The following is a 61,675-nucleotide window of genomic DNA, read 5'->3' as shown; positions in this document are numbered from 1 at the left end:
TGGTTTCAGTTAGAGAGAAAATTAAATCAGTAATGTGTCTAAGCTGAAACCAGAACAGTCTTCCTGTCTTAAAAATGTCTCCAATATTTTTACTGCAGCCCACAGGGAATTTACTGAACAAAAGGAGGAAAACTGTCACTTCCTACTGGTAGTACTTCATGGGTTCACTGTGCTTCTCCACTTAGATGCCGTGTGCCCAGGTAGAGCGTGGTATGAAACCCTTGGAAAGAAAACAGTGACGTGGCTTGTCATTTCCTGCTGATACACAGTGAAATTAATCCTGGAAAAACTTTAAAGGGAGGAAGGGACCTTGCTCAGATGACTAAGGCACAATCCTGTGCTCAACTGGAAAAATCTCAGCAGCAAGCAGCATCCTATCAGCGGAAGGAAGAGAGGCTGAGGAGCTGGACGGAGGGCTGAGGTCACCAGAGCACTGGGAAACTGCAGGAGAGGCCAGCACAGCCCAAGAGCCTGGCTGCAATCCCACTGCTCTCCCCTTCAGCAGGAATTCATCACAGCCTGGGCTGTGCACAATATTGATCATCGGGTTTAGGTCAGGAGAAGCCCATGCCTTGGTATGCCTTGGTCCTGAGGGCGAAGAAGGTAAATTTGCCTTTGGGGAGGGCCCTGGGCCAGATCTGGCTCCTTCCTTCTGACTCATGGGGCAGGTGCCACCCACTGCCAGTCAGATACAGAGGACTGATCTACATCCCAGCAATTCCTCCTGCTGACAAACCATGCTAGTGACAAAAACCTGATCATCTTTTCATGGAGTGGGCTGGGCTGAGGGCAGGGGCTCCCCAAAACTCTATCCTGGTTAAACTCTCTTTTGGAAAGCCTGCGGCCCACAGCCCAGCTGATCTTTTTCGGAAGTTATCTGGCTGGCAGTTAATGTTTATAGTCACTAAAATCTGTGCATTTTCTTCCCTCATTTTTTACTGGGAAGCCTCAGTGGGGTTTCAGCCCATAAGCAGACATCCTAACAAAAGCTGGGAGTTACCTTTCCTTCACTTTACTCAAGACAAGGTAAAGTCAGGATGCCACCTGGAGAACACCTGGTCCAGCCAAAGAGGGGACTCCACAACCTTTCTGGGCAGCCTGTGCCAGTGCTCAGCCACCCACACAGTGACAGAGTGTTCCTGAGGCTCAGAGGGACCCTCCTGTGTTCCAGTTTGTGTCCATTGCTTGGCTCCTGCCACTGGGCACACGGGTGCTTTCCCCACTCTGTTCATCCATTCCTCCATCCATCTGGTACCTCTCGTTGGGATTGCCAGCTCACACCTGGGTCTTCACTCCTGGTAACAAAACTGCAGTGGCAGCACATCAGCAGAAACCTAAGGTTAGTCCCTTCCTTGGGCCAAAACGTTTTGCTTTTCCCAGCTCCCAGTCCTCTCCTTGCTTTTACAACCTTGGAGGAAAGACATTTTACATTGCAATAGTGATTTAACAATGAAACAGTGATTTAACTGATGACCTGATCCCCTCCTGACTTACCTCCTGCCTGCCACCACTCACCAGCAGGCAGACAGACAAATTCCTCCAGGTGCCAGAGAAGCAGCTGCTTCCCAAGGTGGAGCATTTCACAGACACTGGGAATGCGTTTAGAGGGGAAAACAAAGAGCAGTGCTTAATAAGGCATGCCTGTCTAAATGGATCCCCAAACACAGTGACAGACCCTGCCCAAACCCCAGCACCAACTCAGCAGGGCAGGGAAGCAGCTTCTGCTCCAGGCTGGGAGGTCAAGCCTCACTCAGCATCTGTTCCTCTGACTGAACTATTTATAGTTCTGCATTCGAGTTGCTATTTCATTCTTTTTGCATAAACTTTCCAGGCTAATTGTGGAAAGCTGTCCATTAGTGGCTCACCTCATTTCCAAATACTCACTGTTCGCAGCAGTCAGAGTCAGAATGAAGGTAAACATAAAAAAATCTGATAAACAGACATGGAATTATTTGAATCTTTCTGAAACAACACCCAAAATATCCAGCAGACAAAACAGAAAATTAATGAGGTATGCACTTCTGTCCCAAGCCCTAAAAACCAGCAGCTGCAGTGCCACAGCTGGAACCTCTCCAGGCTGAGGGCTGAGGTTTTAGCAATGTTCTGGTGTATGTCTCCTTGGAGAGAGAATGGATTCCCTTCATGGAAGGGCACAGCTACTCTCAAACTCCCAAAAATAAGTGGTTTACAAGAAAGAAACACCACATACAGGTTTGCAACTTTGCAAAATCAAAGTTTTGTCTATCTCATTATCTCCTTGGACAGTTAAATACCCACAGGCTTTCCTCAGTTCCAGTACTCTTCAATCATTTCCCAGTGAGTTCGTTCCATTTCAGCCACAATAAATGAATCCAGCAGAGCCACAAACGCTGTTGTGACAACTCCAAAAAGCATCAATGCTATGGAGAGTTTGCTCAGCTAAAGAAAAAACCAGCACCAATTACATCAGAGAACAGCAGTCAAAGGGGAGCAGAATCTGTGTTAAACGTTTCCTATGCGTGCTTTTCCCTTGCTTACAGGGAGGAAATGAGAATATTATAAGCTCCAGGACATTGATTTTCCTCTTAGGAAGTGGAAGAACAAAGTGTTTTTTCAAGAACCTTTTTTGCCATGTGAAATAATTCCAAGTAAGTTTTAAATTAAAAATATTTGATGTTTTTTAACTAAAAATGCTGATTTTTCCTTTAGTAAAAAGTCATGTTACTGTAAAGTTGAGATTCAAGGAAAACTACCAGACACCAAACTTCCCTGAAAGTAAAAAAATAAGTGATTGCAGTAAAAGCACCACGAATAGTTCACTGAATGGCATTCATTACCTGTTCTGCATCCAGTCTTCAAGCTGCGAGTTCAGCAAACACTTGGCTTTCAACTTGATCGGTGTCTCTTCAACCAAACTCATACAGAAAATTATGATGATTTTTTACTTCCATCCTAAAAGATCTGGTCCTATTAAACTTGGGTTTATCCAGTCTACCTGCAAATGATGCTTGTGTTTGTACACAAATTACTGTCAACCTCTATATACCAGCAAGAAAAACTAAACCCAAAGAATGAAAATGAAGCACGAGGATGTCACTGGTGTTTATATAAAAACATTTCCTTTAAACAATTATTAAGAAGTTAATTCATTTAAAAATTACAGTTTGGAAAGCGCTATGTTGAAATGTGAACAAGCACATAAAAACCCCTTCAATCTCCCTGGATTAGTCAGGGGAAACTGATTTCCTATAAAATAAATTACTTTCTCCAATAGCAATGCAAGAGTGAGAAGAGAGTATAAAGAGCACTCTGAACACCACCAAACACTCCAGTGCATATTTACTACATCTCTTACCTATGAAACAGATTGACACTTGCATATCAAAATTACAAGTTTCAAATAAAATGCCAAACATCAGGAGAATCTGTACAATTCTTTGCAGAGTAAAGTGCTGCTGCAGTCACAGAGAAACAGGAACATTTATTCAACATCTAAGGCCACAGAAGTGACACTTTCAGCTGCTGTCTGAGGAATCTACCACACACAACACAACTCCTTGCTGCAAACAACAGCATCAACCGAGCAGCTTAGGAAGGGGTGTGCAGAGCTTCATCTTGGACCCCACTTGATATCTTTGACACCGTGAAATTGCCTTTTCAGAGCATGGTTGTCTGCCCACTCCGCATTTAGGAACGAGTCGTCATCCTCCTCCTCCAGTTTCTGTGGCAGAGAGGGAGGGAGGCAGTGAGGGCACAGCCTGAGCCTGTCCTGTCACAGCAGCCCAGCACCCCAGGCACACACCCACCTTCAGCTCCTCCTGCTTCCTGTAGTAGTACAGCATCATCTCCTTCTGCTCCTCGTGGCTGAGCACAGGCTCCCGCCCCGGGGCTCCCTGTCCTTTCTGCAAGGGAAATTGAAAATGCTGCTGATGGCTCTGGTGATACAGAGCAGAAGCTGCTACACAGAGACAGCAAAAACCTCTCTTCAGACAGCTGGATTGCTCAAATTTAATAAGGTCCCTCAGGACAGGAAAACAAATGCTGAGAAACTGTGGCTGCATTCATACAATCACAGAATGGTTTGGGTTGGAAGGGACCTTGAAGATCATTTAATTCCATCCCCCTGTTGTGGGCAGGGACACTTCCACTAGCCCAGGGTGCTCCAAGCCCCATCCAGCCTGGCCTGGAACACTTCCATAGATCCAGGGGCAGCCACAGCTTCTCTGGGCACCCTACGTCAGGGCCTCAGCACCCTCACAGGGAAGTGAGGGCTATTTTATTTTTTCATCTCTGTATCTGGATCATGCTGTCAATTCTGTGGACATCAATGGAAGATGCAAACAGGATTAAATCTATTTTACATAAATTTCCACTTTAAAAGATACAATACATCTGTTTCAAGGTCACTCTACATATCTCTTTAGCTCCCCAACTAATACAGACACAGCACGGCATAGGATTCAGTAAAGCTGGGAAGTAAGGGAGCTACACACCACTAGAAATAAAAGGGAATTTCTTATCCAGGCCACTGTGCCCCTGGAAGAAATGAAGGGCAAAGCAGAAAACTCGTGCTGTCAGCAAGTGCAAGTACAGCATCCTGCACAGAGATGGTGGATGCTCTCAAGAACAAACAGGTCTGAGGCAGTTTGTTCTTTGAGCAAGTCCTTCAAGTAATGAAACAGACAGCATTCCTGGGGGGCTACACTGCAGGGGCTATTGAGAGGCCACACCATTTCCCAGTGACCCTGGGAGGAATGGGAAAGCAAATCTGATCTAAATCGATCACCTAAATCACCTAAATCCACCTGCCTTACCTCTCAGGGATGCACTGCAGAACCCACTGCAGGTGGCAAGATTTGCCATAAAACTTCCCAGTTTGTATTCCCTTTATTCTTTAAATACCTCCTTGTTGTACTTCACAAAAACACCATGGAGCAACAAACAGCAACTACAGTATGTAATTGACAGGCTAAAGAGCTACTGAAGAAAAACTCAGAGTATAATCCATTCAAACTTTAAAGCAGATGCACAAGCTGGAACTAATCTAATCCATTTTATACTTCTATGGACAGTTCTCTTCCACAGAGAACAGAGACCCAAGGGTGAGGAACTTGTAGAGCAACCTCCCAGCCATACTCACTTTCTGGATCTTCACAATGATGGTTGTTTTCTCATTTTTGCCCACATAGTCAGAGAGCAACTTTGTTTCTTCTAACTGCTTTCCTGCCCACCACAACTGTGCTTCTGATTCTTTTATAACTTCAGTTCCAGCCTGTGACAAAAGAAACAAGGTGAAGAGTTGGATATTGTTTCTTGTTTGTTTTTTTTTTTTTTTTTTTAACCAGATTTTTTTTCAGGGGAAAAATAAAAATCTTTCTGGAATTCCTAACATGAAGTGTAATTTTACTCCTACATATTTCTCCTCATATTCATCTGTGGCATTTTTATTTATATTCCATTCAATCCTGATCTAATATAAACACTTTGGGACACAAATTCTCCATGTTGGAGGTGAAAACAACTTTCGCTGATGAGATGCAGAACAGCACAGGCCATGTTTAACCCAGGACCACACACAATGGGAATACATTACTGCGTACATGAGTTCCTGACAAGTCTTCTTTATCCTCAAACTCCATCCTGATGGGATCATGGGGAGGCAATCCCATGGGATACACGATCAGGACAGCCCCTCGGAGCTGCTCCAAGGCATCCTTCACCGTTGCCATGTCCACACACACACCGGCCTGAACTTGTTTCTGAAACACACACAGGGATCAGTGGCAAAACAGGCAAACCTGTCTGAAACACAGACAGGGATCAGTGGCAACACAAGCAAACCTGCAGAGAGAGTGGTCAGTTCAAAAGTTAAATGATGGGACATCTGAGCAGAGCCAACAGGCTGCGCAAAAAATTTAGGAGTGCAAATCTCCTCACTGGAATACTGACTTGGGAGTACATCTCTCACCTCTGGCCCCTCCATTTAGCCTGCTCATGTGGGGTGGGGGAGAAAACAAAAAGGGGAGATCTTCACTAAACTGTGAGGAGACAACTGCCCCTGGAACACAGGACTGAAAGCAGGACACGTGTGACCACAATATCAGACAGGGCTGCTGGGGCTCCAGGCACTTGTGACTCATGAACGTGATTCAAGCCAGCAAAATCAAGTCAGGAATGGAGAAGGGGCTTAAAACTTGAGAAAAAAAATAGAGCACATGTGAGCAGAGGTGCAAAGCCTGGCAAACTGCACAGCTCATGCAGAGAACTGTAAGAACAAGTACTTGAGATCATTCCAAGCCCTGCTGCAAGGACAAAGGAGGAACATGACACATCTGGAAGAACAGAAATAAAGGTCTTCCCTGCGGATTTAACAGTTTCTCAAGTACTGAGGTAAGGGAATGTTGCCTCCTTGTGGACGTTCTTGATCTGGCTAACTGGCCAGTACAGCCCCAAATACACAAGCATGTTTGTTCTTTTTTGTCTTTATAAACTGCCAAACCAAACAAACCACTTTCCAAACTATCCTTAACTCCATTCATAAATGTTCCTAAATTTGTGTTTCAAAGCCATACGAAGGCTGAAACACCACAGAGAGCACCTAGAGGTTTGGCACTGTGAATCTGAATGCCTGAGAGCACCGTCCCATCAGGGCAACCCTTGTGCTTGTCTTTGCACACACCCACTCAGCAGGACTGAGCTGAGTGCAAGGGCAAGTTCAACCAAGGCCTAAGCCCTGCCATCCCCGGAATCCCAGGCTGGACTGAGCTCTGAGCACCCTGCTCCAGTGGAAGGCGTCCCTGCCCATGGCACTGGGGTGGCACTGGATGAGCTTTAAGGTCCCTTCCAAACCAAACCATCTGGGATTCTGTGATAACCTAAGAGATTGGAACACATTTTTCAACTAATTACACATAAAAGTCAAATGACTTCATTAACTCCAAGAACAGCACAGCATGCAGTTAATTTCTCACCAGAAAGCACGACAAGCATTCACCCAAAGAACACAACAGTAGCAAATTGCACGGAAAAAACTGAATGTGATTTTATGGTTCCAGATGGGCTGGGCTGCCAGCATTCCCTTGGAGTTTGGATCTGATTCCTTAACCTGTTGAACTACTTGCCAAAAGCCTTAAAGAAAAACATTAACCACAATGTCAGGTTTTATTAGACTGTTCACATCACCTCATGGCATTTCTCAACAACTGTCAGCCCCTGCACAAAAAAAAGTCTGATTTTACTTAAGATGCCCAACTCCACAGCACTTACTAGGAAAGCCCCACACATCACATGAGGAAACTCACCTTAGAGATTAATGCCTTGGCTTCTTCTATTGTCTTCTTTATAACTTGCTGCATTTTTTCATTTGGAGCTAAAAGTAAGAGAGATATATCTCACAGTCTATGCTTACTGTGAAACTAAGAGAAAAGAAACCAAGAGAAAAGAAACCAAGCACACATCCTGTGCAGACTCCACTGTGAGCAGATGAAACAGTATTGTATCATAAAGCAGAGTTACATAGTTCATTCCTGTATTTCCTACTAACTTAAGAAATAAGCAGTATTTTTCATGGGACAAACAAATGGACTTTTCCCAAAGAATGTGACTGGTACTTGCCCCTGGATCCCTGGAAGTGTTCCAGGCCAGGCTGGATGGGGCTTGGAGCAGTGTGGGCAGTGGAAGGTGTCCTTGCCCATGGCAGGGGAGTGCAAGTGAATGAGCTCTAAGGTCCTTTCCAACCTAAACTATCCTGTGATTCCATGGTTCTGTGATCTGGAACTTCACTTGGGACAAAGGTCCTCAGTACAAAGCAACAACCATAATCCCATAATACCCTCCACAACAATCCAAGGCTCCTTCCCTGCTGGACTATTGTGGGCTGTACAGGCAGACATGCTTTAACTGGGCAAAACAGCTTGCAGCTTTCTTTTCTAATTAAAATCTCAATCTAACAAGGAAGACAATTTCACAAATACACTGTACATTTCATATCACAGTTATCTATTTCAATTACTACAAAAAGCCTGTCCTCAAGAACAAAATCCAGCTAAAGCATACTCATGCCCAGCTTATGTCCCACTTGGGTGCATCATCTGATGGCACCTGGTTTGGCTTACATACACACCCTGTTCAATTTTCTAACTTGGTCAATATCACAAGGCTGAACTCCCACTTAGAAAAACATGCTCCGTGAATCTGAGCCCCAGTCAGTGAGAAAAAAAGGAGAAATATTAGAAAAACAACCCGTTAATGTATCTTGGGAGTCCCCGGAGAAACCCAGTTCTCACATTTACAAGTGGGGAGAGTAAGCTGAACTGGAACAGTCAAACTGGCTCCTGGTGATTGTTGATGTGCTGAAGAGAGACACTGCTCTTAAGGCTTGTTAATCAGCATTACCCCAGATTCTGAGCCAAGGCAGAATTCCTACATGTGGAACTTACAGTTCAGCTACCCCACTCCAGAATCAGGGATTTGTTGCTCCCTGTTATATCATGGACTGTCTGTGCCTGAAGGAAAGAAACAAACATTGACATTTAACTTACCAAATCCATTTCTTCGCCCCATTTCATCCTTCCTGAAGACGCTCCCACCACTTGGGACACACTTCTCTGCCCACTCGTCCTTTAACTTCAGCTCTTCAATCTGCTCATCTGTCAGTCCTTGCATGTTGTAAGGTAAGGAAATGCCATGCTCTGCCAGCTCCTCCATCTCTTTAGAGAGTTTAGAGAACAAGATTAAAAGCCTCTGTTACTATAGTTCATTTAAAAAAGCCTTTCACATGATGTACATGCAGGGAAAACTTGCCCCTAGCTTTTAGCTTCCAAACAGGTAGATTCAGGGAATAAAGAATAAGGGATATAAGGACACATATATAGATAGGGATAGTGCAATTATGTTGAAATTTATACATTTTACATAACCATAAAACAATGTAACAAATGACACGTGCAGGGATACAAACCCTCATGGTACTTAGTGGCTATAAACCTTTTCTTTTTGGTATTTCCCTGGTCAGATTTTTTTTAAATTTCAGACTAGCATCAGTTCAGCCTCAGACAGCCCACAAACACCGTGGCTGTTGCACAGCAGCTGTGGGTGGGCTGCAGCCCCAGGTCAGGCTTACCTGACACCAATCTCTGCTCTCACAGCCCCACGGCGGGGTTGGAAATGTTTTTTAAAGCTGCCTCGGAAGCTGCTGGGCAGGAGGGAGCACCTCACAGTGCTCTGAAGGAGGACTCTGGACAAGGGACCGTAACCAGGGGCCTGGCGTGCCAGGACAAGGGGGAACGTGTTCAAAGTGCCACAGGGCAGGGATAGATGGGATACTGAGGAGAAATGCTTCCCCCTGTGAGGGTGGGCAGGCCCTGGCACAGGTGTCCAGAGCAGCTGTGGCTGCTCCCAGAACCCTGGCAGTGCCCAAGGCCAGGCTGGACGGGGCTTGGAGCACCTGGGACAGCGGAAGATGTCCTTGCCATGGCAGGGGTGGGACTGCGAGAGCTTTGAGGTCTAAACCAAACGATTCCGCGATTCCGATTTAAGCAGCCGCTGCCAGCACACGCAGCGGGACAGGTTTCAGCGCTTTGCACGGCCCTCACTGGACACCGAAGGCGGGAATTCGCACCGAGCCCGCCGGGAGCGGAGCCGCTCCCGCCCGCCGCGGCCCCGCGGTACCTGCGCACAGGCGCTGCACCTTCAGCCGCCCGTTGTGGATGCGGGCGACCAGCGGCGCCAGCTCGGCCAGGCGGGCGCTGCCCGGCGCCTCCAGCAGGAACTCGCTCTCGCCGCCGCGCTTGACGTGCAGCCGCACCATGGCCGGCCCGGGCGCCCCCTCAGCAACGGAGCCGAGTCCCTGGATACCAGCGGCAGGGAGGCACCGCGGGCACCGGCCGCGCCCGCCGCTTCGGGGGGCCCTGAGGGCGCGGGGGGCAGCTGCCGCCCCCGCCGGTAGCACCGGGATCCTTCGGGATCCTTCGGGAGGCTCCGGTCCCGCAGCAACGGCGCCTCCGCCGGTGCCGCCGCTGCTTCCCCTTCCGGCCTCCCCGTGAGGGCACGGGAGCGCTTAAAGGGCCCGCGCGCCCTGCCCCGTGTGGAGAACGACCGAATGTCCCGCTAACTGCAGGTAGGGAGTTTAATCACCTCTTAAATTAATTGTTTTGATTAGTCATCAGCTATATTTATATAATTTATAAGTAGCAGCTATATTTATGTAAATTATAAGTAGTGGTACTTCCGACCACTCCGTGAGGGCACGGGAGCCCTTAAAGGGCCCGCGTACACCAGCCCGTGAGGGGAACGGCAGAACGTCTTACTAATTGCAAGTAAGGAGTTTAATTACCTCTTCAATTGATTGTTCTAATTAATCATCAGCTATATTTATATCAATTATAAGCAGAGGACTACTCTTAAATTACGCTCGGGTGGTATTTAGCAAAGTTGTTACAAGCTACTTCTGTGAGGACAGCCTGGGAAAAGGCCTGAAACATTCAGTTTTGATAAACTAACTCTGATATTTCCAATGAACAAAGCCCAGGAGAGAAAGAGGGACTGGGGAGGTTGGACATCTAGAATGCAGAATTTATGGATCACAAGAACACTATGCAGAAAAAAACAGAGAAAAACTCCGTATATGCACTGGAAATTCCCTACTAAAGGGAAAGATACAAAAAGACTAAAAATACGCACTAATTAGCATAAGAAGTGAGAAATAAATTACCAGTAAACGACAAAATACTAATTAATTAAAGATAATGATGTAATTTAGAACCCAAGAACACTAATGTCTTGGTTTACTAAAAATGTTTAAATAAGTGAAAAAGTTTGGTATCAGTGCCCATGTGGAGGCCGGAATTCTGTCAGGCATACAGCCCCCGGCCAAGAATAAAGGAATGCCTAACCTGCTGACACTAAAAACATGGCTGTAGAGGGTTTAATTTATCCTGCTGATTCAGGAGGATTTGGTAGCATGGGGGCACAGAGAGAGAATGACCACCCAGACCATAAGGATGGGAACATTTCAGGCATACCTGGGTGTCCTGGGGGATACAGCCATGGAAACAGAGTCCAGGGACACGTGGGCAGTGGGTCTCACCTCCATGCTCAGTGTTTGCAGAGCGTCTGCTGCTGCTCATTGCTCCCATCAACACAGGCAGGGCCTCGCTGCAGCTCACATGTATAAACATACACACATATATACAGACCCTGAAATTTGGGAGCATTCCCTGTGGCCCCCGCAGTCCTGTGAGGCGCAGAGGAGCCGCACGCCGGGTACAGTTCAGACAGATAGTTTTTAATCACTGCCATTAAATATTCGACAACATATTTTATCACGTGACTCCCACTAGCAAAAGTTCCCCCCTGAATTTGGTTTGCTAACGTAAGGATATACCAAAACATCAACCACACTGCTGGATGTCTGCAGCGACAGCGTGAAACAAGGAACTCACATACCGAAGCACACGTAGTACCACTGCTGTTCCAAGTGTACAACTGGAATGACCTGAACAGAAAAAGCGCAATAGAAACTCACTATCACTCCTCTAGGCGGCTGCAGCTCGTGGCTAGCCAGGGCTGTCCGAAGGAATCGTGGATTATGTCATGGATCATGTTGTGAGAGCGTTTGAGGCTTTCCAAAGCGTGCTGCCCTGGGATATTGCACTACTCTAAATACAATCCAAGTGTGCTGTTCACCCCCTGGCTGGCACACTACACGGCCTGCAACTGGCAAATACTGCTTTGTATCTCAAAAGCCAAAGGGGGTTTTCCAGAGGTTGAGGAAAAGCTTGCTGTATCAGCTGTTTCCAGTTTGTGGAAAAAAAAAAATAGTTTAGTTAAACTAGTAATGAATAAATGGATGATATGAAACAATTATTCTGAATTAGTGCTAGCGAGTGTAGGTCACAATAGGATCTAACAACTGAAATGTACTGACACAGGAGATTAATTGAATATATTAATATGCAAAGTTTTGTTTCTATTTTTAAAGTAAACTATTTTTGTTGTGCCTCAAATTCAAATATAAGCCTTACAAATAGCCGTAGCCTCTGTTATAAATTAAACAGCTTCTAAACAATACTTGTCAACATTCAAATCTCCATAAACTTTGGCAGCTCTTTGGTAAATACTTATAAATATCAACTAACAAAACAGTCAAAAGGGAGGGGGGAGGCTGCCAGCAGGGAGCCTCTTCTTGTGGAATTCCACAGAGGAGAACAGAAATGAAAGAGCTCCCTAAGCAAAATCTGTGTCCAGGATTGACAGGTTTTAGTGAGACAGTAGCTCACCCTTCTTCTCTTTGTCTATTCAAATACTATTACACCGAGATTTCCATAAACTTCTGACCATTTGTTGTGCTCTACCATATATACACATTCAAAGTTTATACACAAGCTGAAGTGGCTGTTTACGAGCAGAGTTAAGTTTCAGTGCATTTAACAATTAATTATTGCACACAGAATAATCGCAAATGCCCAATTATTCTACTGGATAAAACGTAGGAATGAATACAACCTTCTGCATCTCTGGCCACCTATCTGTAAAACCATGAAACAAATGCAACCTTCTGATTCTCTGGCCACCTATCTATCTCTCTGTGAAGCCATGGCTTGGTGACACCCTGGGTGCCAGGGAGGGCTCTGCAGGGCTACTGCTGCTGCCTGCTCTGGATGGCACGGAGGGGGCAGGTGGCTTTCTGGCTGGCAGCGTGCAGAAGCAGTCAGCAGCACTTTGACTCCAGCCCCTGTCCAAGGCAAAGTCCGATCCCAGGAAGGGCTTGTGCTCAGCTCCCAGCAGGGCCAGGCACGTGGCCGGTTTCCCGGGGCCGAGCTGCGTAAAATCCGGGACACTGGTGGATGGCTTCAGCTTGGTGGGGAAGTTGTCGTCCTCGTCAAACGTCACCCAGCCCCTGGGCTGCACGTTCTCCACCTTGAGAGATTTACTGCGCAGGCAAAAGGCGTTTGCAGCTGCACCCACAGGAAACAGAGGCCTGCTTGTGCCACAGCTGGGCGGGGGCAGAACAGGGAATGGGTGGGGAGCAGCAGCTCCTGCCAGTGCCTGTGAGGGCATCCTGGACTCCCGTGTCTCCATCCTAAATGGGTTCCCAGCACTAGGAGTTCTTTCTGTGAATGGATTTGAGCAGTTCAGCCCAGTAATAAATGGGTTTGGAGAGCTGTGCTGATGTTCCTGGGATGAGTGGAAGGTTGGAATAGGAGGCGTTGCTGACATGCAATTTACAGGATTCGAATTCTCCGCATTTCTTTGCCTTGATGAAGGCAACTGTATCAACTCCTTCTGGTTTGAGGTTGGAGCGGGTGATGTTCGGACAGAACTCTGCATCTTGGACACGAGCAGCTGGAATGACAGGTCTTCAAAAGGGTCACTGCTGAGCTGGGGTTCAGGGTTAGTGCCGTGTGTCCCGTTGGGATTCTGCTGCAAAGGAAGCAACACACTCAGGAATCATGCAGCTGGCTCCAGGGTATTCCCACTGCCCCCTTCTCACTCCCCAGCTCCACCTTCAACCCAGTTTTGTTATAACTAGAGCTGTAACAGCAGCCAGAATCCCCTCTGTCTAAAGGAAAGCCTGTAAGGTGTTAAACACCATTCCCCTCTCCTCGGTGGGGAATGCAGCTGGAATCTGCTCCCTGCAGGCCCCAATCCCAGCAACAAACACTAAGGGAACTTGGCATGGGAAAATGTTCAGGAAATGGATGCTAAGCGAGGCACACTGGATTCTAAGCAAGGGAGAGCCCAGCACAGCTATGGACTGAAAAGCTCAGGTTACATTGTTTGGAGTTTACCATACTGATGTTACAAGCAGCATTAAAGCACCACAATGAAAGGCAACATTAGTGTTATTAGTGTGTGCAGTCAGACATTGCTATGGAGGGCAGGCATCCGTAAGCACCTCTTTCTTCTTGGCATGAAAAGGGACAATCGCTAATTAAAACAACAAGTTATCCTTCGAGAAGACAGTTTTCCCCACAGAATTTCTCAGCTTTTAAAACCAAAATATTCCTGGTTTTACACACTGCTTCAAACAACAATGCAAGGTATTTTTTACCTCGTACAAGCTGTCCAAAAAGGTGGAGTATCTACTTTGCTCAGTATGCACACTGACAGAACAGAGTTTGGAGCTTCCCCTTATCAAATGAGTTAAGCTTAAGTAAAAACGGCTTCTAAGAGTTCAAATGTCACAAAAAGATTTTATGACAAATTAGCAGATAAATTTAATGTACCAAAACAACTGAATTGACTGTCTATAGTTGAAGTTTTTAGCAGAATAATATTAAAACAAAGGCACTGAGTAACTCAGGAAAAAATGCGAAAAATTGAACTGTAGAAGGAATAGAAATCTAATGCAGCCTGGCACCAGCTGGTACTGGTTAAGTCCTGTGGCCATTTGAAAGTACAAGATCCCAAAGAAAGCATGAATCCAAATTGCTGCTCATTCTAAGTAAAAACTTGCTTGGAGTAATTCTGGAACCAAGTGTTTTTAAAATGGTAACTGTTTTACTCTGGGTCACAGCAAGGTCTCTGTTCCCTGAGAAATGTGATATATGGGGTTTATTCTGAAATAGCATGTGGCAGTGCAGTAGCATCAGGATTTACGTGCAAAGAGAACATTTATTGCCAACACTGATCTGTTTTTCCCTGAACAGCCTGAGATCAGGAGGCTCAGCAGTGCCTAAGCAACACAGGCAAAGGCCCCATTGTTTGACAAAAAGATGATGACACACAATAGTCTTTCTGGCCTGAATAACAGCAGTGTCATTTTCAATGCACCACGAAAGGAAAAAGCACACTATGGTATGACAGTCACCCATGGATGCAGACAGGTGTGTTTAACGGGATGGGGCTGCAGATGTATGAAACACCATTCATACATCTCTGCTGCTAAATGGATGGAGCCACAACAAGACTGGGAAATAGTCAGATACCTGTTACCCTGACGGTTGCTCCTGCTTGTGAAAGAGAAACACATATCAGAGCAAGGAAATCAGCAAGAAAATCCAAGTAACAAAGCAACCTCGTGTTAAAAATAATACTTTCAGAAGTTTTCACAAAGCCATTTTTTGAGTTTTAAATACAAACCACAAGTGTTTACTACACACTACACTAAATTTTCCATTTCTGTTGTCTTCTACTGTAAGTGCGACCGTTAGGAGTCATAAAAAACCAACTCAAGTCCATTCTAATGATATTTCCATACAGACACCCATTGTGCAGCTGATTGTGCTACTTTTTGGAGACAAATTACAGGAATCTGAGCATGGATGGTCTAATTCTAGTCACCTATTACCATGAAAACCCCACAGCTCTCATTCTGGGAACTGTGTCAGTATCATCCCTGATCTACAGAAACAGTTTTGCAAGCTGATAAAACCCATAATGCCTCTCCTCCTGTGGAAATCCAGAATCTCCCTTCTTTGCAATAAAGATCTATTTCCAGTAACTAATTCTCTTTTTCAGTGTGGAGATTGTATAAACTCCTGAATATTCACACTGTACCAGTCATTATTTTTATAAGAATAGATTTCATTTCTCCAAAATCATAATCAAGATTTGCATAGAAGGATGGCATGGAATTCACTACTTCTCAAAAGATCTTGCACGTCTTTAAAGATGTTTCCTCAGAAACCTGCACGTTTTTGGTCTAAGTTTCCAAAATGAAAGGCAGTTCACAGGCAAAGAAAGAGGTTGAGGAGAAACAAAGGAAAAGCATTTAAAGATTTTTCCAGTTTGAGTTCAAAAATCAGCTCACTGAGCACTGAATTTGGCTGCTTCACTGTGGTACAACATAGGCATTAACTACTGTAGCAAAAAAGGTCTTCACACACAGGCAAAAGAAGAAACCTGAGCAGCACTGAAAATCTGCTTCTGCATTTTTAAGCAGCAATAAGAAACTATGGCTTTTCCTAGAAAAAGTTGGTGTTTTTTATCATAACAGTCTAAATAATCCCAGAGAAAACAGAATGTTAGTGTTACTGTATGAAATTTCCACATTATGTGGTTAAGTATTTTAATTGACACTGAGGAATTGGAAGAATTCTATTTCTCTCAAGTATTTATTAATATATTGATTAGACTTATTTACTTACTTATCAATGTCATCTCCCTTCTATGAGTGATCACCAACATCAAGCACCACACCATGCAGTAACAATTTAAACCTGTGCTGCCTTACCGTGCAGCTTGTCATGCACATAGCATTATCAAATCAGATTGCCTTGATCGAGAGCTTTACCATACAAAGTTGCCAAATGACAACATCATTTTAAGACTGAGCTGCCCATAAACTGTAAGGCTATCACAAGAGATCCGAAATTCAATGTTTAGTATTTAAGATGTTAGTTATTCAAGGACAATACACAAGCCATTATTGCTCTCCTTGAGCCCCGGGACCACTGAATCCGATCTCTGGACCCTTGTTTTTGTTTCTGTGCTCGCTTTGAGGGTTCCTCAGAAGCCTGCAGCACCAGTACGAGCTGTGCTCACTCACACGGTGACAGGAGGTCCCTGCAGGGTTTTACTCACGTGCTGCTGGGAGGGAGCAGGTTCCGAAGGCAAACTGTGAGAGGAGCGGCTGCGCGGCGGCGGCTGCGGGGGCTCCAGGCTCTGCGGGGCTGCCACGGGCACCAGGGGCTCCTGCATCCTCAGCACAGCGGGGCTGGGCTGGGCAGGGCCCGCAGCCTGCGGCTTCAGGGGCTCCGGGAGCAGCGGCGAGCCTGCAAGGACACGGCAGTGACTGTCGCGGCAAGGAACAGTGACCAGGATAGGGATGGCAGGATGGGGAAGCACCAGAGGGAACTGCAGAGAAGGGGCTGTGAGAACAGCAGCTGTTCATGGCAGCGGGACTGGAATCCGTCAGAAACTCAGCACATCTCCAGTAAAAATTGCTACTCAAGGTTAAGTGACAGAGGGCAGGGTTAGATGGGATATCAGGAAGGAATTCCTTCCTGTGAGGGCAGGCAGGCCCTGGCACAGGGTGCCCAGAGCAGCTGTGGCTGCCCCTGGATCCCTGGAATGTCCAAGGCCAGGGCAGACAAAGCTTGGTGGAAGGTGGCCCTGACCATAGGCAGGGGCTTGGAATTCATCTCCAAGGTCCCTTCCAACACAAACCATGCTGTGGTTTTACACAAAACACAAACCATGTCACCCCAAAAGGAGCTTCAGTTATACTGAACAGTATTTTGGAAGTCACTATTATAAAATGTGTATTTTCATACATAAAAAGATAAGGGTTTTTTTTAAACTAAGTTTAGGAAGTTGTTTTGAGAGTCAGACATGAATGCTATTCCACATCTTATGATCACAGAACTAACAATGCATAGAGCATCTGGGGATCAATGGCCAGACTGTGACAGACCAGGGTGCTCAGACCAAACCCTGCAATCTTTGCACAGTTTCTCTGATACCACAGAATCTATGGGTGATCTTGAGATTAGCATCCAAAAATGCAATACTTGTGGGTGCCTAACACAAAGTGCCAAATGCTATTCCATCCAAGAATCTTATTCCTAGTGAAAAGTGGAGGCATGTGTTGAGAACAAAGCATTCAAAGCAGACCGTAGCACTTGGCTGAACGGGACATTTGTATTTAACTCACCCCGTGGGGGTTCCGCTGCCTTGGGCTGCGCCTCCGGTGCCGCTCGTGCCCCCGAGGGCCGGACATGGCTTTGTGGGGCACTGATAACTCCAGCTCGGGGGGGAACAGTCTGACAGCAAAGGGGGCAAAAGAAAGGATTTTAGTGCAGCTTTGGAGCTGCAGTCACCTACTGCTAAATGATTCAGAATAATCCTGATTATTTCACAGGATAACCAGGATTCTGTGAACAACAAATTCTTTTATAACAGCTGCTCAACTGATTTTTTTTATGCACATGCAAGAACAAAGAATATATTTTCAAAACATTATGATGGTTCAATTCAAAGCAAAGGATTTTTACAATGCTTTTCAACTTTATATAAATGCTTAACCTGTGCAACAATGCTAGAAACAGTTATTAGTTTGCTAGTCTTAATAAGATAATTTACCTAAGTCCACGAATTGTAAGCAACAAAACCAACAAGAGCAACTACTTTATTTGGAGGTCTGTTTCTCATCAAACAGTATTAATGAAACACATCCTGTGTCATCTGAAGGCTGACGTCTCCCTGAGGCTGATGGAATAGAAGTTAATGTGCTGGGAAAGTAAATTTCAAAGTTTACATCAGTATTTGAAGACACATAGGAAGCTATTCCAGATTAGAATTATAACAGTAAATTACAAACAACACAGTGAAAGCTGAATAAAAGGCCCTGGGATAAAAATGCCAGAGATCAAGGGAAAAGGACTGAGAGACAAGTTTGTAAGACTTGTTTCCTGTAAAATGTTGTGTACCAGAGGACATGCTAGAAATGGTTTTCAGAGCAAATTTCATTGCACAACTCTACACAAAAATTCATTAGAAACAAGCGAATACTATAAAAAATAGTCTAATTCTTGATCTTAGTTTTTACTAGCTATGACCCTGGCTTTGTATCACGTGATTGCTTATGCTTGGCTGGGTCCATTGACCAACGTCCTGAACTCTTTCAGCCACCTGACCTCAAATTCCTGTCTGAATTCCTGAATCTCCTATCTGATCTGAGATTGCCAAGATGCATTTTGTTATTTCTTTCAATATTCTGATAGTAGGCAGGAGGATGATTGGATTATACACCAAAAAATATTTTTAAAAAATAAAAATATGCCAAAAAGGAACAGAAGAGAAAGTGTAAAGCAGCTCTCAGGATCCCTCAGTGGGAAGCAGCACCCACTGTAGCTACTGTCCCTGGTCCTGAAATCCCTGAGATGAAATCCAACAATCACCTGAGACAAAGGCAACCACACAGTGAAAAACGAATACATTCTTGCCTATATATACCACTTTTTCTTTACCCAAATTGTAGAAGAGGCCATTTTACATTTCCAGAAGAATAAGAAATAAAAAAAAAGAGCCAAGATCATGAACGGCTCACTGTGAGAATCAATCTCTTTGAGAAAAATGAATCTGTACAATTTGCTTCAAGGGAGACTTTCAACAGCAGTTTTCATTAGTTCCAATATTGGAATATGCTGCAAAGTCACAGAATTATCAACAGACAGTCCCATTACTCAGTAACTCTTTAAGAACACCTGTAGCTATTCAAACACTTCCCTCTTCCCTCCCATAAGGCTCCTACTTGCTTCTGTTGAGAATAAACTAGGCAGACAGATTTCATCTCTTGGTTTCCTGTGTGGGGTGAAGCACCTGAATGCCCATAAATCCCTTCCTTCCCTCCTTCAGTTCAGTTCCACAAACAAAGGAATGAAACACAGTACTAATATCTGCTGAAAGAGTTGAAGGTTTCATTTTTACATGAAGACTCTTATGAAAATCAGTCTTTAAAACAAGGTACATCAGAAGATCTCAATTGCACAGTAACCATTAATGGCCTGTCAGTAATTAACTGCTGGCACGATTTGTGTTTCAGTGCAGAAGATAATGCATTTTATCACACCAAATCAGTAAGGACATAGAATAAAAACAGTAACCTTGCAGTTATTTGAAAGGAGATGTCAAATGTGTATTTGGGAGCCTATTGTGTGATCGCAGAGTGCAAAACAATCCAGTCCCATCCAGTCTGAACACACATGGTGGCTTCCCCTCACCCCACAGCATTTTCAGTCAACAGACAAAAATTGTTGAGATCATTAACTCTGTAGATTTCTTACGTGTGCTGTGACTAACAGAAATGTGGATGTAACAAAGAGCAGACACTGAGCAGGACAATGATCTCCAAACATTAAAACCACACCTACCGGTCTGGCTGTACCCGCCGAGGGTGGAGGCTGAGTCCGAGCTGGAACAGAGAGCAGAGATCACTGACTGACCACTCACTGCAAAACCGACGTCTGTCTGTATAATAGTTAGTACAAAGCACGTGTCTATTACCTAAGGTATCTTTTCTTTGTGTTCCAGGGCTTTTTTGTGCTTTGCAGCATGGAAAACAAACAGATTGTCTGTGTTACATAAGTCACAAATGGGTATTAGAGGGCGATGTTACATTACTGCTACTGGGAATAGAAGCAAGGAGATAGCAGTGACTTTTTCAAAATCTCTAACATATCCACCCACTGTCAGTAACACACTCCCATCCCATGGCACACACAACGTCATTTGACCCTTTTTATAACAGATAATTTAAATCACATCCTATTTGTTGCAAGCTAAAGACACCACTTGTACAGGTCCCCAGTGTTCTCAATGGTGTTGGATGGAAGCTGTTGTGTTTGCTGGTATATTCTGTTGATGTTCTACCAGCAGGGGTTAAACCAAAGAGAGCCGATGGACAGTTCCTGACCCCACTCTGTGTATGGGATAAATGTGTCAGAGCCCAGCTTCACCATGGCCACGCTGAGGGCAACCTTCAGATGCAACATGCCAAGTGGGCAGGGCAAGAGATGACAAAAATACCTTTACTTCAGACAATTCCACAATTTCTAACGGGCAGGGAGGTTTGGGACTCTGGCTTGAGTTTCTGCTGCTTATTCCCCAGGAAGGCAAAGTCACCGTGCCAGTGGCAGTCAGTGGAAGGAACTCTGTGGTGCATCACCCAGTTTATCAAATCAGCTTTCAGCTATCAGCCTGCCCTGGAACCAGTCAGAACGGGTTTCTGGGGCTGCTCTCAGGGAAGCAGCTCCCACCCTGAGCAACCTGGTGCCAGTTCACCCTCCTTGGAGCACAAAGCTGGAGTGGATAATCACCGAAGGGGCCTCCCCACCACAAATATTCTACACATAGAGTGGTTTTGCCAATTTAGAAAAATGAACCAGCAATGCAGCCAAAATTAATGGCAGCATCTGGAGGAAACCCTGCCGGTGACTCTATCAGGACTTGCATTGCTATTTGCTGTGAAGGACACGTTCCTGAGAGACAAGGAAGAAACCCCAGCCCATGACTCTGCAGGCACGGCTAAAGCAGGACCCATCCACAATAACCCCATGTACTCCAAGCAGAAAGGTGCAAGAGAAATGCTTCTCAGAACTGTGTTACACACAGCTGGCTATCAGAATCAAAACATCTACACTGTGCTCTTTAAAAAGAGGCAAAACATAAAATTATAGACCAAATTTTTGAAACTGAAGCCTCTCTCCCCAGAACATACAAACACTCATAGCCCTTTATGAAAAGTCAGGCTCCCTGGATTCCTGATTTAGTTACAGGTGCAATGATCACTCTGATGACCAGCAGCTACAGCTTCCTCTGAGGGTCAGCCTTAAAGGCATTCTTGATCAGAGCTCTCTAAGTTTTCACTGAGCTTTTAATAAATGCCTTCTGCAACAATCCCCACCACCACTGAAAAGCAGGAAGCAGCCTGGCTGGGTGAAAGCGATGCTCAATAAAAGAACAAAGATCCTACGCAATAAATGCGTTAATGAAACCACCTTTAGTGTCACAAAAGCAATAATATTATTCAGATGTTAAATCAGAAATCCATTTCTAGAACACAAAAATTGTTGTGTTACCTTCTACTTCTCTCCTAGCTACCCCAGGACTGGGAGGAGCTCCAAGACCTTTTCAGAGAAAGAAGAGAAGCTGTACATAGCATAAGAAAAGCAGTAGATTGAGAAAGAAAAAGCAGAAAGAACACTGCCACAAGTGTTTACACAATTTATCTCTGGTCTGGATAGATTGCAGTCACCTGTAGGAAATAACTCTTTGTAGCAGCATGGGGGACCAGACTGGTGTGAATTACAAACCATCAAGTACAATCATGTTTAGTAATATCTGTTATTTCAATTTTACATTATAGTTGAATTTGATTCCTTCAGAATGTTCACTCTACACAAACCTTTGGCTGTCCCATGTGATCTGCCATGCCAGTCTTGAACAGAGCAGAGCACAGAGCTTAAATGCTGGGGAATAAATGAGCACAGCACTGTCACCCTGCAGAATCAAGCCTGATCCCTGCCACTCAGAACACTGAGCAGTCTGTTTGTGCCGTGGTGCACTGAATAGGAAATGTGATAAAGCAATACCTCCCACCTCACATAACGTAGTGTATCCTGAAGAACTGTATTACTGAGCTGCCTCTACACAGCACTGTGCACTTGGGACAGCTGCACCCATTGGTGTAACAGCTCAGATTGAGAGAACAGGTTTTCAATCATGCATAACCATGCTGAATTACTTTATTTCTGCAGTATCATCAAGCATGCACTGGGTTCCTAAAACTATGGCAAAAACAGGGCAGGACACAGCCATGACGGAAATACTGAAGGCATCTCCTAGCTGTGACACAGCCTCCTGCTAAATCCCTTAGCTGTGACATAGCCTGCTGCTAAATCCCCTCAGCTGTGACACAGCCTGCTGCTCTCTCACCAGTGTGAGATGTGCCCAGGAGCTCCCTGTGATCTGTGAGCTCTGTCAGTCACAGAGTGGGCAGAGTGAAGGCTGCACTTGGGGCTGAAATGGACTGGCTCCAGAGATGCTGGATCTCTGCTTTGGCTGAAGATCTGTTTCAAAGATGCTCAGCCCCAGCATGTGTTATCTGCTCTGGCTGAGAGCCAGGCTCTGCCAATTCTGATCACAATTCTGACCATGAATAACTAACTCTGTGAGAGGAGCAGCAGTGGGGCTGCACAGGAGCAGAGCACTGCCTGACAACACCCCTCTGCTCTTGTTCTGTGCAGGACGAGGACCAAAGGCAGCTCCTCCCAGCAGCAGGGGGACACGGGCACACGTTCCTGCATCAGTGCACCAGGCACAGGCAGCAAGATCTCTGGCGTGAAGATTGGGCAAGGTAACCAACGTTCACTACAAGGGGCAGAAACAGCACAGAGGGTAAATACCTGACATTTCACTTACTCCTAGTACTCATTTCACTGACTCATAGCTCTCTTCAATAGCGGGAAAGCAAAATTATTGTGCTATCACAAAGGGCAGCATGGGAATATTTCAATCTTAGGGACAATAAAAAATATTTTAAACCAATTATAAAAGCCTTGGCTGCAACAACCAGGAAAACTGTCTAACAGTATTAAAGGAAAAAACTCCACAAATGTTATTTATTAATGTCAATTGACAATTAGCAGCCTTTATAGTTTTTAATGTTCTCTGAAAATTTAATCTGTAATGTATTACAAAAGCACTGGGTAAACAGAGGGCAACATTTTAATTTTTAACTATAAACAACTGGAACTTGTAGGATCCTCAGTGATTTTTTTTTTTTGTATTAGCATACAAAAGGTCTCCACTTTGTAAAGCCCTGCAATGAGTGCAGAGCCTTGTTCACCTGAACTCTGAGTTACTTCTGATATAAAATAGGACCAAAATAAAACACTTAGATGCCCAAAACCTTCTCTCATCTTCAAAGCATACTGAGGCATTAGAAAAAGTGCCATGGGCAATGAAGGGACTGAAGCACTTGGGGGAAAAAAGGTCAAAATATGTGAGGAAAAAAAGTTTATTTATAAGGCACAACATTTAAAAGACATGATCAATGTCTCTTTGCATGTGCTATGGAAGTCTAAACCCAAAGTCTGAGCCACTTAGACACTACACAGGGATATTCCACAGAGCTTCCAGAGCCTTGCTCCTAGGGAAAAGGAACAGGTGCCCTTTCCCCACTACAGTCACCCATAAGGACACTGATTTTGGTTCCAGCCCTGGGCTAATTTGCTTGGAGCTGAGCTCAGGTACCCATGAAAATCGCTCTTTATGCTTACACATGTACACCATGAGTGGAAAATGGAGAGCAGAAAAAAGTAAAGAGCTTCTGGTTGGAACAACACATGAAAAAATATACTAGCGTCTCAAATGATTGCATAAAAAGCAAGTTTTATGCAAGTTACAACGCTATGGAAAGCTGTGTTGGGAAAGGTGATAAAAGAAGACAACTGAGTAGTCTTTGCACAATTGAGACAAACCAGGCAAACAGGATTGTGTCAGTGCACAGAAAACCACACAGGACTGGAGAACAATGAATTAAATCTCACCTATGTTCAGTGTGGTCTATCAACGGCTTCCTAAAGCTTCTGCATTTTAACTCAGCTGAAATATTCCATGTTGGGCATGAAACCTTCCTTGTCTCACCAGTATTTCAGAGCCAAGTACATTTTTGCCTGACACCAAAGTTACCTGATAGTTACAGACTATTTAAAATAGTTCATGTATTTTCTGAGATTACTCCAAACTTTGGAAGCATTTTGTCAAAAATGTCTCTTTCCTACCAACTGAGGGGCAGTGCCTGGAATTGCCACTAGCAATTCTCACCCTCCCTCATGTATTGATGAGCTGATTTAAGTCCATGCAGGACAGCAAATGTGGGCCAGAGAAGGACAAAGCCTACTTTGAGAAGCACTTCACAGCAAAGTTAGCTGGATGTGCTCACCCAGGACAAAGTAATAGAAATCTGGAACGACCTTCATCTCTGACTTTAAAATACCAGCTTCTGGAGAAATATTACTTCACCAGAAAGTGAAACGTAGTTCAGAGGGGGAAGAAAGAAATGGCAGTGACATTCATGAATCATCCAGTTCTGGAACCTTGAGACTTGCCCATTTTCACACCTTCAGAAATCATCACGATAAGTACTGTCACAACAGGTCCCCACAGCAGTTTTGCTACGCGGTCATATCAAAAAACAATTAAAATCGTTACCTCCAAATTCCTTTCTAGCAGGTGCAGGACTCCTACCGCCTGACAGTATTTAAGAAATGAATGCAGCAATAATGAAAAGTGTCAGTGTAGTAGGAGGGAAGAAAAAGAATGAGAGTTAAAAATCACAAGGGTCACTTTGTTATTAACTATGTAGCCCAAATGCTTCTGAACATCCAGTTTCTCTTAGTGCTCAATTGTTCACATTGTCAGATGATCCAAATGAACTCCACATTAAAAACTTGGACATGATAAAACACATATATACTGATGCCAAAACTAAAGGAATAGCAATGAATCAATGAATGCACAAGTCTATTTCTATTTTACTTTAAAATAGATGCTACAAAAAATGAAGATGTTCAGTAAACATAGCTGTAAAATTTCACATTTTTAAAACTGTGAAACTAAGTTTTTATAAACTTATTCACTAATAATATTTAAATGGTAAAAATGCTGTTATTTCCCACTGCTTTTAAATGTGCCAATTAAACATTTCAATTAAAGAACCAGTGAGCCCAAAGTGCAATACACAGTTTGGGTTTTCACTTTCCAGTCCCTCTCATAGACTGGAAAGCAGATAAATGTTCCTGAGCAGCTGGGAAGGCCCCCAGGTACCTGAGGGGGGAGGCGGGCGCTGCGGAGGAGCCAGACTGGCAATGGCCAGCAATGGACACCCCATAGGCAGCAGTAGGCATCCAATGGGCACCCCATGGTCAGCAGAACAAGGTCCCCGTTACCTGAGGGCGGGGGCGGCCGCTGCGGCGGAGCCGGGCGGGCAGGAGGCGCCACGGGCCGAGGGGGCGGAGGGCGCTTGGGCTCCAGGCTCTGTGCAGGAGGCTCCTTCTGCTGGGCACCAGCCTGCAACTCAGCTGGAGGACAGGGCAGAAAACAAGGCACAAATTAACATCTTGGACATTACAAACATGGCAAAGCTCTTCTAAATAACAATACGGAAGTTCTTGACAGAGGGAAAACAAGAGGAATGAACCAATGATGAAAAGAAGCAGATTCCCTACATCAAAACTTTTGCCTCACATGTTATAGTAAATTCACGTTTTCCATGAAATCTTGAACAATCTTACCAATTGCAGCATTCCACATTTTGATTTTGACTCTAACCTGTGAACTAAGTTCTCTGGAAAAAAAATGCTACAAAGGGAATTCTCAAGGCATTTCAGCAGATCAAATAAACTCAATACCAAGTCACTCCAAGCACCATCACTGTGTTCACATGTTCATAATTTAAAAAAAGGCTGTGTTTAAACAGAAGTTTTCATATTGTGCTCCCAATTTGCAAATGTGCTGATTACAATTTCTGTCTTGGAACTGACAGGAGTAGGGATGGTCAGGGGCCGCATTCCCAGAGACGACTGGGGTGAGCCAGGATCCTACAGACCCACTGCAGCAGAACTGGGCTGTGCCAGTGTGCAGTACCCATCGTGTGTGCCCACAGGGCCCAGGAGCCTCTTGAGGCAGCGCAGCAGTGCAGTACCCACTGTGTGTGCACACAGGGCCCAGGAGCCTCTTAAAGCACGAGGGCTGTGCAGCACCCACCTTGTGAGGACACAGGGGGCCCAGGAACCTTCCCCGGGGCCCGGCTGGGCCTGGCCGGCAGCGCGGGGCCCTCCGGCAGCGTCGGGGACTGGCAGGGGCTGGAGCGCGGGGAGGAGCTCGGGGACGTGCCCAGCCCGGAGCTCGACGTCGGCTGCAGGTGCTGGGGAAGGATTTCTTCCACTTCAGCGCTGTAGTCATCGATGTCTCCTGCAGAACACAGTCCAGGGGAGAAAAGCACATAAAAATGAGATCTTTTGAAAGAAAAGCCCCCAGGTTCCAAGGAATTAGCTCAGCAACCAAAGTGTGATTCTCACATCCCAAAATTACACATGAAGAACACAAATGTATTCAAACCAGCTGAAAATACTTCAAGCGTGCAATATATATTATAGATATATATTAAAGGTAATTGTAACAGTGCGGCAAATGTGAAGTTGATTAATCTAAGAAACAATTATCTTCACAGGTTATTTCCTTGGTTTGCAATATGACAAGCTTCATTGCTCTTCAGAAGGCTGGGCAGGGGATTTCAAGGTATCTGTTATTTGTAACAACTTCTGCTTGCAAAAAGTGGAACAGTGTTTAAAAAAAGGCTCAACATAGATGTGCTTTAGAAAAGTAAACTGTCAATTTAGAACATATTTAGAATATATTTAAATGTAGATAAGAGTGAAGCAGATTGTTGAGATACTGTTGGAAATAATGTGATTTCTAATCTGTTTTAGATATATATTTATATATGCATTACATATATTTATATATGCATTAAATTACCACATCATTCAGGACTGTAAGCATTTCAAAGTGAGGAATGCTTTATCTCAACAAACCTTCCATGTCATAGTCTGCAGTAACCTCAGCATCTTCACAAAGCAAAGTGGAGCTTGTGGATGAAGGCAGTCCAATATTAATCTTCTCTAGATTCATTTCATCTTCCAAACTTCTGATCCAATCTGGATTTTTCAAGTTGATATTTATAATCCTTCCTTGTAGCTGAATTGCCAAAAAAGGTATGCACAAAACAGAAGTTGTTAAGAGTAGGAATGTTAAAGCTCAGCATTTTAGATTTAAAAAGAAAATAATAACTACTGAAAATATCACTAATAAGGTTATAGGAATTTCTGTGACTAAACAATAATTATGATTTTCACTTCATTTTGGTAGGTAACTACACTTATGTAACAAACTCCTCATTACAACCATTTAATTTTTTTTTGGTAGAAAAACTAGCAACTCCTCTCCTACGGTTCTCCTTCTCAGTTAAATGGGAAGCTTCTGGTTTTTTTTACTGTGACACTATTATTTAAAAGAAAAAGAGACTTGCTTATAAACTACATAAATGAAGTAATTTTTAGAGGCCGGCACAGAGCTGGTCCTCGTTCTGTAAAGTGACATTTTACCCAGAACCCCTTTCCTGTCTGACCTGCCAGTGACATCTCAGCAGACCCAGGGATCCACCTGCAAACATCACACATTCCAAGTCTTAACAGCCACACACTAGTCAAAATTTAAACATCAGAAGTTAAATTTTCACAAGGATTAAATACTGACCCCACAGAAGTCAATGCAAGCTGAAATGTTGACACTTTTCAGAGTTTGTAGAACAGAAGTGCTAAATTTTTAATAACTGCAGGCTATAAAGATTTTTAACTGGTTAATTCAAGGAACTAAACTCTGCTTTTTAAATCATAAAAGACCCCAAACCCATCATTTGATGAATATGCATCTCAATAGCTCCTAATTTATTTTTAGGAGGATATTGTTAGAGAAATGAGGCTTGATACTTCTTTTATATGGCTTTTGAAACTCAACATATGGCATGTTGCTACTGAGAGGAAAAAAACGAAGATGCAAAAGTCTAGTACAGAACAGAAAAAACTTGTAAGAATCAAAGAAAAACAGTAAATCCAATCCCAAAGAAAAACAGTAAATCCAATCCACTAAAGAAGACTTTAAAAAGCTGGATTTTCTCTTGCTATACAAAGATTCAGTCATTTTTACATTACCTCAGTACCATTCAAATTCATAACATTCAGAGCAGAGCTTCCTTCCAAAAATGTTACCCACATCTTGTCTTCCACAAACCTGCAAAGTTCATTGGGAACAATAACCACAAAATACCAGAACACTTCACAGTACAATTGCTAGCCTAGTGCAAATGCAACATCCTCATTTTCAGTTTAAAACTACTAACCTAATTCTAGAATACAACATTTGTATAAAGTTCTCAAGAGTATCTGGAAAAATCATGTCTGAAAACTGAGACACACAGAAATGAATTCTAAAGACACTTAAGTACGCTAAATGAATTCTAAAGACACTTAAGCTGAAATTCAAATGCTAAAAATTAAACAGATCATACCTGAAAAGTTATTTCCTATCTAAGGAAATAACTTTATTCAGGATGATCCCTTTGAACCCAAACATTTCCATGAGTCTACAAGCAGAGATAAAAAGCAAGAAGTTTTTTAACCTTATAAGTATAACTTCGCCATAGCTTGCGAATTTTTGAAGAAGATCATCAATCAAGTTATCATCAAAATAGTTTTCTTCAGCTGAAGAACTTCTGATGGAGACCATCACAGTGCCATCAGGGGGACCTTGCGTTGCAATCACCTCCTTGTACACCTTCTGTCTCTCTTCTGCTTCAATTTCAAATATGTCAATGTCAATCAGTGCAACCACAGGCCTTGGAAAAAACAGACAAGAAAATCCTGTCAGCAGAGTATCTGAGCAACAAAACACACAGCATGGGCATTCAATCTCAGGGAGTGGTGTATGAAATGGAATTGGAACCTGTGGTCAGATGTTTTCAGCTCTGCTCTCCCATAGTGAAGCAAAGTGCCAGGGTTCCATGTGTAAGGGACATTAGTGTCACTGTGGAAACTGGCATTCAGGAGATCCAGGTCTTCAGCTGCAACCAGCAATGACAAAGGAGGAAAAACACAGTGATTGCAAGGGTGTGCTAATCATAAAGAGAAAACACAGGAAGTAAATCCAAATAGAGTGTCTTATAGCAAGCCCCCTGCTCAAAGCTCCTTCTCCACTCCTCAGATGTCAGTAAGTGGGATGTGATTCACGGCCCTTTCTTTCAGCCTCACTGTGTTCACTGAAGGTCTGTTACCAGTGTGCTGTATCCTACCAAGCCAGGAACAGGAGCTCAGCATCACTGACATTGTGAGCATCACTAAATGGATCCTCTGAGTCACGTAAAGAACATTTCAGACAGCTGAAGGAAAGCCTCAAACCTGATCGGTCAAAGGGCCATTTCCTCCTCCTCCAGAGGATCCGGTCCGTCCACGCCGGCGTGCGGCACTTCTCACTGGTGTCATAGTCATCAGAGAACAGGTCATACTTGTACGTGGGGGCAAAATTGATCTTCCCTTCCAGAAATCCCCTGAAAATCTGTACCAACACAAGGGAAACAGCTGTAATCAACCAGAGTTCTCTATGCTAACACTGACAACCTATATAAACATCTCAAAACACAATTTAAAAACCTGCTACTTGTTAAAACGGATTCCTCTCCACATTTTGCCTACTGAAAACATTTGACACTGTGACTAAACACATTTGACACTATGACTAACCAGTGACCCAGACAATCACCAATGGACAGAAGTATGCCAGTAGTTATATCTTGAAGCCCAGGGTTAGGAATGACCTACTGTTCCTTCAATGTCATGACCGACTGGAGGTCACCCAGAACACTGATGCTGTAACACAGCACTTCATTCTGCTGCTTATTGGTTCCTGGGTCAGCAAAAGTGGGGAATTCAGGCACACATTTTATGGTTTATATCTATCTGAACATGACAAATTCTCCCATAAATTCACAGACACACACTGGTTGGGGTGGGAAGGGACCCTAAAGATCATCCAGTTCCAAGCCCTTGCCATGGGCAAAGATGCCATTCACCAGACCAGGTTGATCAGGGTGCCTTCCAAATTCTTCAAGGAAAAAGCTGACACAAGTTGCCCCATCAAATAAATAAACCCCAAAAAAACCAAGAAGAGTCCTTAATACATTCAATCTATTCCAAGTGAGCTTCTCACTCATTAAGTGTTTAAGCTGGACACCAAATGAAACCCTTTAGCTAATTCAGTCAGCTCTATTCTTGAGTTCAACCTTCTATGGGCATCTTTCCTTCACTTCAGAAATGTGTAAAATAGAAATCTAACTTGGATCTTATCTGCACCGAGTGGCAGGCTGACCTGCTTCTCTTGCTGGAAATACAATTTGAAATTCAGTCAATTTAAAAGTCAATGTCAGAAGATCAGTGTCAGAATGCTGGAAGCTTCACAACTTCTGAGACAATTAATTTGGCTTCAGTAATTGTTTCCTAACCTACTTTAATGGAGCAAGCTGCTGTGTTAACACCTTTCCTGAGCAGCAGGAACAGATGTGAACCTGCCCCAGCAGGGACAGAGCTGGTACTCAGCCAGCAGTTCCCAAACCATGGGATATCAGCTCAACAGGCAATGCTGCTCCTGCTCCCGGGCCAGGAGTCCTTTCCTGGCAGTTCCATGTTCTGGCAGTTTCCATAGATTTGTCCAGCTCTCTAAGTGCTGGAGGTGTCTCCACAACCTCTACACATCATGTTTTGATCCACTTGACAGACAATGTGACAAACAGACAGTGCTGTCTGACCGTGTGAATGTACACCTTGCTTCCTCTAGCCAACAGCTGTTAAACAAACAACTGAGTGAGTAAAAAAATCCAGTGTTTTGCCTCCTGTTCTGGTGCACGAGATCCCAGCACAAATGGAAGGGAAATCAGCAAACCCTAAATCAGCAAAAGCACTGCTTGTGATCCAAGTGCTAGTGAGCAGACAGGACCAACAATTGAGGATTGTCTCTCTTTTTACCATGTCCAGCCTTCCCACACAGAGCTGCAGAGAGGGAACAAGAAACCCAACAAATGTAAAAAAATGTAGCTTTCTTCACACTTGGTTATTCTGTGTTTTCTTTGCAAATAAAGCTACCATTTGGACTAGTCCTTTTCCCAACAGTAACAGCATTAGGCCTATTACAATTTAACTACAGAGTAACGTTACCAAACATTATAATTATTCTTCTAGAATAGTTACATCTCACAAAAGAAAAATATTATAATTAGCAAGCTCCATGCTGAGGATACAGATTTACAGGAGCATCAGAGCAATTGCTAAAACCAGTTATAAAAGGAAGTATTCTGAAGTCGGTGACGTTTGAACACACCTGCCCAGAGTTTTTCTGGTTGATGAGCTGGTCTCCTGCTATGAGGGGATCCCAGTTCTGCTGTCGGATCAGCTCCTTCACCTCCTCATTGGGCAGATCTATTCGATAATTGAAGTCCCCACACCAAAAAATGTAGTCATGGGAGAAGAGCATCCTTCCCTGCAAAACAGCAGCACACACTGGAAGTAAAGCAATGAGTGACACATTTACTGCTTCCAGGTTCACAAACTCAGTTTTTTGCTGTGAAATATGTATCATTTCTGGGTGATGAAGACAACTGAAACACACCCTAGTATTCAGTGTCCCTATGGTTACAACAACATGATCAAAAGTGTGGTGTTAATATATGGAACACAAGAGAATTGACATTTCCTATGGAGTTCCCATTTCTAAAGCAACACGACTCAAGTGAATTGGATTCTAAAACTCTTCATCTTCCTCCCTCCTGTTTCAGAAGCCTGCTCAAAGGTGATGGCTGCTGCCTGTGACAGAGGAGAACGTAACACTCCCTGGGACTCCGTGACACGGTCTCCTGACAAACTGCAAATCCAGAGCTTCATCATTCACATTTAATTGAAGACTTTTCAGTTCCATCTCATTTTCATCACTAGAGAGAGACATCAGGGCTTTATTACTTTAAACAAAGCCCAGATTTTAGAGTGACAACTTTTACTTCCCCCTTTGTTTTGATTTTTCCACTGTCCATAAGTAAAATCAAGCAGATACACTGGCACATTGAAAAAACAGCAGTAAGGAAACTGTTGGATACTTGCTAGGAAAACTGTAACATGACAGTGGGGACAAATTTAGAAAATAAAAACCCTGTAAAATAAGATGTAAGACTCCTGCCCAGTGCCACAGAAATTCACAAATTTAAGTTTGATGGCAAAACTTAAAACAGCTGTAAGTCTCAAAGAAGCATTTTGTTGCACTGATAACAGTTTCAACTTGGCGATTTGACAATGAGAACACGGCATGGAATAATTCCTGCGTACTGAGAACAGGGCTGTTTTGCAGGGATTTTTCCTCATAGGTGATTGTTTCCTGTGCCTACCTTCCTGCCTAAAGTTCTACTGCATGTCAGGGATCTGTAAGGTCTCTTTCCTACACCTAGTCCTTGATTCCAAATGCAAGTGAACTAATGTTCCATCATGGCAAGGTCTGTTCTTTCTGCAGTGTTCTGTTTTAATAAACATTGTGGGAGCTCAGTTATCTCTGAGATGTCTAACCCAAGGAAATCTGATTTCCACAGGAAACTGGGGAAAGGGAAAAATGCAAATAGAGCTTTGGGATGACACCGCTGGGGCTCCAAGGGTTTCACGTTGCATTTGTTATGGAATTTGAACACAGCACTTACCATTGGAAAGCCAAGCTTGCGAGAAATCTCTACAAAGTCTTCATTTCTCTCCTTGACCTGGGACTGGCCTGCAGCAAAGTGACTGCACACAAAGCAAAGGCTGGAGGTGTGGAACAGCATCCGAATGGCCACGGCCCCCTTGTTCCCCGTGGCTCCTCCCATGCCAGTCTTGACAGTATCCACAGCAACATCCCTGCAACAGTGGAACAGCTGTTAAACCTTCCAGGAGCTGGCACAGCTGGCTCTGAGTGTGACAGACACACTGTTCTCCCAGCCACAGGCTGGTTTTAAAAAGTCCCAACAGTCACTGAGCATTGACAGGATACAACCTCAGCTTTCCAAGCTCTCTGGGCAACCAGTGCTCTCTGGGCATTTGAGAAAAGAACCTTAAGAGCTACTTCAGCAGAAGGGGGAACAGCTCTCCCAGAGCCCCACACAGCTCTGAGGAGGTTTGGGGGTTATCTCTCAACACAAGGCACGCTGAGGGTGACCCAGGCTCACTGACCTGATAAAGGGAGCGTGCTGGGGCCTGATGAACACGAAGAGGCAGACGCCCACCAGCTGCTCTGAGGCCAGCAGAACGTACTTGTAATCCCTGGAGATGGTCTTCTGCAGCTCTGCAGCCCAGAGCTTCTGGTTCGTGGTGCTGGCAGGGAGATTAAAAACACCAGGTTGGGAATGAACCAAAGTGAACAGGTTTGAGCTGGTGACTGAGCTGAGCTACATCCAAGGACCTGCAGCAAACCTTGAGGCAGTGAACCAAAGCCAAGCTAGGAATGGTGCTCAGATGCCTCCCAGCAGAGACACAAGCTCGAGGCTGTCATGGCATCATTGTTAGCAATTCAGTCTCTACACACACTGCCTCACTGTTCCCAACACCACGGACAACTGTAGGAGCCATGGCTAGCTTTGCTGTATTTACACACCAAGACTACAGGGGGAAAACCTAAGGATTGTTTTAGAGAGTCACTCCTAGCCTAGAGCTCAGTCAATACTGGAAAACAGGTGGAACAGTCTTAGATCAAGAAAAACATGAAAATTTGAAAAATATCAGGCCTGCAAAGAGCATTAACTACACAAAGGGTGAAATGAGGGGTTACAAGCTGACACCTGGTGCCCAACAGACAAAGCTCTGCACAAAGGCTACAGTACCATAGGCTGTATGTGCTCTTCCCAACGAGTTAAACCTTCCCTAACACCAGGAAACACACAAAGCGGGCAGAGAAAACAATGGACACAGGGAATATGGTCCCAGGACTACACACACTGGATATCTCTGGTAACAGCCACCACTGGGAAAAATGTATTTACATGACCCTTGTCTGCTAGGAGTGAAAAATGCCAACTCCACAGCAATGCATCCATGCAATACATGGAATGGCAGTGCAAACTAACAGTATGGAAGGAAACCTTCCTTTGTACAGATCACAACCTGGTACATAACAGCACTCCAACAACACATGCTTTGGGAAAGATGTTCACAGGATTTGCTGTTAACAGCAATACCAGACACAGCAACTGAAGAGCACTGCAAGCACTGGAGAAACCACAATTTCAAATAACATATGACTAGAAAAATGTGATTATCAGCAAAACAAGTAGTGCGTGGATTGGATCACCCACCTGGCATTCACAATGTTTCCTGCATTTAACTCCACCATTTCTTCAAATCCAATGGCAAATATGTCCACAGGTTTGTTTTTGTGATCTTGAGGTAAATAGGGAAAGAGTTATTTCTTGTTTCTAATTAACTCAACAATCAAGACCTCATCCATCTATATATACTCATACATATGTTCATTTTAAGGAAAAATAGTCCTTCCTTGGAAAGAAATTCCTCCTTGTGAGGGTGGGCAGGCACTGGCACAGGGTGCCCAGAGCAGCTGTGGCTGCCCCTGGATCCCTGGCAGTGTCCAAGGCCAGGCTGCATGGGGTTTGGAGCAGCCTGGGACAGTGGAATGTGTCCCTGCCCATGGCACAGGTGGCACTGGGTGAATTTTAAGGTCCCTTCCAACACAAACCAGTGTGGGATTCTGTAAAATTCCAGTTGTCTCAAAGAAGCTTATAAATAAATGCAGATTTTGCAAGGTGTTTCTCTGGCAGGGGGTGGAGCTGCATCTTTACCGTCCCTCCCTACACAGTTCTACAGTTCTGTGATAGCTGTTTCTGTGTTTGTGATCTCTGTACAAAAATCAGATCTTTCCAGTAAAAGTAATGGCAGAACAGAGATGCTACCTTGGAATTCATGGATCCCAGCCAGCTTGGGGGCATCCAGCAGCCAGTCAGTGAGGGTTTGATTTCTGAAGGCAATGCTGCGGAACTGCTTCCCCCCGTTGACGTTCCACGTTCCCACGCACACTCGGATCTTCTTGGGTTTGGCATACTTGTAGAAGTTCTCACACATGCTCTTCAGCACTTTCACAGATGCTGCAAGAACATTGGAAAAGGCATTCGCTTTATGGAGAACGTTCCAGAAAGCTGGCACTGAGATCTGCCCAATGCACGTGCACAGACAAAGCTAAAGTGCGAAAGCACAGGGAATGCAGCCTGCCCAGGGGAGAGTACTCTTAGGGACACACACTGACCAAAAAACAGCAGCAATTGGTTCAGAATTACATAGAGACAAATGATACACGAGGAAACAATCCCCATGTTTTATAAATATCTGCTGTTCTTTCATCTCATCCATGACTTTCTAGGGAAGCCATCATTTTCTGTACATATCTGGCTCATTTCCACAGATTAAATTAATGAAATCCAATCTCTGTTACAGAACCAACATGCATGTATATTAATTCCCAGCAGGGTAAAAGTTGCTGATACACTACAAGTACTAAAATAGAGAAGGTACATTATTTCATCATATTAGAGTATGTCTATTTAAGCCACAAATCTGAATTCTTTTTCGATCAGTTGAATTCCTGAAGAGCTGCTTTAGTGAGGACAGTAGGCTGGGATTCAAACTAATTAAACTCATTTCTCTGTCCCATCAGCCCTTCCCTTTGCCGTGTTTTTATCTCCCAAATGAAGAGAGAGGAATGACCCATATGTGAAGGACACTGTGAGAAACACAGAAAGGAAAAAGCTGACTCAATGCTCAGGTATTTACCTCAGTTGTAATAATTTACCTATTTTGAATGTTCTCAAGTTATCTGACTCCAAAAGAACAATTTAAACAATATTAGAGGGAATTCTTCCCTTCACTTGATGCTGTCTAGAAAAATAGTTACTGGGAACAGCATTTCCATTTAAATTCCCCAAATAAGATGATTACTGAGCTGCTGCTGTCTTTTCAGTCACTCTTGGCTACCTGGTCAAAACAAAAATCAGGCATTCTCTATCCCTACTGGGTTTGAAAAAAACTGGGAGCAAGAGAAGGAAATCTATTGTGTTTGTTGGCTGGGAATGCTTTCTCTGCTGAACAAATCGCACACCCATAACTAGGCCAAACACACAGAAAACAAAAAGGACTGGTTGGTGTCTCCCTGCTGCTCCAAGCTTATCATGCTCAGGATCATGCGTTCATCAAAAGCCAGGGAAAAGAATTCTAGGAAACAGCAGGGAGCCCACAGGATCATTGAGCCCTCCAGGCACGAGGGTCTGAGACCCCAAACACGGGCTCTGCTCCTGCCCCACACTGCAGGCAACTCCAGCCAGGAATTGGACAACACCTGCACAAAAGGCCACAGAGGGTGGAGGACATGAGCTACCTCAGCACCCGGCCCCTGAAGGGAAACAATCCCAGCAATTCTGTAGCCACAGCACATCCAAAATCCAACTCATCCCGAGGGCTGGCTGGAAGCACAGCCGGAACCCCACGAACCCAGAGCAGCCGTGCAGCCCTGCAGAGAGGAGCCTCCGCAGCACTCTGAGCCACTTTAACAGCACAGTCTGCACATTGCTCCTCTGGGGGTCCATCTTTTTATGCTCAAAATTTACTGGGTCTCCGCCTCACTTTAGTCACTCCAAATCATTCAGTTGCTACTGAGCAGCTTTTAAGAAAAGCTGCAAAATTTCAGTATTGCCTGTTTAACCCCTGATGTTGTCATGAGACCCTAATGTGAAAAGCCTTACCAGGTTAGACTCTAACTTGAAAAGTTAACTGACAACAAGCTTATCACAAACAAAAAATTTATTTCTTCAAATTAGCAATCTTCCTAAATTGTAGAATGACTTTTTTTATTAATTTGAGTAATTAAAAATAAAAATTTCTACTTCTTCCCAAAATACTGAGTGAACCACGTGCTTTTCAGAGCACCTGAGACCATGATTTTCCTACATATTTCTGGTCATTGATCTTTTCAGCAAAATTGTGCCTCACTCTACAACATCAGAAATCCAATCAGTTAGAGTTTCTGTTATTTGCAGAAAAAATACTTTGACTGCTGCTCTTGCTAGACAAGCAGAAATTTGGAAATCAGTTTTACAAAGGGAGTGTAATTTAAAATTGTTGGGAATATTCTGTGCAACTGAATGGAACTGTTGGAACTTGATGGAACTGTTTCACTGAAACTTCCAAATTCCTGTAGGAATATTTCAATACATGCAATTCGTATCCAGCTGAAACCCTGAAATGCTAAAAAATAGTTGATTTATAACTCTTACAAAAAAAAAATCTAATTCTACTAAATAACAAAAATTAGACACAAATAATACCAACAGTAATTGATAAATATATTAAAAAATAGCTGGCTTTTCTTCCAGAGCTCTAAGATAGAAGGCAATAGCATCAGTGAGTGTGAGCAGTCATTCCAATGAGCATTGGTTACACTGACAAGATGCCAGTGAATCACTTAATATCAGACATTGCCTGCGACTCACATTTCATTCTTTACATACTCACTGAGACTTAAGCAGGTGGAGTAAAAGACATACAGGAAAAGCAAAACCGGCCAATGAAAGGGCCATTTAAATTTGCTCAACACCCAGTAAATTCTGCATAGATTTTAGAGCATTAGGAATATTTTAGTTTAAATAATGGTTTCTGGGAACAAGAACAGGAAGTGCTGCACAGCTGACAAGTGTGCTGCATGAACACAAGCAAGTGGAACCTTCTAGCAGCAAGTAAGATGTAATTACACATTGTACTGGAGAATTTCACCTCTTATACTAAACAAAGCAGAAATACAGAAGCCTCCAAATCAGATAAAGAGGAAAATTCCTTTGCAGCTGGGGCATGTGCAAAAAAGAAAACCCAGCAAATCAGCTGCCTCATTTCCTAACTCACACCCAAGCTCAAATGCAGCATTTTCACCTCTTACACTCTCACTTTTATTGGACTAAAGGATGTTAGGGCACGGGAATGCCAGATCCAAACACCACCAGGACAATGGGAGCCCACAGCCCAATATCACACAGACACAAGAGAAGCCAGAGGACAGCAGCAGCTGCTCAGGGATTTACAGCTTATTTTACTGTGCTATACTATACCTGATTGCAATGATTGCTCTGAAACTACGGATGCAGTAAGAGGGAAACAAGAAAAGATTAGTCAAATAACTTATTGCTTTTTAGGATTTTCCAGCAATGTGTGAGAGAACATGCTGTTAATACACAATTTATTACACATAACCATTGGCATCAGTTAAGGCATATGCTTTGTGCTGCAAAATCTACCCAGTTTCACACCAGGGTTAGCAAATCCTCTTCTCCCTCACTAACAATGGATTCACACATGTTGGGGTACCCCTCTGGTTAACCTGGCACCTAGCACAGAATGCAGGGAGATCTCAGGCCAGAGGGATTAATGCTCCTCAGCCCTCAGGAGCTGCAAACACAGAAAGGATAAAGGGACAGCAAATGACAACAAATTGTAACTCATTTTGGGGTGAGGCCGATTCACCAGGTTTCAGATATAAGGAAAAAACCACAATAACCTGAAACCTTGTGCTAAACAAATGGGACAAAACCACTCCCTCAGCCTAAACATTGGATGAAGATGGGGACCCTCAACATGAGGCTACAGCTGGGCAACTATTTCCCTCTTGAGCCAGAAATTTGCACTGGAGCTTTGGGAGCTTTGACATATTCTTCCTTATTCCAAGATGTGTCTGGGAGAAGGAAAAAAAAATGAACAGGAAAATTTAAGAACGTTTCCCTAAAAATTGCAGTAACCCAGAATATTACTATCTGGGATCTTGGAAAGAAGATTCAAATTTCAGTTCCTTCTCTGCCCAAATATGAGCTCCTGTAGCTTTGATGTCCCAGGAGAGGGCTGGACACAAACCTGTGACTGACCCACTATTTTCTTGGCCACCAGACTTGCACAGCATGGGACTGACTGCAGTTCTGGGGCCACAGAGGCTACACCTCTTTGGGGATGCACTGACACCCTGCTCTCATGAGGGGAACCCCCTTCCTGGTACAAAACCCCCAACCCTCACGTGGCTGCCCTGCACAAGCAGAGTTCCTCATCAAAATCTGTCTGGTTTTGATGTAGAACTTGACCCAAAAACCACAAACAGGTAAAGCAATTTCTGCAGCACGTTAGTTCGGCACTATTAGTAAAGCAGAAGTAACTTCCATATTTTAATAAGCCAAGAGAACATGAAATAGCATTTATACTTTCCAACAGTGCTTTGAAAACAAACTCAATACAGCTTTCTTAAAGCAATAGTTATGAGAGATGAAAATCCTGAAAGACACATACCGCGTAAACTGCTGGTGGTTAACAGAGCCCGTGCTTTATCTGCTAAATCACTATTTAGGGTATTTCCCAACAACAAAACATCAATGGCCTCCTGCTTGGAGCTATCAAAAAAGTTATTTTGGATCGTTCTGGTCACAGAACGAGCACCATCCTTCAGCTTCCCAGCCTGTTGGGGAGGAACACGTATAGAATATTTTATGTCGGACACTGCTCACAATACATTGGCAATATTCAGTAATATATGCAAACTGTGTTAATGATCTTAAGGGCTAAGGCAATTCTCTTCTTTAAGTGTAAAATCAAGTTGTCTGAGCCTACTGGGCTACATGTGATTCCCCCCACCCCCAGCCCAGATGCTAAAAAGCACAGCAATACCTACAAGGCGTATCTAACAAGCAGACTGAAATTAAATGAAATAAAATTAAACAGAATACTGCAGGGAGGGGATTTTTTTTTTTTCCCTAAACCCTAGCTCTTTAAAAATTAATTTGCTATAGTGCCATGTTTAGACCATGACAGGGATTTTGGGCTTTTCCCCAAATAGTGAGAAATGAGCAAGCACTCGGATCCAAATGCCATGACATGTGAATGTACATGTTTATGCACTCAGGAGTTCAGAATCCACATTCTGGAATACCCATGTTAAAACCAGAGAGAGCTTCGACTTAAGACCACCCTTAACTTGTTGAAACGACATGCAAGTGTCATGCACCATCCCAGAAGGAGCACAGGCACTGACCCGTGGCCACACACACACCCAGACACGGGTTCTGCTCACTGTGGCCTGACTGAGCTGCAGCCCAGAGAAGCAGTGTCCTACACCTGGGCTGAACAAGGGTCTGCAGGGAAATGTGCTGCTGAGGCAGATGTACCTGGGGTCACACACATCTAAAGGATAATGTAAGTAACACAGAAGGCAGTCTGGTGCTCAATCCCAAACCTGGCAGTGCTGACTGGGCACACACAAACACCTGGTGCTGCATGGGCTCCATCAGGGATGCTGCAAGGATTGTGTTATTATACAAAATACTCCCAAGTTCACAGCTTGCACTGTCCATGAGTCTCTTAAATGCATGTGGAAAGAAGGCAAAAGCTTAACAAAACTGCCCTAGGATTTAGTTCAGAACTAGGCAGCAAGACAGAAGCTGCTCTTTTGGCAAGGCTAAGTGGCTTGGGCAGACAACGGCGATGTGCTGTGGGGAGCACCCTGTGCAATAGGATTGGCATAGGATGCACTCCCTCCCTGGCAGGCAGTGGGCATGGGTGTGGGGAGCACTCATCGCAACACAATTCTGGTAGGATGCACTCCCCTCCCTGGCACACAACGTACAACTGGTGATCCAAAAATCCACACTCACCATCCACATACCAGGCAATTAATTGAAAGGAACCCCGAGAAAGCAAAGGAAAGAGCAGGTAAGGAGTTAGATGGAACAAGTATTACAATGCTTTTAGAAGAACTGGTTTGCAGTATAGAAAGATATATTAACACACTTAAGGTTAAAATTATTTTCTCTCATGTGAAATTTCTGTATTTTTACTTCTAAGTATTCTTGGGCTTTGAAGAATCAAACTGACAAGTAGGAAATGGAACAATTTGAGGCATCAAACTTTTCATTTGAGAAATGAGCATGCAACTTAAAAACTACATTTTAAAATATACACTCAAAGTACTCAAAACATACTGAGTCAGGTTTAATTGAAACAAGAGCAAGTATTGTATGGTTTTGCAAGCATTAAAGATCCTCTTTGAACAGACTGGACTCATGTTAGAGATGTGGGATTTGATTTATGAGATGCAGTACTAATTAAGAGTTGTTCCAGGCCAGGGATTCAGAATTATTCCAAAGACAGCAGAGTAAATGTACTGTGGTGGTTTAACCAACTGAAACCAGGACCATCTACTCTGTGTTTTGAACATTAAAAATGGAAATATATTAAATGCATCTTTTAAAGTAAAAAAAAAATACATCTATATAGCCAAATGAACTAGATTAAATGTATATTTATTAATTTAGGGAAAGGAATGAAGGTTGAATGGCAAAGCCAAGACAAGGGGAGACACTCCATAAAATACTTACTGCACTTTGCCTGGCAGTCTAGGTGACATTTTTGTAAGAAAATAAAACTAAACATCTTGAACCAAATTCCATTCAACAGTAAAATACAAGCAATTCCCAAATGAAGAAGTCTGGTGTGCACCAGTTAAGGGGCAGAACAAGCAACAAGTTGATTTGGTAACTTAGTTTTTATGTATTTTGTGGTGACACCTCCTACATGAGCAGAGAAGGACCCTGGCACAGAGTGACTGCACAAATGATGGAAAACCCAGAACAGCTGGCTGCGGGTACATGGGCTGCGACATGGAATGAGGAGCAGCACATTCCTGAGCAGAAAGAACAGGGTGAAAAGACATTCTTGAAGGAACTAAGGGCAAAAATTGCTATGAGCCAACATTTGTCTTGACAGGTGTCTGGCAAAGGACAGGATTAGGGAAACAAAGAAGCAACACTGGGAGGAAAACAACAAAAGGCAGCATTAGAAAATGGGAACAAGTCGGGTATCAACCCAGACAAAACAAGTTGAAGAGAAACATGACACTGTCATGGAGCATGGAACTGTTCTAACAGCCTTAAAAAGCAGGGTGGAAACAAAACCTGGGGTTTTTCAGTGACTGCAAAACTAAGAAGATAAAGCTGGACAAACACACAAACAAAACCCACCAGGCTACAACTGGATTAGTATTAACAGTATTAAACATGAAAAACACGAACAACATCCCATCAAACACACTTGACAAGGAGATAGAATGAATGGAACCGAAATAATAGGAGAGGTACAGAGAGAAAAGTAAAAGTATTCAAAGACACAAAAGCTGATTCGAACATACATTTTCCTGAGCTATGTTCTAAAGAAATGGAAGATTTCAGAATTATCCAACAGAATAGTGTTACGTGGGAGGCAGGAGCATGGCTAGGAAGCGATGTACAGGAACATGACCTGGTTAGCAACAGAACCAACCGTTCAAATTAATTTTTCTGGTTGGTTGGGTTTTGTTTGGGATTGTTTTAGGATTACAAAGAGCAGCTTTTTGAAGATAAAATCTCATCATTGCTAAATTAATGGTAGAATTCATCCAAACCCGTACTGAACACTGGTGAAGCATTTGAGGAGATGTACTTTACCTTTGCTTTTCCTTCAAGGGCTCCAGTTCCAGCATAGATCTTACTGACAGAATCCCCATTGACAGACCACATGGATCGGAAAACCTCCTGGAAGCGAGTCACTAACTGAGGCTTCTCAGCCAGCCCCAGCACCTCCAGCTGCTTGGTTAGCATCTGTAACAGGGGAACACAGCATTAGCAAAAAACCCAGCAAACTAAACCAAAACAAAAAATAACTCCACTTCAAATACATTTCTTATAAGGCATGTTGTGTTTTTCAGAAGATATGTTTAAACCCCCACAAATCCTGTGGGTTTATATGTCTCATTCTGAGCAAACTGTCAGCACAACATGCTTGAAAGGCTGCATCACACATGTAATTCAGCACCAACACTGCCTCTTCCTTTGAAGATAGGCAGTAATACAGGAAAAAAATTACATAGCTGATTTGTAAATGTTTTCACATTGAAGTTCACCAAACTAAACACAAAAGCCATTTTCAAGAGCTTTTACAAATCTTTAAAACCTTAGGGTGTCTGACAGAAGGAGAAGGAGCCTCAAGTAACAGACACAGAATGGCAAAAGCACAATTCTGAAGGCGGGGCAGCAATTAACAAAAGATACAAAAGGAAACTTGCAAAACAAAATAAGGAAGAAATAGACAAGAAGTTTAGAAATTGGGTGCTTGCTCTGATAATTTTAGGGGGTCATCTAGAGTTCAGTACCTGTTACTTTAAGTATTACTGTCTGCAAGTAAGAATTCACATATCTCATTTAATAGCATTTTAAATTAAAGTAAGCAGTTCCTCAGGATTAGCCATTTCCCTTATTAATTAGTTGTATACTTTTAGCTCTCATACTTCAGCTGAAATAATAATTCTCATTGCTGAAAAACTTGGCACACCTGGTTTAAAAAAAAACGTTGTATTTATGCAGTTCTTAAAAGGATACGACAGGAAAAAACAGAGCTAGATAGCTATGTTTGCCATGTAAGGACTCTACACATCAAAAATGTAAGAAGAGTCTTCTGCCACTTCTGCCAGCAAACTGGGTAAATGCAGCAGCCAAGCACTACACAGTCCACAATCAGATAGGTCTGTTCCAAAACCAACACCTGTAAGTTGTCACAGAAATTCCTCTTAAGAGGGGGATTTTAACTCAATAAAACTCAGAAAACAGAAGGATAATGGCTTGACCTTGCAGCATGCATGTATTTGCATTTCCAAACACGCTGAAGGCCTTGTCTCTGGCAGTCAGGCCAAGGAGCAGGTCCCACTGTAGGATGCAGCTGTGAAAAGCCCATTGCCCTTCCCAGGGAAGGTGAGGCTGCTCTCCCAGCCGGAGCCCAGCTGGATGCAGTTCCTACCTCCAGGCCCAGGAAGGCCTGCACGCTGTTGGTCCTGTCCAGGCAGTCCAGGCAGTTGGTCCTGACGGTGCCGCTCTGGGACCTGCGCCAAGGACAACGGGACAGGGAAACGCTGAAATCACTCACCCAGCACACAGCTCCTCAGCACAGGCAGGGACAGAGCAGCACACCAGGGCACCGTCCGCGCCCCACAAGGACACCATAAACGTGGCAGCAACACAGGGTGAGCTTCCCGTGCTCACTGAGCACAGCTCAGGCTGTTTCTGCAAATCACATCAGTCCTTCTGCTTCCCCTGCTCCCAGTCCTCCTTGCTTGGTTAAGTGCCATGCGAGATTAAGGTTTCTTTTCAAGCACTTAAAACTAACACACTTCCAAAGAACCTCAGAGAGAAATAACTCGTAGTTACAACAAAAATGAAAAAAAGAAAACCAAAAAAACAAACCTACTGAGTCAGTTCTTGAATTTTCTTTAACTAAAAGTAACAGGAATTTACGATCTAACTAAAGCCAATTCCAGTGCCTCAGTACTTGCTGATAAAAATGAAAAACGAGCCTCTCCCCTTTAGCCCAAGGGATGTTTGAGGCCTGTAAGCACTCAGGACTGCTGCACTTCCTTTGGGAAAAGCCCAGGAACTCCTGCTAGAAGCTCTCAACAGGATCATGTTCAGCAGCAACCATGGGCTGCTTGCTCAGCTCAGAGTACAAACACTGATGGCTCTCCCAAGGACACACATTATCCCTCACTGGTGGCATTCCCACTGCACACTGCCCACCAAAGGCAGGGTGGTTTCAGCACCTTTAGAGACCTAACCAAAAACTGCAAGTTCTGAACAACTTGCTTCAAGATTTTTCCTTTTTAGCATTAGTGTCTCTGCGTTTGATTTGAAACACAAAGCAAAAAGCCTGACATTTCCCAAGGGAGACAGTTTATGAACTCACAAGCATAACCACCTTCTATTAACAACTCCTTGAGCTGTCACAAGCCACAACTCTTTTTTGCTTTCCGTCTATTGAATTTTCATTTGTGATGACATTAGTTGAATCCCCCAATTAAAACCAAAATGCCACATTTAAACCTTTTTGGAGCTCATTCCCTCATCATTCAGGGAGAGCCTCACTCAGCACCCTGCCCTGCATTAGTTAAAAGGACTAAGGGTGTGGAAGGGAGCAGAGAAGGAGTCTTGCCTATTCTATCCCTGCTTCTCTTTTCCTGCTGAGATGAGAACAGCCATTGCTCCAGGAATCAGGAATAAGGACAGAGCAGAGCAGGAAATGTGCATCTCAATCCTGCTTGAGAGAATGTAATCTCCCAAATGGGGGATCCAGGCACAGCCAAACCACTGTCCTGAACACAAACATTGCTCCAAGAATCAAGAATAAGGACAGAGCAGGATACATGCATCTCAATCCTGCTGGAGAGAATGGAATCTCTCAAACAGGGGATCCAGGCACAGCCAAACCACTGTCCTGAACACAAACATTTACACCACACAAAAATGGCACTGTGGGTCCATCACCGAGGGAAGTGCTCAGCCTGTTACACAGCAAGATGGAAAAACAGACATTAATTCCATGTGGCTGCCTGCTAGAAAAGGGATCATTGACCCTTTCACAAAATCCTGAGGTGAAAGGCCTGAAATTAATTCCTGCCCCTTGAATGTCTCACAGAGATCATCTTTAGAGATTTTTAGAGCACACACAGAATGAGAGAAGATCTCACCAGAGTAAAATGGTGACTCATATTTCAGCTGTTAAGGATCACCCAGATACACTAAAACCACAATAACAGAGGCAACATGCTTTCTCTTATCTTCCCGCTGAGGGGTGAAACACATCCCAGCACCACATTTTAATCTGAGGAAAGCAGTACACACAAACCTTTTCACTTCCTTCCCATCAAAATAGAAAAATCCACACTCCAAGAATTTCTGGACTTGAGGTTTAAGCACGCTGTGTAGTTTCTCTGCCTTTCCACCTTTAACCATCTGGTGATAGTCAAAGTTCACCATTTTGATATCAGCTGAATGTTCAGATGCTTTCAAATGGCTCTGGCATTGGAAACAGAAAAAAAAAGTATCAATATACCAGTACCTGAACACACAGAAGTAGGAGCTAAACAAGAGATTACTGATATTTTAAAAGTGCTTTTATTAGTTTTCTTTTAGGTAAAATGAAACCACTTTTATCACCATTGAAATTAATCACTCAGAACTGATTAATATTTCACATGTGCATTTTGTTTCCCTTGTCACAAAGTCAGGTTTGTCCCTTACTCCCCCAGGGGCTCTGTAAGAGCTTCATTGCAAACAAGCAAATTCCAAGGATATGCACAGGGAAAGAACTGCCATACTCACCTGGAAGGCTTTGCTGAGCATGTGCTCCCCTTCCTTTGCCCCCAGTAAATTTACAATAATTTGCTTGCCATATAAATTTTTAAGTGTTTGGAAATGCCTGTTAACAGAAGAAAAATTCCACAGTCATTTTCTGGCACACAAAAAATTAACAGCAACACCTGCAACACTGAGAAGTTGGAAAGTATCAAACAAATTTTATTCACACTTGTCAACAAAGCATTGAAAGGCACAAGCAATCCCCACCAAGTTCCCAGCTTTGCTCAATTCCACATTTGTACAGACAAAGCCTCCCCTTTGGAATAACATATCCCATCTCTGTGATGGGATAGAACTTATCAGAGGTTTTTAGTGCATTAGCAAAACCTTGAGATGATTTTACCTGTCAAAAGCTGGTGCATTCGCCTCAAAGCCCCTTGACATCCTGACACGGTGGGATCCCACCTACAACACCAAGAGCACACTCAATTGTCTTGTTTGGAGAGAAATGTTGCTATGTCTAAAGAACCCAGAGTCCCTGCAAGGCACAAACTACTTTAACCTTTCCTGTGAGAAATGTGCCACAGCAGTAGGAGCTGAATCAGTCCCTCTTTCCAGAAAATTGTGATGAAATTGTATTGCAGTAACTCTTGATCCTTATTCTTGAGAACACTTCTCCTCAAGAGCAATTCAGAAGAAAACAGCCTCCGTGAATGTCCTTGGATAACCCATTTAAAGAGGAAAAAGAACTTCCAAGAGGAGACATGGAACAAAGAATGGACAAAAGAAACTTTTGGACTTGAGAGAAGCAGGTTTGGTGAGGCATAATAGCACCCACATGCTCTCAAGGACCACCTCATCCTCACAGGCAGCTGGGAAGCAGAGCCCAAAGGCTACTGGATGATGTTTAAAAGGACATGAATAACAATTGTCTGTATCATTGAATCTATCTCCTGCTCACCTGCAGTCCTGGCTGCTCCCAAAATAATGGAACAGATCCTCGAATCTGTATGAAAGATGACACAGAGTCATCCAAATAGATCACCTGGTAAGGAAAGTAAAGCACAGTATTAATAATTATCACAGTGTAAGATTCTCGAAATCTTAGCTTTACCTAAACACGGAGCAAATACAATATATTTATGCATCACACACTCCACACTACAAACTAAAACACTGTTTCCAAGACTCTGAACAATTCCTACAACAAATTCCATCACTCTCATGGTCCCCTGCAGAATCCAAATTCACAACGTGTACAGAAACACAGCTTTTATTATTTGGCCTTGAGTAAGTTCTGCACTAGGAGTAGGATGTTTGAAACAACTTGGTAAGACCTTCCTGCAGGAACAGTTACAATGAACACCAATGCACTGAGAATCACTGTGCAGCCCACTCAGAGCCCTGGCACAGATTTTCTGCATCAGAAACCAACGTATCACAGTCCATGAAGTACCCGGGAAAGGAAAACTGCAGGGGAATAACACAGGAAAGGAAAACTGCAGTGGAATAACACAGCACAGCCATTCAGCAACACTGGCACACCAGGAAACTCGGGCACAGCAAGTGTAACGAGGGTGTTCTGACTGAACAACTGGCACTGGAGGTGCACAAGCAGAGCCCTTCCTGCACGGAATCCTTCCTCAGTCACTGGGCTCTGGAAGGAGTCAGTCAGCCAAAGAAACCTGGAAGCACGAACACAGGAACAACCCCTGCAGGAATCACCCCTGCAGGAACAGGCTACCAAGGCAAGCCAGCACAAAGGATTTAGCAGGGTCTCACATTTCTGTGTGATGAGGGCAGAGCCATGACAATCCAAGGCAGCAGAAGGACAGTGGCTCTACAGGCTGCCTTCCAGAGGAGCTGTGCTAAGTGCAATGCTTTTATCTTTCCTGAGCCACAAGGTTCCAGTGTTTCGGTATTTGCCCAAAATCCCTTTTGCCTGTTTCTCTTGCTTCAGATTAGCTCAGGCCAGAAGGGGCACACGCAGCTCCAGGGGCTCAGGGGAAGCACAGGCACCCACAGGAGTTCAGCACCTTCTTAAGCTGCTGCAACTCAGCCCCAGGCATGCCCTGCCATAAGCCACACTAAAAACCAAGATCATCAAATTACATAACCTGCTTAGCTTCCTCATTTAGCATCAAAGAAACCATTCCAATACCTGCTGATGCCAGACTTGACCTGTGATACATTGATTTAGAGCAGGAATCTCACCATTGCAGTGACTGAGGGCTTCCACTGCCTCGTCAGCCCGGCTGTGGGCACTGGGGCACGCCATACCTGCTCTGTCTCCACGAAGTTGGCCACGTGCCCGTCGTCATTGGTGCCGCGCACGTTGAAGCGGGTGCCCGCCCGCTCGCAGCTCAGCCGGGAGATGAGACAGGCCTTGGCCTGCTTGTGAGCGGCGTAGATGGTCCTGATCTCCACCCCGCCACACATGAGCCGCAGCAGCCACTCGTCACAGCTCACCCCGTAGTGCTTCAGGTGCAAGTGCAGGGACTGGTTCCTGCAGGGGAACACAGCCAAACAACCAGAGGGAATTGCAACTCAGCTCCAACTCTTAAGCTAACTCCTTGCATTTCACACCCACTAACACCAATGGGACCAGGAAAACAGGCATGCTACAGTTTTGTGATATAACTCTCATTTACTCTCTTCCTGAAATTGCAAATAGCACAATAAGAAAACAGGGTGAAGCTATCAATTTCCATGACCCTAAAATAATAACCTTCATAGCCCTTGTTTGTCACCCCCCCAAAAAAAAACCAACACTCTAAGTTGTTTATACTGCTCTGCTCAGCCTTGTTTGGAGAAGCCAAAGATTACAGACTCCAGGAAAGCATGACAGGATTCCAGTGACAGGGTTACTTGTTTTGTAGTGTGTAAAGCCCCACTCAACCTCACACCACCACAAAATAAGGCTACAATAGAATAGATATTGAATACTCCATTATATGTCATCATTACATGCCACCTAACCCTAACCTGGTCACGAGAAAGGCTCCCAGAAAACACATTCCCAGCCAATTGGCCCTCTTTGTTTTTAAACACCAGTTTCAGGGCTGGGTGCTGGTACTCCATGTACTGCATACATGACTCTCTAACAGCAGTCACTGCTCACATGAAAGGAAGATCCACAGCTTGAATGTACCTGCACACTTACCAGCACTAAGCAATGCTGCATTACGCAAGATAGACTTAAGTTTGGGTTTTGTGAGATTTTCTGTTTGCCTCACTCTAGTGGGGCTTGGCTTTTCATCCTCTTTGGAAACATTCACTTGTATAAAAAGGGAGCAAAGTTTTCAGCACAGCAAAGAAAGGCCAATTCCAGGAAGATGCCTGGTTGTGCCTCTGCCCAGAAAACTCTACTGGAATTGCAAACAGCATGTTCATTATAACTCTCTAACGCATTGTAAATCTCTAGCTCTTAAATTTTAGCCTTTTCATCCCAAACCTGAGTATACAGGTGCATTATAATAGGACACACAGGAAAAAGTCTTTCCCTGGGCACTCTGAGCAGGAAAACCCCCAGGAAGCTCACTGAGGTGCATATGCAGAATGCTTCCTGTTCTTGACTTTCAGTGCATATGCAAGAATACTTCCTGTTCTTGGCTTTCAGTGGTTGCATTTCTAGACCTTGGAATCTGGACATTCCAGCCACCTCCCGGCAGGACTGGTCCTTGCTAAAAACCCACAGAACAGGGTCACTGCCAGAGTTTTACAGCAGGGGTCAGAACCAGCCCAGCTCACTTTGACAGGGTTACCAGGCACTGTTTCTCTGAAGCCCTGAGTGATCCATGGAGAGCCAAGTGTTTTTCCAGATGCACGGACAAACAGCACGGTCTCTACAAGCCCTCTAAACCTGCATCAAGGAATAATGTTTCTGAAAACCTGAGCTTATTTATTTCCTTAACAATTTTTTCTTGTATTACACTCTGATCAGATTCCTCTACCTGACTGAGACCAGAGAAGCACTGGCTCCTATGCTGGAGCTGGTTGGGTGTATTTTGGCCAGCAGAGGGGAATGGATGTAGCTTTTCACCTGTTCTAACGGTGTAAAGCCAAATCTTCAGCACCCTACCAAGACACCTGGACACACAGAGCATTTTTAGCAAAAGCTGAGGGGAAGAGAATTTCTGACATGTCAGGGTGCATTACTGGCATTATTTATGCTGCTGATCGACAGAAAGAGCAGTATTCCTCTCACCAAAAATTCTCTCTCTAAACAATACTTTATTCAAAAAAATCCAGTAAAATGAGAGTGAATGCAGCAGCCAAGCAAAGCGCACTTTGTAGCGGAGCCCACCAGCTGTCTCAACAAAACGCGCAATATCACAATTTTTTGAGTAACAAAACTTTTGAAGTGCTTTCACATGTTGGAAACCCCCTTGGAATCTATCTATAAACAACACATAATTTTAGAATTCAGAACGTTCTAAAAAACAGTAATTTTTTTCCTTTGAAGTTTCATAACCACACCCATTTAAAAAACTGACACAACTGATGAAGAATTAGGAGGCACCAAAACTGAAACAACATCACAGGCAATGTTCAGATGAAAATACAATATAAGCAGTGAAAAATCTGTGCCTTCCAATTAAGAAGCTTCCAAGTGGTCACAGAAACAGCCTGTCATTAGTAATACACTTCTGCCCTCAGAGCTGGAGTAATGCTAGTCAATGTCAAGGTTTGTGGGAGAAAGGTGCACACGTAAGAGCTGGTAAGGACAGGGACAAACACTTGCCAGGCATTACTGTGCAAAGGAACTCACGGTGTAACGCTGCCGGAGCACTTGTGCACTCACCAGAAGAACCTGTTGTCAGTGGTGTGCTCCTGCATGCTGCGGTGGGCGCTGAGGCTCAGGTCCAGGCTGACCCCCGTGGCAGACCAGGCGAAGTAGAAGCTGCCCGAGTTGAGCACCTTGCGCACCTCGGAGACGCGGTCCTCGTCCGCGGGGTCCGCGCGCAGCGACACGAACTCGGTGCACGTCACCCGGAACACCTCCGAGTCCTGGATCTTGCCCACGGACATGCACCCCGTCACCAGCACCAGGTAGTGCAGCAGCGTGTCCCCTGCCGCACAGGGAGAGAACGCATCTCAGCAGAGCAGGTGCTGATCCATTCCTGTACTAAGGGCTCACAAACCCACCCCAGTGTGCCTGAAAATGCACAGAGAGCCAATGCCAAGGAGAAACTACTCCGCAAACAGCAGGGATTGCAAAAACAGAAGCTATTTTTGTCCACTCCCTCATTTCTGGGAGTGCTCCAAATTTCTAAGTTAGTCTGCAAAGAAAAAAATCAAACCACACAAACAGAAAAAAATAAGCCCAGTTTCTGTTGCAAAGATGCAGTTGCACAGGAGCAGCACAGGGTTGTGCCCCAAATGAAAAACACAAGTTTCACATCTTTGACTCACCGAGGTTTAACCTTAGCACACCCAAGAGCCCGTATGCATCCATGACTTTGGAGTACGTATTCTTGATTGTGTCCTTTTCTGCAGAGGCTGGGGAGAGGAAATGAAAGATCTGCTGATGTAAAAGCCCCAGTACTATGGCAGTGAGAACGAGACACTCCACACTGAAAACTCCAAACTGAGGGATCACAAAGCAGCTGCTTACTGAGGCTTCTGGAGAGAAATCAAAATGCATGAGCATATGGCACTTGATAATGGAAAATGAGGGGTTGACTCTATGACAAAGTATGATCGTGCCATGTTTTTCAGCAATAAAAAAGCAAAACTCCAAGTGACATTAAAGGAGAACACTGGCATTTTAACAACATCATCTCTTGTTATAAAAAGCATGTACAGCACAGACAAATCAGATGACTGAGAAGGCTCTCCTGTAATTAAAATTAGTGCTTAATGTTGTTTTTTTTCATGGAAAAAAAAATTATCCTTTTTAAATGACCCTTTTTCTCCAAGAATAAAGCTGTCATGTGGCAGTGTTATCTCTGCACAAGACTATTACAAGTCCATTTTAACTATCTTAGAAATATTCCAAGCAGATCAGAACTCTTGCAGGTCCGCAAAAACTGGTATTGAAAAGCCATGTTTTACATGAATGGGGAAGACAATTTCCACAGGCAGTTTTGAAACAAAACCCACAAAATAGCCCTGTCATATTTTAGAAGAAATTCAAGTTTATCTGCCATGGCTCTCCTGGGAGTTCAGTGAATATTTGAGCCCTTCCATCAGCACTGTAACAGCCAGAGCAGCAGGATCCCTGGATCCCACCTGGCCTGAGCTTCTGCTCACGACCACGACTGCACCAGGAGGGACCACCAACAATTCAGCCTGGCCACTGGATCTGCAGGGATCAGGATTTCATGGCTACCAACAATCAGCACCGTTCTGCTTTGGCACTGAAAACCTCAGGACATGACATGGAGAGGAGTAAATCAAAACGCCCATCTGCTCTGGCATTCTGCTGTCCTCTCTCTCACATCAGCTGCATCATTTAGAATAAAATCTCTATTTTATTTAGAATAAAAACCCCTCCATTTTACCTAGAACTGCTCTTCCCAACAAGCATCCCCAAAGATCAGTACAGCCCTGCCTGTGCACAGGCACAACCCTTGTGTTCAAATATCCGCAAGCTCTTTCATTAAAGTGGATCAGACACTTAAAATAGATTAAACAATTATTTAACCACAGCCTAAAATCCAACCCTATTAAATGTTTTATTCAGTGGACTTCTTAAAAGTTTCTTTACCTTATTGCACTAATATTCCTTTAATACAGATGTAATAAAAATAGTTTGATAGCAATATGAAGATGTACTTCTGAAGTCTTCACCCAGGGTGAGTGCTAAGAACCTGCAGCTCATCTAAAAACATTTTGTGAGCATCACCAAACTGCGTTTTTCTTAACCAGAAAACCACTGCGCTGGGAAGAACTCCTAAACCTCAGACCCTGGTTCCTTCAGTCTGTTTTTGAGAACGGGTTTCACGATACCAAGGCACTCTTCTAAACTCAGTTCCCAGAAAGCTGCCGTGTTCTCCCTCCACAACTGAAATGATTATGGAAAGATCAGGTTTCCTTTCAAACTTCTTGCAGGATTTTCCTTAGAGGCGCCTGCTGGGATTTGGTGACACGTCAGAACAACGCCTTTTCTGTCCCACATGGATTTATTCTCTTTTTCCAGTGCAGAGAATGCTGGATATCCTTGCTAAGCCTCAAAAAGTAAATTAAGTAACGTGGGCTTTGCAAATTCAGACCAACAAAAAAGGCCCACAAAGGCCAATAGAGCAGCAAAGGGTTGCAAAACCAACCAACTAATCAAATAAAACCAGAGCAGCTTACTGTGGCTGGTCAATTGCTGTTTGCTTTAAGGGCCCAAGATCCAACCAAAAGCGTTTCATGCCATGCTTTTCATTTCCATTGGCCCCAATTCAGTGTGACCTCAAAGCTTTTCCACAGTGACCTCCTCAGGGTTTCTTTCTCACACTGCCTGCACTTTTCCCACCTCAAGTTGTTTTTCAAGGCCAAAGTTCACATGAGAAAACGTCAAATTTGGCATCATTTCCTCCATCCGGCCCTGGTCCATGCCCACCAGGCTTCTGCTTTCCAGGCAGTGCCCAGTGAGGAAGTTGCTGTGGTCAGCAGCGTTACAACATCCAGGAAAAGCACTGCAGCTTCTGCAAACCACGATGGACTCAGGCAGACACAGCTCCACCACACTCCTTCCCTTTCTCCTCCCAAGGACTCCTACCCAGCCTCCTGAACAGGCCAAATCTGCTCTCTGAGAGCCCAAGGCACCAGTCCCACTGACCCCATCTGCAGCCCTCCAAAAACAGAAAGGTTTTATCCTTGCAGGATCACTGTTAGGCACTACCAAGGAACCCAAACCAAACTAACAAAAAACTGCACAAGATCACAACACTTGCAAAGTGATTTTCAAATTCATTTGTAATGTACTCTGGAGAAAACCCAATATGCAGTGTCAAGAGAAAAACAACAAAATTTCAAGTCACTATTTATTAATGATTAACAGCCAAGAGCATTTTAAAACACCATCTGTAAAAAGCACACCTGCTCAATCACCGACTCTCAAGAAAGGTGAACAATTAATTATTTTGAAGGGAGTACATCAGCCCTCCCAGTTTTACAGAAATGGAACCCCAAAGGTGAACAATCCCACGATTTTGAAGGGAATACATCAGCCCTCCCAGTTTTACAGAAATGGAACCCCATCAACAACACTGTTTTTGGGATAATCTGCTTCAACGTGTATTCCCCTTCATTCCAGATGCAGAGATCAGTTTCCCAGTTTTAACACCTGAAAGGGTCGGATCACACTGAAAGTCACCAGGTAGGCTTTCTCTGTTCTTGGCGTGCTCACAGGGGCATGAGACAGCACATTTCAGTCAGTGCCTACAGTTCCCAGGTAGAACATGGGACTCTCAGAATGCTTTTCCTTCAGACCCAGGACTTCTAACTTACACTAGACGAGACAAAGCCCACATAACTATCATTTTAAAAGGTTTAGAACCTAAAAAATATGAAAAAATTGTGAAAAATTTAGGAACACCATTTGGTATTGATCTTTTAAGACTAAGGTTTTCAAGGGTTTTGTCAAATTACAACTGTCAGATTTTTGGTATTTAAATTAAAGCTAAAACCCAAATATTACCACAATCAGAACAGAGTCACCACTTTCACCTATTAAATTAACCAACCAAATATCTATTTTATTACTTTTGACACCTCTTCTTTTTTGCTCAGCTCACAATGCTGGGGATGAGAAAACCCTGCCACATTGCTTTTCAAGGCCTGCTGAGACCACCTTGGCTGATCTGCAAGGAAGGATCTCCTCTCTAAGGAGTGGTCTGAGTACCACTGCTCCCCATGGCAGTGAACAGTTACCAGGGTACACACAGGTTACTACAGATCCCGGCAGCCCAGGTGTGCCTCCCCTGCTCAGCCCTGCAGTGGCACTGAACTGAGCGCAGGTGTGCTCCCCCTGCTCCCACCTGCAGTGACACTGAGGTCCCAGGGATGCCGTGACAATCACGGCTCCGTGTTTATCAGACAGAATGTTCTCCATGGCAGGGACAGGAGCACAGACAGCTTAGCACTCATGTGGGATGAGTCACCAGCAGGAGAGGGAGAGAACACACTCCTGCCCAGCCAGGGAAACCTATCCAGTTCAGACATCTCAGAAAGCCCTATTTCAAAGGAAAAATACACTGCCCATGCAGCAAAAACACATCTATGACACCCTCCCACTAAATTCCAAACAACTCAGCAGTGAAGCTGCTGGCATTTAAACCCAGGTGCTCTCAGCAGGTTTGAGAAGGATCCCCACACTCCAGTAACCCAATACCAACCAAAGAGGTGTTAAATGCACACAGGAAAGCAAAGCATGGCTCAGGTGATCAGCCACAGCAACATGAGATAATCCACACAGAGCACCTCCAGGAGAAGCATGGCCTGGGCTGCTCCCACGTTCAGACTGGGGGTTACACAACTACCACCTCTGAACCATCCCTTCCACCCTGTTCCCTGCTTCCCTCGGACCTGGCTGACGGGAACAACACATGGCACACACTCTGAACGCCAGGTGCTGCACCACCTGAGCCGTGCAGCATTTCCTACCCAGGCTGGGCTGAATCCTCTGAATCATCCCGCAGAGCCACACCGAGGGCATGGGGAGGAAGGTTAAAGCAGTTTTATCCTTCCCTCAGCACAGTGACACATGTGCTTCCTTTAAGATGGCATCTGCAGGATCAGTAAGCTTCCACTCCGTTCTCATAGCCCATTTCAACGCCAAATTTCTGTACCTAGATATTCCAGGAGCTGCAGTTCACTAAGGCTCTCAGAACTGAGCCACATGAATCAGTTTTAATGCTAAAACGTATTTCACTGGGCTGTGCAGGTATTATCTACTCTGCTGTGCATGTATTATCCACTCCACACACAGCTAAGAACTATGATCAGCTGTAAGGCTAAACGTGTTAATTCATCTCCAGTATTTACTAAAATATTTGGGAAAATGTCTAACAGTCTTGAGGTCAGCATTGTCAATTTTTGTACTCTAAAAAGCGTCAGCACCATCATCAAAACCCAGAAGCTTTTGGCAGTTTAAAGTGATGCTGTTCTGGATTTACATTGATATATACTTGGTCGCACCATTTTTCTGTCTATTCACAGCGATTTTACAAACATGGGAAATCTCGCCCAAGGCACAGCAGTATAGCATTAACTTGGTCTATATTTTGTGCAAACACCTGTAAGTTTGTACAGCTACAGCCTGCAATCTTCTGGCTGGATTCTGTGACACGACCAGTGAGATAAAGCAACGCTTCACAAATCTTCCCAAGTAGTAATAACTGTGCTCCTTTAAATATGTGCTAAAAAGAACAGATACCAGACGGGAACACCAAGCAGAAAAAGAGAAGAAAGAAACCTGAGCCAGGGGACTCCTGGGTCTTTTCTGCTGTCAGTTTAAGACTATGATCTTCAACCATTAAGAAAAGTATCAGCACCTAAAGAATTTAAGGAATTAGGTGGAAATAAAACAGAGGGAATTAAAGCAAAATGCCACTGTAAATATTCACTGGAAAACTATGCCCATGCACCAGAGAGAGAAAGAATAACCCGTCTCCTGGTTAAGCTCACTGCAAACAATGCTCAGTAACTACTTCCAGCTGAGAATGAGCATGCGCTGTGACCTAACCCACCAGTGAGAACCCCAAGGACACTGCTGTGCACATTAATGATGAGCTACCCCTAAGCGCAGAACACAAGGGGAGAGAGGCTTCCAAGCTCCTTCAGGGCTGCCTTCCTCTGCTCGGTAACAACAAGGTGGGCAAGAACTGTGACACGGGATTTAATTCTTAGGAAAGGCCATTTATCCAGGTGCCTGCAGTGTACCCTGCCAAGAGAAGTGACTAACTGCCCTTTTCCAGCATAACCTTCAGGAATAAACCATTTCTCATCTGTTAGCCCTTAAGCAGCTCAAGCATGTTCCATAATTACCAAAAAGGATAAAACAACCTGTTCCACAAATCTTCAAAATATTTCACAGCTTGCACTAAACCTGTTTGCTGCCTTTATGACTGGACACTTATCCCAAATCCACACCACAGTGCCTTATGGATACTGCTACCAAAGCCATAGCAAGCAGAAACTGTACCAGGAAAAGAAACCGCAGAATTTTCAAAACAGGAGCAAAGCACCCACTGTTCACCTGGACCATCACACAGGTGCAGCAGCCACATCAGTCACTGCCTGGCCTCTAACAGGTGCTGGCTAAGGAGAAAACTGCTGCCATGGAATGAAAGCTTTCTGCAGAGGAGCCAAAATCCAGCTCAGGAAAGCTGTGCAACCACGTGCTTTGACTTCCTGAAGAACACAAACACATTTTATAATATTACATATTTTAAAAGTCTATGTAGAGGCCTTAAGGTTCTCTTCTGCACTTCTCGTTCTAGTGTTCTCCAGCAAAACAAAAAAGGAGGGGGCAAAAATTTAAGGAACTATCTTCATGCATTTTTCACTTAAGACATGTAAAAATAACTTTGCAATGCAAGACATCCTGCTTCAAAATATTACTCATTTTATTACAAGACAGAGCAATACTCAGTCTAGAGGGAGGTGAAAAATATAGTGACAAAATAAAGCTAAAAACCAAAAAGCTATCAAAAATCACACAAAATGAGATAAAACCAAATTATGATATAACATTCAAGAACACAGAATTTATTGCTATGAAATGCAACATCAGAATTAGCTGGTCAGCGAGTTATCACATGTTCAAAATAGGGTTGTTCAGAACCCAAGAAACAAGGTGATGTTGGAGGCAATCGTAAGAAAGTTTAGTGGACATGAAAATATAGATGTATAAAGAAACGTAATGAAATGTGCAACACTCTCTCTCTACAGATGAAGATAAGAAACTGTCTCTTTTCTCATTTAAACCAGAAGCCTCTTCATCAGCAGACAGAAAAGCAGTAGAGTTGCTTCTCTCCCTCCCCCAAATGAAATGGCTCACACAGTGCCAGGTGTGCCACCCCTCCCACACAAACCCAGATGGACTCACAGAGGACAGCCACGGCTCCGGACTCGAACATGAGGCACTCCTCCCTGCTCCTGGTCTCCACCATCACGCTGAAGGGAGGCGGGTCCAGCTTGTGATACACTCGGAACCCCTTGCTGAAAGCCATGGTGCCTCGGCAGGGCAGCCCTGGCAACACAAGATGGATGGTGTTAGTGATCCAGCCTGTGATAGACTGGGTATCCCTTGCTGAAAGCCATGGTGCCTCAGCATGGGCAGCCCAGGCAACAGAACGGTGTTAGTGAAACCCCCCTGCAAAGCTGGTTTGAATCCTTTCCCACGGATTTCACGTGTTGAACAAAAACTAACAACAAATCCCCTGCTCCCCCATCCTACCTCATGAGATTTGGTTTCTCTAAGTCCAAAAAAATACAGGAATTACCTAAAGATGGCATAAGAGTGTTTCAAAAACAGAACTAGCCAGAGAAACACCCTTCAACATCTGGATTTATTTGATAGCTTGCTTAAGACAACAAGAATTTTACAGAATCCCACATTGGTTTGTGTTGGAAGGGACCTTAAAGCTCATCCAGGGCCACCCCCGTGCCATGGGCAGGGACACATTCCAGTATCCCAGGTTAATCCAAGCCCTGTCCAACCTGGCCTTGGATAATTCCAGGGATCGGGCAGCCACAGCTTCTCTGGGCACCTTGTCCCAGGGCCTCAACACCTTCTCAGGGAGCACACCTAAATCTAACCCTACTCCATTTTAGCTTAAATTTCTTACCCAAAACTTGATAAACAGGATTTCTTCTCAGGGAAATACAACAAAAAAAGGTTTTCCAGCTACCAGCAATACGGAAGAACAACAGCCACCTTAATGGTACACTAGCGCCAAAAGCAGAGGGAGAGCCTTCAATTTTTAGATCTATTTCACCAATTCTGCCCTTGTACAAAAGGACAGGATATTTTAAACACTGAAGCTATCAAGACATTTCAAAGGACTGAACAAACACGTCAACCTATTTTTGGCTTTCCCCCCGCCTTCCTTCACGAAAGCAGCGTTTGATTTGGATGCAAACCCTGCCCTGCGGCGGCCGAAGCATCGCAGTGCCGTGCTGGTGACGCTGCCTGCCAGCCACACGCGAGTGCGATCCTAAAAACCCCTCCGGAACTCTCTCAGCGCAGCAAACCATAAACAAACGCCAAAGCAGCCCCATCACCGTGCTAAGCATCGGCAGAACGGGCACAGCGAGGGTCTCTCGTTGCGGGGCCTGCCCTCCCTTGCCGGCACCTCCGAGCCCTCGGATCAGCGCGCACCGCCCGCCCCGGCCTCTGCCCGACCCCGCGGGGCCGCCGCAGGGACCGGCCTGGCCCATCCCGCAGGAGCGCCCGGAGCCCGCAGGAGTCCCCCGAGCCCCGGCCGGCCCGCGGCGCCGCCCCGCTCACCGTGCGCCCGCCTGGCCGCCCCGCCCGGTGCCGCGGACCGGCGGGATCCGCTTCCTCCCGGCCCGCGTCCTTCCTTCCTTCCTTCCGCACTGCGCCGCCCGCCCCGGAGGGGAGGAGCCGGGGGCGGGCACTGGCCCGAGCCGGGACGGAGCTCTGGATTGAGCTAACCGAGCACAGCCAGCGCCGAGCCGCCGCTGCGGGAGCACCGCGAGGAGCGGAACCCGAGGGACGGGCTCGGGAACAGCCGTGCGGACAGAGCCCCCTTCGAGTCATAGTGCCGGGCAAAGGCTGCCGTACTCACAGCGCCGGGCACAGCGCGGCAATATTCACAGCACCGGGCACAGCGCTGCCACACTCACCGCGCTGCCACACTCACCGCGGCCCGGCTCGGCTGACAGCCGTCTGAAGCCAGCGTCTTGCAGCTGCAGTCATGGGATAGAGCCGTGGGATATCCCGAGCTAGAAAAGGACCCACAAGGATTATCGCGTTCTACCCCTGGCCCTGCACTGACACGCCAACAGTCCCACCCCCAGCATCCCTGGCAGGGCTGTCCGAGCCGAGCGCACACAGCGGCTCCGAGTTCGGCCGAAGCGAGCCGAGCCGCGCCGAAGAGACCAATACAGCCGAATGCGGCCGACAATCTCCGAGTTGAGCCGACAACAGCTGAATTTAGCCGAACAGCTGTCAGCCTTGTGGGGAGCATGCATCGTTGCAGGCTTGGGATTAAGTGAAATGCACTGAGGAAACCAGCTCTGGGGAGGGAGGACGGGAGGGGGCGAGGGAGGGAAATCCTCTCTTAATATTTACCAATTCTTCTGTAAAACTCATCACAGCAGAACAGCGTGAAGACTGAAAGTGTAAGAAGATGTGGAGGAAAACAGAGAATCTGACAGGAGCATCGAACGCACAAGTGCACGAATTTCCCTTTTTGCTTGGATTTACACTCAGAAGTTGTAAGGAATTAGGGAATGAGAAGGGACATTTCAGAAGAAGAAAAAGTTGCTGTTGTTACAATCCTGGCAAAATCTTTTGCTCTAGCTAATAAAAAAATAGTTAAAAAAGAAACAAAATGAAAAAAAAAGTAGTTTTTTTTTTTCCTTCAGTATTATATTCATTGGTGGCATATAGTATGTTGTTTCATTTCTCGGTATTATTAACCCTGTGTAATTTGTGTTTTGAGTGAAGCGAACTTTCCAGATGGGTTGGTTTGTATTTGAGGTAGGACTAATTTCAAGAGGTTTCTTTCAAATATTTGTGATAGGTAGTATTGATATTTTGGTTTTGTTTACTGTATGTATAAACATACACATTTGGTAGGGCCAGCTGGGCTGCTGGAGTTTTGGGTGCAAATTTATTAGATAGCTTTTGTGAAACACAGAATAATTATAATACACAGAATAATTTGCTGTAAGTTAACAGCAAATTACCCAATTACCCAATTTATCTAGCTATGCTACCTAAACACAAAGTTTTACGTCTTACCAGTTTTTTTCTGTTCTTCTGCTCCAAGTAGCTGTTACAAAAATCCAAGCGCTGTTATTTTTCTGAAGAGCTTTCTTCTATAACGAGCCCTTTACTGCCCTTGAATCTGAGTCAGAGCCAAACAGCTGCAGCTGCTCTGAGGGCTTTTATACCCGGTGGGATTCGCCCCCTCCCTTTTCCTGGGTGCCATGGGAACGAGAGGCGGGCACCATCAGGCGTATATTAACCCCAGCCTTGGCTGAGGGCCTTCATTCCCTCTCTGGGATGTACGGGGGTAAGAGCTCTCCTCTCATTTCAGTAAAGAGGCGCGTTTAGCTCATCTCAGTGTGGTTCCAGCAGGTGTTTTTGGGCATCTGAAGCAACAGAGGCTTGAAAAATTCTGTGAAGAAAGCACCATGGAATACAGGAAGTATTTAAGCTCATGATTTTGGGTTTCGAGCTTAGGGGTGGAAAAGAACCTTTGCAAT

The 61,675-nt window shown here is 44.4% G+C and overlaps 2 protein-coding genes and 1 non-coding gene across 10 annotated transcripts; all 3 read right to left on the bottom strand.

The window, feature by feature from the left end:
• Positions 1–3,301: 3,301 nt before the first annotated feature.
• CFAP298 (cilia and flagella associated protein 298) lies at positions 3,302–9,844 on the bottom strand. The gene is made up of 7 exons (XM_058019083.1): positions 9,649–9,844; positions 8,520–8,687; positions 7,281–7,348; positions 5,580–5,738; positions 5,120–5,251; positions 3,786–3,881; positions 3,302–3,700 (listed from the first exon to the last, which is right to left on the bottom strand). The coding sequence occupies exons 1-7, from the start codon at positions 9,785–9,787 to the stop codon at positions 3,590–3,592; spliced, it is 873 nt and encodes a 290-aa protein (XP_057875066.1). The 5' UTR covers positions 9,788–9,844; the 3' UTR covers positions 3,302–3,589.
• Positions 9,845–11,242: 1,398 nt separating this feature from the next.
• On the bottom strand, positions 11,243–59,800 carry SYNJ1 (synaptojanin 1). Of its 8 annotated transcripts, none has more exons than XM_058019094.1 (33): positions 59,727–59,800; positions 58,323–58,466; positions 51,695–51,781; positions 51,084–51,351; positions 48,560–48,785; positions 47,241–47,324; positions 46,683–46,744; positions 46,304–46,400; positions 45,828–45,997; positions 43,950–44,031; positions 42,605–42,757; positions 39,420–39,585; positions 38,201–38,224; positions 35,006–35,197; positions 34,394–34,478; positions 33,276–33,416; positions 32,771–32,963; positions 31,414–31,572; positions 29,442–29,598; positions 28,990–29,107; positions 28,667–28,882; positions 28,200–28,278; positions 27,024–27,186; positions 26,194–26,400; positions 25,377–25,508; positions 24,640–24,678; positions 21,504–21,551; positions 19,930–19,968; positions 19,797–19,837; positions 17,579–17,687; positions 16,507–16,697; positions 14,910–14,933; positions 13,308–13,401 (listed from the first exon to the last, which is right to left on the bottom strand). In XM_058019094.1, exons 2-32 carry the CDS (start codon positions 58,444–58,446, stop codon positions 14,913–14,915), a joined length of 3,873 nt encoding a protein of 1,290 aa, XP_057875077.1. In that variant the 5' UTR covers positions 58,447–58,466; positions 59,727–59,800; the 3' UTR covers positions 13,308–13,401; positions 14,910–14,912. The 8 variants fall into 8 exon arrangements, with proteins under 8 accessions (XP_057875085.1, XP_057875077.1, XP_057875079.1 ...); XM_058019096.1 differs by having other exon boundaries at positions 13,308–13,398; XM_058019097.1 differs by having other exon boundaries at positions 14,910–14,930.
• LOC131080778 (small nucleolar RNA SNORA17) lies at positions 38,945–39,068 on the bottom strand. Its single transcript, XR_009114211.1, has one exon. It is a non-coding gene; the product is annotated as a small nucleolar RNA SNORA17 (small nucleolar RNA).
• Positions 59,801–61,675: the final 1,875 nt, after the last annotated feature.

Source organism: Melospiza georgiana, chromosome 2, assembly GCF_028018845.1.
Source record: "Melospiza georgiana isolate bMelGeo1 chromosome 2, bMelGeo1.pri, whole genome shotgun sequence".
In the NCBI taxonomy this organism is placed as follows: domain Eukaryota; kingdom Metazoa; phylum Chordata; class Aves; order Passeriformes; family Passerellidae; genus Melospiza; species Melospiza georgiana.
Note: the sequence above shows the minus strand (reverse complement) of the source record. Positions and strands in the feature narration are given on the sequence as shown.

Excerpts from the sequence above, each read along its gene's own strand:
- CFAP298 (XM_058019083.1), bottom strand. The coding sequence starts at position 9,787 with ATGGTGCGGCTGCACGTCAAGCGCGGCGGCGAGAGCGAGTTCCTGCTG. Across the intron at positions 5,252-5,579 it reads AAGACTTGTCAGGAACTCAT|GCTGGAACTGAAGTTATAAA; the intron begins GTACGCAGTAAT and ends CTTTTGTCACAG. Across the intron at positions 3,701-3,785 it reads GGAAGCAGGAGGAGCTGAAG|AAACTGGAGGAGGAGGATGA; the intron begins GTGGGTGTGTGC and ends TCTCTGCCACAG.
- SYNJ1 (XM_058019102.1), bottom strand. The coding sequence starts at position 58,446 with ATGGCTTTCAGCAAGGGGTTCCGAGTGTATCACAAGCTGGACCCGCCT. Across the intron at positions 51,352-51,694 it reads TGTGCTAAGGTTAAACCTCG|GGGACACGCTGCTGCACTAC; the intron begins GTGAGTCAAAGA and ends CCTGTGCGGCAG. Across the intron at positions 34,479-35,005 it reads TGGGATCCATGAATTCCAAG|ATCACAAAAACAAACCTGTG; the intron begins GTAGCATCTCTG and ends ATTTACCTCAAG.